This window comes from Macaca mulatta, chromosome 8 (assembly GCF_049350105.2).
Source record: "Macaca mulatta isolate MMU2019108-1 chromosome 8, T2T-MMU8v2.0, whole genome shotgun sequence".
Lineage (NCBI taxonomy): Eukaryota > Metazoa > Chordata > Mammalia > Primates > Cercopithecidae > Macaca > Macaca mulatta.
Genome location: NC_133413.1, coordinates 111,255,090 through 111,327,178, shown reverse-complemented (window position 1 = coordinate 111,327,178; position 72,089 = coordinate 111,255,090). Strand labels below are relative to the sequence as shown.

General features: G+C 42.1%; 1 protein-coding gene and 1 long non-coding RNA gene across 21 annotated transcripts; one reads left to right on the top strand and one right to left on the bottom strand.

Annotated features, from left to right (window-relative positions):
• The first annotated feature begins 15,270 nt into the window (after nt 1-15,270).
• YWHAZ (tyrosine 3-monooxygenase/tryptophan 5-monooxygenase activation protein zeta) lies at nt 15,271-57,349 on the top strand. Of its 20 annotated transcripts, none has more exons than XM_077942629.1 (7): nt 15,271-15,381; nt 15,604-15,814; nt 19,753-20,057; nt 43,816-43,939; nt 44,679-44,842; nt 44,927-45,022; nt 57,059-57,349. In XM_077942629.1, exons 3-7 carry the CDS (start codon nt 19,764-19,766, stop codon nt 57,332-57,334), a joined length of 954 nt encoding a protein of 317 aa, XP_077798755.1. In that variant the 5' UTR covers nt 15,271-15,381; nt 15,604-15,814; nt 19,753-19,763; the 3' UTR covers nt 57,335-57,349.
• LOC144330831 (uncharacterized) lies at nt 38,861-40,167 on the bottom strand. The gene is made up of 2 exons (XR_013397385.1): nt 40,039-40,167; nt 38,861-39,064 (listed from the first exon to the last, which is right to left on the bottom strand). It is a non-coding gene; the product is annotated as an uncharacterized LOC144330831 (long non-coding RNA).
• Nucleotides 57,350-72,089: the final 14,740 nt, after the last annotated feature.

Here is a 72,089-nt window from a genome sequence, read left to right as displayed (position 1 = left end):
GTTACTGCTGGTGAGAATGCAAAATGGTTTTTGCATTCTGTAGGGTTCAGCCCTATGGGGCTTTGCAGGTGTTCTCCCCATGTGCAGAGATGAGAGATCATAAGAAATAAAGACACAAGACAAAGAGATAAAGATAAAACAGCTGGGCCTGGGGGACCACTACCACCAAGACACGGAGACCGGTAGTGGCCCGAAATGGCTGGGCGCACTGATATTTATTGTATACAAGACAAGGGGGCAGAGTAAGGAGGGTGAGTCATTCAAGTGATTGATAAGGCCAAGCAAGTCATGTGATCGTAGGACTGAAGCAGAGAGGGAAGGCAGCATATGTCAGTGTTTTCTTCTATGCACTTATCAGAAAAATCACAGACTTTAAGACTTTCACTATTTCTTCTACCATTATCTTCTAAGAATTTCAAAGAGGAACCAGGAGTACGGGAGGAACATGAAAGTGGACAAGGAGCGTGACCACTGAAGCACAACATCACAGGGAGGGGTTTAGGTCTCCGGATGACTGTGGGCAGGCCTGGATAATATCCAGCCTCCCACAAGAAGCTGGTGGAGCAGAGTGTTCTCTGACACCTTCAAGGAAAGGAGACTCCCTTTCGCGGTCTGCTAAGTAACGAGTGCCTTCCCAGGCACTGGTGTTACCACTTGACCAAGGAGCCCTCAAGCAGCTCTTACGCGGGTGTGACAGAGGGCTCACCTCTTGCCTTCTAGGTCACTTTTCACAATGTCCCTTCAGCACCTACCCTATACCCGCCGGTTATTCCTTGGTTTTATTAGTAATACAACATATATTAAAAACTAATGATTAATAATGTTTATACTAATGATTGATCATTGTTCATGATCATCTCTATATCTAACTTGTATTATAACTGTTCTTATTCTAACTATTTTCTTTATTATACTGAAACAGTTTGTGCCTTCGGCCTCTTGCCTCGGCACCTAGGTAATCCTTCGGCCACAGCGTTGTCACCAGCAAACCAGTTTGGCAATTTTTTATCAAGTTTCTTGGAAAGTTAAACATACAGTTACCATATAATCCCTCAATCTCACTCCTAGGTTTTACCCAAAAGAAACAAAAACATGTGTTGGCCAGGTGTGGTGGCTTATGCCTGTAATCCCAGCACTTTGGGAGGCTGAGATGGACAGATCACGAGGTCAGGAGATCGAGACCATCCTGGCTAACATGGTGAAACCCCGTCTCTACTAAAAATACAAAAAATTAGCCAAGCATGAGGGTGGGCACCTGTAGTCCCAGCTGCTCAGGAGGCTGAGGCAGGAGAATGGTGTGAGCCCAGGAGGTGGAGCTTGCAGTGAGCTGAGATTGTGCCACTGCACTCCAGCCTGGGTGACAGAGCAAGACTCCGTCTCAAAAAAGAAAAGAAAAGAAAAGAAAAGAAAAGAAAGAAAGAAAGAAAGAAAGAAAGAAAGAAAGAAAGAAAGGAAAGGAAAGAAAGGAAAGAAGGAAAGACATGTGTCCACACAATAGCTGGCATGAATGTTCACAGTAGTTTTATTCACAATAACCCAAAGCTAGAAACAACCAGATGTCCAAGAATGGATGAAGGTATAAACACATTGTGGTATAGTCATATGATGAAATACTACTCAGTAATAAAAAGGAATGAATTAAATAGACTCATACAAATATGCCCCACTGATTTTTTTTTAATTCAACCAGAGCGTTTTCAGAATTTTTTTGTCTTAATTTTTTAGTTTGTTTTATTTTTAGCGATGGGATCTTGCTATATTGCCCAGGCTAGAGTGCAGGGGCTATTCACGGGCAGAATAATAGCACACTACAACCTCAAACTCCTGGGCTTAAGCTATCCTTCCACCTCAGCCTCTTGAGTAGCTGTGACTTAGGTGAGTCCCACCTTGCTCACCATGCCCCACTTATTTCTGACACAGGTGCAAAGGCAATTCAATAAAGGAAGGATTGCTTTTTTAGCAAATGGTGCTGGAGCAACTGGACACCTATAAGCAAAAAAAAAAAAAAAAAAAAAAGAAAGAAAACTGAACCTCGACCTAATTCTTATGCCTTACATTAACATTTACTCAAAATGAATTACGAACTTAAATGTAAAACTACAAAACTTAAAAGAAATATCAGGGAAAATCTTTAGGATGTAGGGGCAGACAAAGAGTTCTTAGACTTGATATCAAAAGGACAATTCACAAAAGGAAGGGCTGACAAGCTGGATATAATCAAAATTTAAAACTTTTGCTCCATTGAAGACCCTGTGAAGATGATAAAAAGACAAGCTAGAGACTGGAGGAAAATATTTGCAAAACATATCTGACAAAGGTTTAGTATCTATAATATATAAAGGATTCCCAAAACTCAACAGTAAAAAAATAAATAAATTTTAAAAATTCCAGTTAGAAAAATGGGCAAAAAGATGTAAACAGACATTTCACCAGACAGGATTAACAGATGGTGAATAAGCACTAAAAAGATATTTAACATCATTAACCAGCAGGAGATGCAAATTAAAACCACAATGAGCTATCACTTCACAGCTATCAGATTGGCTAAAATAAAAATAATAACAAAATCTAATGCTGGTGAGGATGCAGAGAAACTGGATCACTCATACATTGCTGAGGATGTAAAATGATACAGCCACTCTGGAAAACCGTTTGGCAAATTCTTACAAAACTAAATATTGTAGGCCAGGCACAGTGGCTCACGCCTGTAATCCCAGCACTCTGGGTGGCCGAGGCGGGCAGATCACTTGAGGCCAGGAGTTCCAGATCAGTCTGGCCAACATAGTGAAACCTTGTCACTACTAAAAATACAAAAATTAGCCGGGCGTGGAGGCGCATGTCTGTAGTCCCAGCTCCTAGGGAGGCTGAGATGGTAGGATTGCTTGAGAGCCTGGGAGCTTGCAGTGAGCCGAGATTATGATCACTGCACTCCAGCCTGGGCAACAGAGCAAGACTCTGTCTCAAAAAAAAAAAAAAACCTAAAAACTAAAACCTAAACATCCAATTACCATATGACCCATCAATTTCACTCTTGGACATTTATTCCAAAAAAATAAAACCTATATTCACACAAAAACCTATGTTCACACACCAAAAAAATGTTTATAGCAGCTTTATTTATTTATTTATTTATTTATTTATTTATTTATTTAGAGATGGAGTCTCACTCTGTTGCCAGGCTGGAGTCCAGTGCTGCAATCTCAGCTCACTGCAACTTTCAGCTCCCAAGTTCAAGTGACTCTCCTGCCTCAGCCTCCCGAGTAGCTGAAATTACAGGAGCACGCCACCACACCTGGCTAATTTTTGTATTTTTAATAAAGATGGGGTTTCACCATGTTGGCCAGGCTGGTCTCAAACTCCTATAGCACCTTTGTTTGTAATAGCCCTAAACTGGAAACAACCCCAGTGTCCTTCAACCAATGAATGGTTAAATAAACTGAGATATATTCATATCGTGAAATATTATTCAGAATACAAAGGAACCAACTACTGATACTTGCATAAACCTGGATGAATCTCCGGAGAATTATGCAGAGTGAAAAAGCCAACCCCCAAAAGGTTACATACTGTGATTCCATTCACATAACATTCTTAAAATGACAAAATCATAGGAATGGAGAACAGATTAGTGGTTACCATGGATTATAGAGAGGATGGGGTGGAAAGGAAGGGCTGTAGCTTTAAAAGGGCAATATGAGAAATTCCCATGGAAATATTCTGTATCTTAAGTGTTGTCAATGTCAATATACTAGCTGCAATTTTATACTATAGTTCTGTAAGACATTACCGTCAGGGGAAACTGGGAAGAGTGTACATGGGATCTCTCTGTATTATTGTGCTAAGTGAAAAAAGTCAGACGGTGAATACTACGTACTCTATGATTTAATGTGGTGGTTTTTTTTTTTTTTTTTGAGATGGAGACTCAACTCTGTCACTTAGGCTGGAGTGCAGTGGTGCAATCTCAGCTCACTGCAACCTCCACCTCCCGGGTTCAACCGATTCTCCTGCCTCAGCCTCCCAAGTAGCTGGAGGAAAATATCAGGAATAAATTTTTTAAAAACTAAAGTACAAAGCAACTCTCAGAAACCTAATTCTTATTTTAACGAATTCAGAAAACAAGACATGGGAATTACTCTACATAGTAGGTATACTCAATAAATATGATAAAATTTGATGACGTATCACTTCAGCAGTTATCCTAGCCAGGCAAAAAGGTAGCATGCTGATATGGTATGGCTCTGTGTTCCCACCCAAATCTCATCTTGAATTGTAATCCCCACATGTAGAGGGAAGGAGGTGATTGGATCATCGGGGCAGTTTCCTTCATGCTGTTCTCGTGATAGTGAGGGAGTTCTCACGAGATCTGATGGTTTTATAAGTGTTTAGAAGTTCCTCCTTAGCACCACTTCTTTCTCTCCTGCTGCCTTGTGAAGAAGGTGCGTGCTTCCCCTTCCCCCATAATTGTAAGTTTCCTGAGGCCTCCCCAGCCATGTGGAACTGTGAGTCAATTAAAACTCTTTCCTTTATAAATTACCCAGTCTTGGGTATTTCTTTATAGCAGTGTGAAAATGGACTAACACAGTGGCCTACTGAAAAAAGATACATTATACCAGATCACTTAGGAGATGCCCTAGAGTCATAGAATCCACAAAAAGTATACAAATTAAGTAACAATTTTAGAGCTACTTAGGTCACTACTAAGATTAGGTTTGACTGCCAAGGACAGAAATCCCAAATAAGCTAGAGCTTAATTACATAAGGTTCTATTCATTAAAAATAACTATGCAGAGGTCAACCGTGTAGGGCTAATCTGGCATTTCCAAGTGGTGAGAGCCCCAGACTCCTTCAACTTTGCTGCTCCCCTCTCCTTCCTGTGCTGCTTTGGCCCCGGTTGGCTGTCGGGGCTCTTTACCATGTTCACATTCTGGCCAGCAGGAAGGGAAAGGGACAAAGCAGGGTGCTTTGCTTCCCTTTGAGGACACTTCTTTGAAGTTTCACATGAAACGTCTCCTTACATCTCTTTGGCCATCACTTAATTGCATGGCACACCTAGCTGTGCAGGAGGCTGAGAAATGTGGTCTTCATTTTAGGTAGCTACGTGCCCAGCTGAGTATTAGACATTCTATTAATAATAATAAGTATATTGGAAAAAAAAAAAAACTTGTAGACTCTTCCACAGGCCATATTTATATTTTCTTCTTCAAATTTTCTCAAACCTCTATCTTCTTGTAACCTCTGAATGAGAAATATGACTTTTCTATAAAAGTCTAAAATACTCAATGCTCACTAATTGATTCATCATTCATGTAATAAACATAAACACTTTATTTTTGCAAGAAACTGTACTAGGTGTCAAATTATTAAGACAAGGATGCTGTGGAGGGGGGAAAAACCCCTTCATTATTAGTAGAAATAAAAAAATACTCCATGCTACAGATACTTCATAGTGGAAAAAAAGAAGAAAAATAAAAATAAAAACCCTTATTATTTATCTGTAATTTTAAACTTCTGTAAAAATGATCTGTGCAGCAAGAGATGAAATTTTGAGGTTAATACTAGGTTTTATTGTTTATACAAACTTTTGGTTATTTGGACATTTTTCAGAAAACCCTTGAGGCTGGGTGCGGTGGCTCATGCCTGTAATGCCAGCACTTTGGGAGGCTGAGGCTGGCGGATCACCTGAGGTCAGGAGTTTGAGACCAGCCTGACTAACATGGAGAAACCCCATCTCTACTAAAAATACAAAATTAGCCAGGCGTGGTGGTGCTTGCCTGTAATCCCAGCTACTCGGAAGGCTGAGGTAGGAGAATCGCTTGAACCTGGGAGGCAGAGGTTGCAGTGAGCCCAGATCATGCCACTGCACTCCAGCCTGGGCAACAAGAGTGAAACTCTGTCTCAAAAAAAAAAAAAAAAAAAGAAATACACTTGAAAGTGATATTTGCATTTTATTTTATTTTTTTTGAGACAGGGTCTCACTCTGTCACCCAGGCTAGAGTACAGTAGTGAGATCATAGCTGACTGCAGCCTTGATCTCCTGAGCTCAAGCAATCCTCCCAATTCAGCCTACCAAGTAGCTAGGACTACAGGCCTGCGCCACCATGCCTGGCTCATTTTTTTTTTTTTTAATTTTTAGTAGAGATGAGGTCTCCCTATGTTGTCCAGGCTGGTCTTGAACTCCTGAGCTCAAGCAGTCTTCCTAACACACCCTCCAAATTGTTGGGTTTACAGGTGTGAACCACCGGGCCTGGTCAATATTTGAATTTTAATAGCCTTTAAAATGTATGTATTGAGTCTGTGCCCTGAATCATGTAAATACTTCAAAAGAAAATCATGTCTCGTTTATTTTCAGTATAAAATAATTGGATTATGCAAGTCTCCTTTTACACCCTATCTTATTTCATTCCTAAGCAAATCTATCCAGGGTCTTTGGTAGAGAAATGAACATAAAGAAAATTTACTGGCACACGCATGCAGTCCCAGCTACCTGGTAGGTTGAGGTGGGAGGATCATCTGAGCTTAGGAGGTCTAGGTTACAGTGAACAGTGATTGCGCCACTGCACTCCAGCCTGGGCAACAAAGTGAGACACCGCCTCAAAAAAAGAAAAAAAAAAGGAAAAGAAAATGTACTGTTTTTCTTAATAAGAAACATTTTCTTGGCTGGTCTGAAGTTAGTGAGTTATCTCAATTGTTCACAGTCAGTTACAGGTCAAACTTCCTTGTTCTACTCTTTCTTCCTTCTCACTACTGCACCTGGTCTTAAAAAAATTTTTTTAAGAGAAATAAATACTTCTTGGGCTTAAATACTTGGAAATTTCTGGTTTTAAATATTTAGAATGTGTTTATCAGTGAATTTCATTTATTCATGTTATTATCATATGTAGCATTATTAATAATCTCCAAAATGCTGTTTTCTTCTTAAAAAAATACATTTACTTATTCATTATTCTTCCATTTACCCAATCTTCACCAATTACCTATAAAGAGGTGGCTAATACAATTAGCCCTTCATATCCACCAGTTCTGCATCCATGGATTCAACCAACCAAGAATCAAAAATATTCAAAAACAAAATTGCATCTGTACTGAATATGGACAGACTTCTTTCTTGTCATTATTCCCTAAACAATACAGTATAACTACTATTTACATAGTATTTACATTGTATTCATTACTATCAGTAATATCGAGATGATTTCAAGTATATATGGGAACATATGCATAGATTATATACAAATACTACACCATTTTACATAGGGGACTTGAGCATCCATGGATTTTGGTATCACAGAGGAGTCCTGAAATCAATCCCCATGGATACTGAGGGATGACTGTATACTTGTCCTCTCACTGCAAATGTCACTCTAAGGTAGCCCCGAAGTGTCTTTTTTTTTGCTTTCATCTTTTCAAACTCAATACCTGTAACTTCTGGCATTTAAACAGCTATTCAATGAACATCTATTCAATGACCATGTGAATGAAAGCATGCATGTGGTTTTTCCAGAACCCAAATCCAATGATGGTGTTGTTTTTTAAAAGACATAATATTCCAAGGTGTCATCAAACATTTTACTGACATTCTTGCATCCCCTGGTCCTGACATTATTTATTGGTTCTTCTAGAAAGGCCCATGAGATGTTCCAGCAAAGAACAGTAGAATGTCATAACCAAGACCTCATCAGGAAATGTGATCTCTATTCTGTCTCTTTCCAGTAGGTATTATTAGGTGCTTTCCCTGGATTTGGTATTCCCTTTATTCTCAGGTCAAGTCCAACAGCCACTTCTCCCTGACCTCTGACTCTCAAATAACTGCAATAAAACAATCAAACCTTCTTTGTCAGCAGCTTGGGGTTAACTGTTCTTTCTGAAGCTTGATCTTCATACTGTCTCCAATCCCTGCTCTCTCGTATCTACAGATGCTGCCTACCTGATATATGTTAACTTATTTATGCTGTTTGCATGCATAAGCTATTGCTAGGTGCTACTGCTGTGACAGAAAAGTCACAAAAGAAAGGTGACCTCATCTTGTAGATTGCTTAGAACTTTTGACAAATAGTGCTTTGTTTAGAGAAAATTCAGCACGTGTCCTGTTCTTTTCCTGTTAGTTATCAATTAGGATGGTCCTACCGTTTTTACTCAATCAGTTTTTTAATTGTCCTAGCCTGAAGCCTACCAAATGTATTAGCCTGACTGAAAAATCCATGTTTAACAAATAAGTGAGGCATTAACTGTGTGAAAAGTAATCATGTCAAAAACATGGATTTGATTTACCCAGAATAACCATCTCATTTCTTACAGAGTGAGTTTGGATTACGTTTCATATCAATCACTGGAATATTGAAATATTTCAGGGATTCCTGACAATTTCATGGCTAAGAAAGTGTGGTGAGTCCTCCTAAAAAACAGTTTTAGGCCAGGCAATGTGGCTCATGCCTGTAATCCCAGCACTATGGGAGGCCGAGAGGGGAGGATAAGTTAAGCCCAGTAGTTCCAGACCAGTCTGGGTAACATAGCAAGACCCCTTATGATTAAAAAAACAAACAAAAAAAACCAAAAACTAAAAATAGTTTTAAGTTAAAAGCAATTGTCCCAAATAAAGACCAAGGAAGCTAGAATACAGAAATTCTGCTCTTAGGTCCAGGAAAAGTTGTGTATCAGGCCCCAAGAAAACTGCCAGAAATTCACATTGCCTTTATTCCTTTTCCAGATGCCTGTTTTGCTGGGGGTTGGAGGGTGGGGAACAATTTTTTTCTGCCGATATATATGCATCTTTACTGCATTTTAAACCTTTAATGAATTCCAGGGTTCACTGTGCTTATTCTTCAGTATTTGGGACTCAAATACAGGCTAGAAAGGGACAAATTCTTCTGACCTTTTCATGAAGTGATGGCTGTTTGAATTGTAAACTGATCACTTTTGAATTGTAAATAAGCACACTTTTGAAACTGTGAGCTCCCCCTGCCTCTACCCACCTCAAGGAGGTGTCATGTGGTGGCAAGCCTCACTGGTTGAACAGACACGTAATACCCGTACCTTTTCTTATTTTTCTTAAAATGTATGAGTACCTCTACAGAAGTGATTTCTGAATTGAAACAGAATTTCTGGTAAGTATATACACGAGCACTGCCGGCACGGTGGCTCACGCCTGTAATCCCAGCACTTTGGGAGGCTGACGTGGGCGGATCACCTGAGGTCAGGAGTTCGAGACCAGCCTGGCCAACATGGTGAAACCCCATCTCTACTAAAAATACAAAAATTAGCTGTGTGTCATGGCACACACCTGTCATCCCAGCTACTTGGGAGGTGGAGGTAGGATAATTCGTTGAATCCAGGAGGCGGAGGTTGCAGTGAGCCCAGACTGCACCACTGCACTCCAGCCTGGGCGACAGAGCAAGACTGTGTCTCAAAAAAAACAAAAAAACCCAGAACCTTTATTTCTGTACCACTAATCTCAACAGTAACTTCCAAAAGCTATTCCTAATGCTTAACATCAAATTATTGACCTGTGCTTACAACATGTAAAAATATAACACAGTACAAAATACAATTGACTGAAGACTTAAGGGTTAAGATGTTAAAACGGTGTCAAGCTAAGGTTCTTGCTATAACCTTTCCCATCTTTCCATTAAAATATCATGAGTTTTTGAAAAATAAGAGTCAACCATTTGCAAGAGTCTGGGTGGAATTTCCATTGACTACAGCATAGAGGAGGCCAAACTCAGAAACTCTACTATGGATACTTTATCCTCTGAAAAAGAAAACAAAGTTGATAGGAAAGAATTTAAGCCTTCAAATTATTATTCAATCAGAATTTACAAATCCCAGAGAACGCACAACAGAAATACAAAGGCCTGGCAGGTGGCTGGTTAAAAACTGTGGTGGGCTGGGCACAGTGGCTCACACCTGTAATCCCAGCACTTTGAGAGGCTGAGGCGGGAGGATCACTTGAGCCCGGGAGTTTGAGACCAGCCTGGGCAACACAGCAAGACCTGCATCTCTACAAAACAATTTAAAAATTAGCCAGGCATTGTAGTGTGCGCCTGTAGTCCCAGCTACTCAGGAGACTAAGACAGGAGTATCACTTGAGCCCAGGAGATCAAGACCACAGTGAGCTATAATAGTGCCGCTGTACTCCAGCTTGGACGATAGAGTGAGACTCTGAAACACACTGACAGCTGACAGTGTTCAAATGTGTAGTTTTTCCATTTATAATCACAGCTGATTAAAGAACCATAGATAGCCTCTGATTCTTGACAACATAAATTCCCCTCACTGCAGACAACTGGACAATTGGGTCAGGGGAAGATCTTGTCATGGCGTCCGCTAAACACGCGATGAATGTAAATGTCAGCTGGATTCCAGAATTTGGGCAAGAAAGTACGTACTTGTACCCTCCTACAACTTTAGAACAGTTTTCAAGAGAACAGTAAAGAGAAGCAATGGAAATTTTATCTGTTGGTTGGCCAACTTGGAGACTGGAAATTTCCCTCATTGACATATAACAGAAAAATAATCACCACCACAACGTAACAGCTACCAAAAATTCTGGAGTACAAGGAAACAGGACACCATCTGAAGAGTCTAAGGAAAAGCGGGTATCTGAAAATGATTATAGGAAAATAGGAAAACTTTAGAAAATGTCTGTTTGTGATCTTAATAGGTGTGAGAACATATGGTATCTATCAAAGAGTGACCTATATGGTAAGGATGTAAGGAAACTAAAAATTTAACTGCAAAATTTAACATGCAATGAAGAAAGCAAAATTGCCTCTGGTGATAACCACATCAGTAATCTGTAAGATGAGTGAGTTTTTGTAGGGAACCTTAAACTCTCCATGGATAGTTGGTGCTCATAGCTCAATTTTTTTTTTTTTTTTTGAGGCGGAGTCTTGCTCTGTTGCCCAGGCTGGAGTGCAGTGGCCGGATCTCGGCTCACTGCAAGCTCCGCCTCCTGGGCTCATGCCATTCTCCTGCCTCAGCCTCCTGAGTAGCTGGGACTACAGGCGCCCACCACCATGCCCGCCTAATTTTTTTGTATTTTTGGTAGAAATGGGGTTTCACGGTGTTAGCCTGAATGGTCTGGATCTCCTGACCTCGTGATCCGCCCGCCTTGGCCTCCCAAAGTGCTGGGATTACAGGCGTGAGCCACTGTGCCCTGCCAGCTCAGATTTCTTAAAGCATAATTTGCTTACCTCCATTAGCCCTTACCTCACCGTGCTGCACTGTAACTGTATTTAGTGTGTCCCTGCCCCTAGACTGTGAGCTCCTTTAGGGAAGATCCATGACTTATCCAACTTTATCACCAGCGACTAGCATGATCTCCGACCAGTGAGTCCACATTAAGTGCTTCATGACATGTATGAAGTGAGACCTCACAGTCAGCATGGCTTTCTTTTCTTTTTTTTCTAAAGAGACAAGGTCTCGGCCAGGTGTGGTGGCTCACGCCTGTAATTCCAGCACTTTGGGAGGCCGAGGCGGGCGGATCACGAGGTCAGGAGATTGAGATCATCCTGGCTAACACGGTAAAACCCAGTCTCTACTAAAAATACAAAAAATTAGCCAGGTGTGGTGGGACACACCTGTAATCTTAGCTACTCCGGAGGCTGAGGCAGGAGAATCGCCTGAACTCGGGAGGTGCAGGTAGCAGTGAGCTGAGAACGCGCCACTGCACTCCAGCCTGGGTGACAGAGCGAGACTCCATTCTGGAAAAAAAAAAAAAAGAGAGAGAGACAGGGTCTCACTGTGTTGCCCAGGCTGGAGTGCAGTGTGGCTATACATAGGCACGATCCCACTAAGAATTAGCACAGGAGTTTGGATCTGTCCCATTTCTGACCTGCAGAAGTTTACTCCTCCTTAGGCAACCTGGGGTTCTTCCACTCCCAGGGGGTCATTATGTTGATGCTAAATGTTGGCATAGCACACTACAGCCCAGAACTCCTGGGCCCAAGTGATCCTCCAACAGCATGGCCTTCTTGTTTTTTAAAAGCAGGATGCAAAAAAAACCCAGTCTGTCACCAAAGTACCATAGAACACAAGGCTAGAGTCTGCAGTGTAGGATCGAGTTAATAGGTATGGGTTTAAAATACTTTTTTTTTTTTTTTTTTTTAACAAAAACAAGGCTAATATAGTAGAAGATGGTATCAAATAAAGTAAAAAGTAAGTAGTGAGACTATTAAATTGATTTAGAATTAAGTGAGGAAATATTACTTCTCTAGGGTCATCCTAGAGGTCAACAGAATAGTTGAGAATACTTACATTTTTCTTTTTTCTTTTTTTCTTTTTGAGACAGGGTGTCAGTCTGTCACCCAGGCTCAAGTGATCGATCCTCCCGCCTCAGCCCCCCAAGTAGCTGGATTTACAGGCACACACACCCGGCTAATTTTGCATATTTTTTGTATTGACAGGGTTTCACCACGTTGCCCAGGCTGGTCTCCTACTCCTGGGCTCAAGCGATCCATCCGCCTCAGCCTCCCAAAGACCTGGGATTACAAGCGTGAGCCACTGCACTTGCCCTGTATTTCTTTCAACTGCCTTTTATCGAAAGATCAGTTTCCCTTTTCTTACTCTCATTTTTCCTCCCCTTTTCTTTCATTAAAAAAAAAAAAACCTTCCCATATTCTAGATTTGCCAATTACTTTCACAGACATTACAGTGCTATTTTAACAGATAAACTCTCAATTGCGGTGGCCTAAAAATAGAAGTTATCCCTCAGTAAACTCCAAAATGATTGGGGAAGGCTTTCATAGGCTTCCAGGGACCCAGGCTGTCTTCATTTTATGACCTCACCCGCCTCTAAGGCCTGGGAATCCTCTCCATTCAGCCAGAAAAACAGGGATGGAATGAACATTCAAACAGGGAGACTTTTATGGGCCAAGCCTGCAATGGAGCACATGCCTGCGGTCATACCCCATTAGCTAGCACTCAGTAACATGGCCACATGTAATTGCAAAGGGGAATGGGCAATGGAGTCTAACTGTGGCTGCAGGAGGAGAAAAATGGGTTTGGTGAATAGCTAGCTTGTCTCTGCCACTAACTGCAGATTATTTCAACAATAGATATGCATGATCTGGTGTACTACATGTAGGTAGCCCTTTCCTTACTTTCTCATGAAATCACTGCAGCAACCTAATGGGATTGGAAATTAGTATGTCCAATTCAGAAACCTAAGGTCACACAGTTCCGAATGACAAACCAAGATTTAGTCCCTGTTCTGCTGCAAAACCTTCTGCATTATGCTGCATTTCTCCAAATGAAACACGGTGAAGTGAAATTATAGTCTGATAGCATTGTGATTACACTTAAAATATCATATAACTGCTACATCATCAATAGTGTCCATCCGTGGAGATGTTTTCCCAATTGGAGTGATGGACTTGTGCTAATTTACTTGAACTCTTGTCCCATTTTAGTATTTTATTTTTGAGATAGGGTCTCACTTTGTTGCCCAGGCTGTAGTGCAGTGGCACAATCACAGCTAACTGCAACCTCTACCTTCCAGGCTCAAATGATCCTCCCACCTCAGCCTCCCCAGTAGCTGGGACCGCAGGCCCATGCCACCATGCCCAGCTACTTTTTGTAGAGAAGGGGTTTTGCCATGTTGCCCAGACTGGTCTTGAATCCCTGGACTCAAGCCATCTGCCTCCCTCAGCCTCCCAAAGTGCTGAGATAACAAGAGTGAACCACTGTGCCTGGCCTTTTTCTCATTTTAATGTATAGCATTATATATTGATGTATAGCTCTGACGAGATCATTGCAGTCCCCTATAGAGGAATGAATCAATATTTACTCTCATCACTCATGTCTCATTAGCACTGAGAAACACAAATAGGCATTTCTACTTCTAAAAGATACTTTAAAAATGTGGTTTCTTTCTGTTACTGAAGTTCCCTAAAAATCAAAAAGAAGAAAACAGTTTCATTTTATCTTTACAATCCTTTGAACACTAGAGATATCAATCAGATATATCCATTTACAAATGAATAATAGCTAGGTTACTCTGTGTAAGAAATATACGTATGTGTATATTCGTTTAATCCTCAGCATCACCTAATGAGTTAAGTGTTTTTGTTGCCAGTATTTTATTGCCGTGGCTATCAAAGCACATAGAGGTTAACCAACTTGAGTGAGGTAAGAGTTGCGCATTGAAGAAAATAAAACAGGTCAGGGTATTAGTGAAAGTCTCCAGCAACGTTCCCAGGGTTCATAGGTTCTATTTATTCTGCTCTGTATGCCATAGGTTATTCCTTATTTCTTGAAAGATCTTTTCCTCAGGACTTTCATAACATCCCCTGTTCCTTTCTTGCAGCTTCATTGTATCTTTATTGTGCAGACACGTTGACTTGAGTACGTAAAACCTAACAGTGCCTATTGTTGCGCTAAAAAATGCCTTTCTATTAAAGCATGAGGCAAAAACCTAACTTAGCTCTTTCTTTCCTAAACTCACAATTTATAGAGAAACCCCTTAACCTCCTCTGAAACAAAAGGCATACACGCTACATAGACATATATTTGAGACATTAAAGAAACATGAATTTCCATTTTAAAAAACGTTTAACTTAGTATCCTCTGTCAAATTTCTGGTGCCTACTACAAAACTGGAAAAAACTGTTAAAAAAATAGCTTTTGAAATATTAGTCATTTTAAGTGAGTCACGCCCTAAAAAGAATTTACTTGGGAGTCAAAGCTAGTTGACCCTAACATCTCAGAAATAAAACTCCAATTTGTTCATCTATTTAACCTACCATGAATTTGTGATTTGGCAGCTTGTGAAAAACAACAACAAAAAACCCACTGAAATGGAACTGGTCACTGGAAACTCTCTTTCTGGTCTGTACTATCTAAATGCCAGCTGTCATGTCAAGCAAAAAGTAATTTGTAGAGCAGCTTTGTGGTCCACTGTATTATGCAAGAAAGACAATGTACTGGAAGAGCGAGGACTCAGTCATTTCGTGTCTACTACTGAGAAACTAAATTCTGTAGAGAACATGGGGCTAAATGAAGCTCAATAAAGATACGTTGGAAGAATCAATGAGGAGTTTACACAAGCGTAAAATAAAGAGTTCCAAGCGCTCTCATTGCTAACCGTACAGTCTCTATGACTGTTGCAAGTGGTTTTGCAGGTCATCCAGGCACTAACCTTTTCTTAGCCCGAACACATTTAAAGAGTGAAGGGGCAGCGCACTGTGAATGTTTCTCTCTGAACTTCCTTAAGTCAACTGGGCGGAGGCCCTACCCGTTCAGGCACCTGCAATTTCCGCCCTTCTCCTTCCCCTTCTTCCGGGCTACTGTCCTCGCTCATCACCCGGCCCGTGGTCCACTCCCACCGCCAGCTGGAACCCTGGGGACTACGACGTCCCTCAAACCTTGCTTCTAGGAGACAAAAAGGTAATGATCGTCATGTGTTAAGTCACTGCAGTATGAGGTCTTCACGTGAAAGCTTTATTTGGGTAGGAAAACCTAGCCTACGAGAAACGGGTCCGTGCGGTCACGCCTGACTGCCTGTCTCCGGGTCAAGGCTGCCAGGACCAGCTCCAGCCCTCCGCCAGAGAAGGTTGTCCTTTCCCCTCGGAACTCTGGCTTCCCTAAAGCGGACGCGCCTCCTTCCAGGCCTCACCTCCCGCCGGCTCCGCCCGGCCCGGCCCGGCCCATCTCGTCCCCACCTCGGCGCCCACCCATTGTCCCCTCGGGCAGTCACCGAGCGCAGATCCCGAGCTCTCGATTGGAACGCCTCCCCATCACTCAGCCACACTCGGGCTGGACGCCTCACTCCCGTTTCCGAGCCATAAAAGGTCTAGGGCCGCTTCCCCCAAGCCAGCAGGTAAAGCCGCGGCGGCGGGAGGGAGGCCGGGAGGGGCCGCGCGCCCCTCCGGGCAAGGGGAGCGGCGGGGGGGGGCGGGGGGAGCGCACCACACACAACCCTCCCTTGCCGTGCGACCGCGCCCGGCCCCCGCCCCGCAAGTCCTGATCACAATGCCGGAGCCGCCGAGCCACCCTCGTCATCCTGCCCGGGGACGGCCCTGGGGCAGTTACTACCGCGAAGCACGGAGGGCGGGGCGGGGCGGGCCGGGCCTCGGGGAGAGGTGGGGGGATGTGAAAGGTCCCGGATGTTGCTGAACGGGAGCCCCTTCCAGAGGGAGTGACTGGGGCAAGCGCAGACGGCCTGAGCGAAAGCTAAGGTGGGGGTAGGGAGAGAGCGCCTTCCCACAGGCTGAGAGGAAGAGTGGACCCGCGGAGGCCACAGGGGAGAGGGAGAGAGAGGGCGTCGGGGACCCAAGGGGAAGGCGAGGAGTGGGGGGGTTTGCGGGAAAAGAAAAAAAAAGCTTCCTGCCTAGGTGCACTCGGGACAAGAGTAGAGGAGCTGGGAGCCGAGCGGGGTGGGAGAAGTGGCGGCTGCGGGCGAGGACGCACGCGCCTCCGCTCGCTCTCCAGCGCGGGCGGGCAAGACGCGCGCCGGGGAGCGGCGGTTGCGCGGGGCCCAGATCGCTGTGGGCACCAATCAACGGTTGCCATAGCAGCGTTTGACGTCATCGTGCGTGTGGTGCCCCTGCTGCCGGGGCTGGTGATTGGAGGAAACCCCGTGTCTGCGGAGCGGCTGTAGCCTGTGAGCAGCGAGATCCAGGGACAGAGTCTCAGCCTCGCCGCTGCTGCTGCCGCCGCCGCCCAGAGACTGCTGAGCCCCTGTCCGTCCGCCGCCACCACCCACTCCGGACACAGGTGAGGAACCTGGCAGCCGCCGCGCCCCGCTCCTTCCTGTCCCAGGCCAGCCTTCCGAACGCGTGGGAGCCGTCCTCGCTCCGTCCTCTCATCCCCACTAGCCCCGCGGTGGCGGCGCCGGGCTGAGGCGGAGTCTCCTCAGCGGACACGGGCGGCGGCTCCTCTTCCGCTGAGTTCGGGCGGGCGGCTAGCGGCCGCCTCCGACTCCTTGCTTCCGCATCGACGCCCCGGCGCCGATCGGTGCTCGCTCCCCCGTCCTGCTCCCGGGGGTGGGGAGGGCGCCCACACGCGAGATCCCCGGGGATCCCCCTGTCGCCGGCTCCCAAAGGTGGACGAGGCATGGCCGGGGCGCCGCCGGCCGCGATCCGTCCCCACCCTTGTCTCTGCGGGCTCCCACCCCCTCCCTCGTCGCCCTTCTCGCTTCCGCCCGAGATAATGACTCGGCGGCGGCGGCGGGCATCGCAGTGGCGCAGGTGAGGCCGCCCCCTCTTCTCTCCCTCGGCCGCCCCCTCCTTCCCCTCCCCCGCCCCCCTCCCCCTCGCGCAGCCTCTGCGCTGGGCGCTGCGGCGGCGGGACCCGGCCCTCCCCCACCCCGGGAGGCGGCGGCGCGGCGGGGAGGGGCCGGGGGCCTCGGGGATCCAGGAGCGAGGGAAAGGCCTGGCCGAGAGCGGGCCGGAGCCCAGGCCTGGCACGGCGGCGCCCGCCAGGTAGACCGGGGCGAGGCCGCGCGCCGGCGCGAGGGGGAGCACACTGCGGGGTGAGGTTTTGGGGTGGGGCTCTCCTGGGACCTAGAGCTGAATTTCGTGGGCTCCGCGGTGGGAGGAAGGACTTGAAATTTCCTGGTGGGGGTGGGGGATGGGTCTGACTTTTTTTGCTCCTTTCGAACGGGCGGAGGAGGTGCGGACGGGGGCTGCGAGTCCAGGTGGGGGTAGAGAGCGGGGTGGGGAGCCCGCGTCGGCTTCCGTGCGTGATGGACTAGAACTGGAGGTTCCCTGCGCTCGGTTTGGGGACGCATATCCTGCTTTGGGGGCGGGTGACCCTGAGCATAGCCGCTGGTGGCCCGCTCTGCTGGGTGTGGCTCTCGTCCCCTCCCCCACCTGCAGCTGTCGGTCCCTTAGAGACGCTGTACACGGGCATCGGCGCTGATCGGTGGCGGGGAAGGCGCTGGGTGGGAGAGCGGGGTGTGTCCGTGGCGGGGCTGGTAGTGGTTCCGCTTCTGCGGGCGGCTGTGGCGTCTCTGCCCCGGGGTCGGGCGGCTTCGCTCCCCCCCACCCGCCGCGCCACGGCTTGGGCGGGGGCGCGGGCTGCTCCTCCCTCTGGCTTCGGTCGGAGGAGGGGGGAATTAACACTCTGCAGTAGGTTGGGCTCCCTGACACAGATCCGCCATGACAAAGGAGAGTCGGGGACTTGAGCGGAGGCTCCGACTTGGGCGGAGCCTGGAGGGGGGTGGTTGCGGATAAGTGGACCGGAGGATTTTCACTTTAAAGTCCGGGTCTGCCGGTTTTCGTTTCGCCGTAGTCGACGTCTCAAGTCAGGTAAGGGTTAAATGGGTGCGGTGAGTCCTGCCCGCAGTGTAGAGGCGAGGCCTTGGAGCACTCATTACTGTGTGAGAAACCTTATCCACTTCCTCTTGTACCGAAGTGATTGGGTAGAGAATCCTTTGTACTGGTTTAAATCATTTTTCATTAGAAGCAGAATTAACCAGAGACTGTTTCTGAGATCCTAAGGGAAAAATTAGTAATTTAGACACCTGAGGAAAATAATGCCGACATAAAGGTTAAATAGTTTACGTATTGAGCCAGTACCTTGTATCCAAAGTGGCTAAGTAATTTGTTTAAAATGTGGGGACCTGTTCTCATTTAGTTAAAAAAATACTGTGAGATTTCCCTGGGAAGGCAAAAGATGATTAATATTCGAGAGTCAGCTTCCAAGGTGAACTCTTCCGTTCACATAATTTAAAAGTGCACTTCATTCAGGGTGTGTATTTTTCTCTCAAGTCGTTTTTTTTTTGGTGTGGTATCGCTGTGTGGATTAGTATCTTTGTGCTGTTTGCCAACTTGCCAAAGGATATCTTTCCAGAAAAATGTAGCTGAGGTAAATAGAAAAGGTCTAGGAAACTAAAACGCGAGGGAAAGAGAATTAGGTGGATAGTCATGGTGAAGAACAGCTTGAGTGATAACATCCAATTACAGTATGACAGCTAGACGCAAAATGCAGCACTTCTGCATTTCAACTGGAGCAATGACATTGGAAACACTTGTAAATCAAGTACTTCCAACGTGATATATTCTAGTACTCACAGTAAGAGTTGAAGTGCCATGACTTGTGGATATTTTTAAAGCATGTGGACATATAACAAGATAAGGAGTTGAGGCATTAGGGTCAGATATTGATCCTTTGTGGTGGATTTATACTCAAAATATCTGAAAACAAACAGTTTGGTCATTCCTCCCCCCAAATTGTTATGCTATTATTGGCTGGCAAATGTTGCAGAGATCTAGTAGGTTTGGGGTGGGGGTAACACTAAAACTAAAATTTAATCACTCCTGACGAAAGTATTATGAAAGTAAAAAGACATGAGTTAAACTGACAAGAATTATGATTCTGGAAATATGATAGAAATCCAGATGTTCTCTGTAAACAATGCTTTTACTATGGAAGAAAAGCTGCTTAATTTCAGATCACTTAGTGGTATTGGAAATGAGTTGAGATTTTGGTCAAGTAAGATTAGGGGTAAGTTTTTGAGGCAGCTTTTGAAAGTAATTTTGACCTTATGTGAAATCTGTATCTTCTGAACAAATTTTAGTTTTGCTACACTGATGTGTTAATGGCTGAAAGTTTACCTCTGATGCTGAGTATGCTGAATTTTTTTTCCTTTTCTGACTATCCTTTTGTGAAGCTGCATTTTAATTCTTCATGTGAACAGTCTTCCACAGGCAGTTAGATTTCAGGTTTAAAAAACTCATTTACCACAGGTATAATTTTGAGTCTGTTTATTTTGATGGGAAAAATTTTAAATACTCCTTTTTTTCCCCCCTGCAGAACATCCAGTCATGGATAAAAATGAGCTGGTTCAGAAGGCCAAACTGGCCGAGCAGGCTGAGCGATATGATGACATGGCAGCCTGCATGAAGTCTGTAACTGAGCAAGGAGCTGAATTATCCAATGAGGAGAGGAATCTTCTCTCAGTTGCTTATAAAAATGTTGTAGGAGCCCGTAGGTCATCTTGGAGGGTCGTCTCAAGTATTGAACAAAAGACGGAAGGTGCTGAGAAAAAACAGCAGATGGCTCGAGAATACAGAGAGAAAATTGAGACGGAGCTAAGAGATATCTGCAATGATGTACTGGTGAGAATCAATTGAATCTGGCTTCATTATACTGTAAGGTTCCTATGAGTATCAGTTACATTACTCTCAACGTTTTCTTCGGTTTATCTTTTCCTTCTAAACATTGTGTGTTCAGATTTAAAAGTCTTCATGGTGTCATAACTAAAAAGATGTTAAGACAATTATAGATATGTGTATGTAAAGTAATTGTAATAATGATGATGAAACAGTTCAGTTTTAAAAATAACAGACTTTAGTATTATTGAAAAGATAAACTAATAGTATTACTGCTTTACTTATGGTTAGAACATTTGTGGTAGCTCTATAGCTGGTTATCTTAAATGTACATCTATGGATAAAGGAATTTTACATATTTTATGTAAGAGAGATGTAATAGGATACTGATTGTAGAAATAGTACTCTTCTCAGGATTAGCCGCTATAATGTTAATGTAATGAGTCAGCCATGCAGAAAACTCTGGCGTCACGACTATGAAACCTCTTTCCTGCATTGAATTCTTGAAAATAAATTTTGAACACTCGCAACCATGATGAAAGGTTATGAATAACTCAAGCTTGATTTTTCCAGTTTGAATCGAGTATTTTAAGTATTCAGTACCTACTGTGTTGAAGCACTACGCTTAAAATGATTAAACTACATTTTGGTTAATTTTAATCTGTCATACAAAGTAGGGCTTTTTGATCAAGAATAGTTTAAATTTGAGGATAAACTAGTAGAAAATCCAAGCTGGCAGTTTTTGGAATAATATTTAAAGTGATTTTGCTAAATGGTTACACTTAACCAGTATGGCAGGACTCTGATATACAAAGAGGGGCAGCAGCATCGCGATTTTTCTGGACAGGTTACTGAATGTGGGACTCAGTATGGAAATCCAGGTGTGTTACTTACTATATGAACCTTATTTATATGGAAGAAGTACTGTAATGAGCAATAGGATAATGTCTGATGTGGTTGTGGGTTTGGGGTTTTTGTTACAGTTGTGATGATGCTATCATTTCTTTACACTTGTATTTACTAATGGAATAGCATCAATTCCTAAACTGTATTTTTCTCAAATGATACTTGACACTGTCTTTTAAAATAATAGTGATTTTTTAAAACATGCTTATTTGGGTTCACAATCACAAACTCAATGAGACATCTGTCTTGGGGCTTTTTTTTTGTTGTTCTTATTGAAACCTTTACAATGATAGCTGTTATTTGTATCTAAGTTGAAAAAAGGAATATCTTGCTTTTATTGAGGCCAAGTGACAAATACCTATCTTGTGATTTTGCTAAGGTAGTAAGAATATTTAAATTTTGAAAATGTGATTTTTTTTCTATAATAAAAAATGTATTGGGTTTTTTTTTTTTTTTTTCCTTGCTCTCCTTACTAATATCTGTGTAAGTGTAACTCAGTTTTGTTCAGTCTGGTGTTACACTTGATCAAAAAGTTTTTATTTGGGCTTCAAAGGATATGTTACAAGTTAACATTTCCCTTAAGACAAAAGTCAATTTTAGGAATAAAAAGGAATGTGACATTTACCTTTTAATAACACGCTTATTTGCAATACCAGGTAGGTATGTGCATGTTTTCCATATACAAAGTATAAAAGTTCCTGTCATTGTGAGTCTTCTCCTGGGAAAAGACTTGTAGCAGGTTTGTTTTTTTGTGTTTCTTTTGAGACTGAGTTTTGCTCTTGTTGCCCAGGCTTGAGTGCAATGGCATGATCTTAGCTCACTGCAACCTCAGCCTCCCGTGTTCAAGCAATTCTTCTGCCTTGACCTCCCTAGTAGTTGGAATTACAGGGCGTGCGCCACCACGCCCAGCTAATTTTTGTATTTTTAGTAGAGATAGGGTTTCACCTTGTCGGCCAGGCTGGTAACCAGGTCAGGTCTAACTCCCAACCTCAGGTGATCCACTCACCTCAGCCTCCCAAAGTGCTGGGATTACAGGGGTGAGCCACCATGTCTGGCCCAACTTGTAGCAGTTTTGACTATGCTTCCCTTTGGTTTCCTTATCAAGAAAAATTTTTTGCATAGAACCAGTAGATGAGGATGACAAGATAATCTCTTAATAGCTTCTTGTTGTTATGATTATTAAGGAGTTTGATTCTGGTCCCTACTCACATCGTTACCCTCTAGAATAGCACTGGCTTCTTAAAAAGTCTAAATGGTATTTATACTTTGAAAGTTTGGATGAATGAGAGTTTTCTTTACTATACAAGTGGGTTCGAAGAGAATTCTAAACAAGCTTTGGCTTCCAGCCTTAGTCTTTTTAAGAGTAAGACTTAGTGATCTTTGCATACTCAGAACGTGTAGTAGATGCTCAAATATTTGTTAAACAAGCAGAAAGGCTTTTTTTGAGAAAGGATAGAATTAGGTCAGCAGCACTGCAAAATTTCCCTGGCTTTTTCTTTTTCTGCTTGGGAAAATTTGATATTTACAGATAATAGGCTTCTTTTTCCTACCATCTATTTCAAATAGGTCACATCGACTCTGGAAACATTGCATAAAATTCCTTTTCCCCTTTTTAGTGAAATGGAAGAATAAAGTGTAGCAGAACTGGTATTTCTACTAGAGAAAGTTTTTGAATCATTGTTACTTAATGATTATTAAAAATATTTTAAATTATATATTTGAGATCTTACATGGTAAAAAAATCAATTATAATTTTTTATTACTCCAGCCTTTTCTGGGCTTTGAGAGATATATATGTATATACACATATACATATATATATATATACACACACACACTTTAATTTGAGAAAAATAAGCAGGTAATCCCTTTGCAGAATTAATGGTATTGGCTGGTGGCATTAGTGATAACCAGATTTTTTATATTGAGCACCTATTTTATAATAGCTATGAAAATATACTCTTCCTACAAAAAGCAGCTAATCTCCAACGTTCTGAGTTTTTCTGAAGAACTTTTTAGTAACCCATTTTGGTTACATGTATTTATCAATTGTTTAACCATTTAATAAGCAAAGAGCTTGGACCATGTTGCTTATTACAAGAGTTAATAGAGCATTACCGTGGAAAGTGGTCACTGGCATGTTCTTCACAAGGTGGACTTTTCATTATGTAAAAGAACTTCGAGTTCTTCTCTTCCATGTGTTAATTTGAAACTGCAATATGTGAACTAATGCAATCTGCCTTTCCTGCCAGATGCTTAGACAGAAACTCTCTTGGTAGTTGGGGAGGGACTCAACACTAGCACCTCTTTAAACCTGAAAGATGGCAGCCAAAAATTGGGTAGTTTTTATCTTGCACTTGATGAAATGAATACCAAGGAAACACAGTCTAGGAAGACTATTTCAAACTCAAAGAAGTATGTCGAGGTGAATAATGGAGCTCAAGATACTGAATCAAACTAGTTTTACCATTTAATAGATGCATGGCCTGAGGAAATCACTCAGTCCCTCTGAGAAAACTAAGCTCAATTAAATAGGAATAATTCTCATCCCCCAGGGTTGTGGGGAATGAGAGGTAAAGCACCTTGACTACCTTTTGTGTCCTGTTTATCTTAGCTTTTCAGTTCTATTTAAAAGTGTGAGCCTGCCTGTAATAGTGCAGGGGTCTCTTAACTTATAGTCCATGAATGGAATTTAGAAGATGGACGAAGCCTTTAAGATTGTGCATTTTTCTGGGGCAGAAGGTCCATGCCAACCATCAGATTTTCAAAGATTTCATTTTAAAATTTAAAATCCACTGCTATAGGCAAAGAATGACTTTATAGGAAGTCTACGACAGGAAGCAGTATAAAATTGTGTGTCTAACATTCATAACAGTTGGCAACTGCAGTTCAGTAATCTTAATAGTGATTCAGTTAATTCGACTGAGTTCTATTTTATTGCTGCTCTACATTTTTATTTGCTCAGAGCAATTTTAAGTTGTGGTTATGGGGCACCGATTTTTATCTCCAGCCCACAGAACTACCATTAAACAAATAAGATAAGAAAGCAAGTAGTTTTTGAGTCCCTTGTAGTCTGAATATATTATTACATGCCTTGGGCTTTAAAAACTGCTATGTAGTTTTTAAGATGCAAATCACTAGGCAGCTCATTGGAAAATAAGGCCTTCTCCAAAGAACTCTGTAGTGTTATATCTATTGTTACTATTTTATTTTATTAAGATATACTGTATATTTACATGTCTTCGTGGTTTTGGTATGTTTGGAAGTATAAAGAATTCAAGTTCTGGTCCCAGGAAGGAAGAAATAGGACGGTGTTTTTTTTTTTTTGAGACGGAGTCTCGCTTTGTCGCCCAGTCTGGAGTGTAGTGGCGTGATCTCGGCTCACGGCAAGCTCCGCCTCCTGGGCTCACACCATTCTCCTGCCTCAGCCTCCCGAGTAGCTGGGACTACAGGTGCCTGCCACCACACCTGCTAAGTGTATTGTATTTTTAGTAGAGGCGGGGTTTCACCGTGTTAGCCAGGATGGTCTCGATCTCCTGACCCTGTGATCCGCCCACCTCGGGCTCCCAAAGTGCTGGGATTACAGTTGTAGGCGACTGCACCTGGCCTGTACAGTGTCTTTGGTAATAAAGTTCATTTTTTTAAAAATGCGAAGTGCCACACCCAGTGACATATTTGTACAAATACAAAAAGTCTGAGGTATATGAAGTGGAAATGATGAAAATAAAGGGAATGGAAAGGTAGAGAGGCCTTTGTTGTTTGATGGGAAGGGAAACTAGCTCTGCCTTTATAATACTGAATTAAATGTCATTGGACTTATGGATTAATTTCACAAATTTTTGATTCCAAAATAAGTTACTCTTGGCATATTTATATTGAAGTGTGTGTGAGAGAGAATTTTTAAGTCAAAATGACGGGTGTTCTGGTATCAAGTAAGTTTTAAAACTTAGCATACAGTTTATTGAAATTCTAATAAGTTTCTTAGAATTTTTTGTAGAATTCTGGTTCCCTATTGTGATTTCATCCTAGTTCCCATAGCTTTTGCTTTACTCTGACAGTTTTACACAGAGAATAAACACTGCTCAAGGTTTTAGGGGCCTTAGAACTGCTGTCAGTTTCTATATACTCAAAGCCAGTGTTCCTCTTCCTTTTGAAACTGCCTGTCCTTTATAACTACCCAATTTTAGCATGTTTTCTAGACTTAATCACATGACATGCTGGACTCAACTTTGACTTAATTTTCAGATTACAAGCTGTTGATGTTTCCCATATCATTGGTTCCCTATCTTTTACATTCATGCTGAATTGTATAGTTCCCAGGGTTATACTTGGAAAAGTGTACATTGCCAAATAGGAAAATGATACTGTAAGGATAAACTTGATGTGCTCTTAATGGACAAAAGCTAAATTATAAACAACTTTTTACTGCTGCTTGTGGTCATTCACTTGGACTTGTTACTCTTACTTTTCCTTTTCAGTTCTCTATTACATATATTTCTTATTTTCATCTTTCTGAAACGCTGATTTCATTCCATCTATTTGCTTGATCCTTGCCAGAATTCCCTGCAAGAGGCTTTTAGCTTTAGTTTGGTCTTCTCACTGTCCCTGTTACAAACCATTGCTAATTACCATCTTTATGGCCTGAGGGTTTCTGCCATAAAAGAATATCTTTCAGCATCAGAAGATTGGCTCTATTCTCCTTGAAAACATTTGTGTATTTGTAAAGTACATATCGAAGTATATATGCTTTGATATATTTAGATGGCACAAATTTAAATTTTGGTGTGGGAAGAATGGTGTGCTTGGCCACCATATTAGCAGTTCTCTCTTTTTTATTATGTGTATTTCTATGTAACCGATCATTCACTTGTTCTCTAGTCAGTAATTCACTGTAATTATGAAAAGCTTATATCTGTGAAATTTACTGTGCAATAGCAGTTGTTATTGATCTAGTTTTGTTTTCTGGTAAGGTATAATGTGATAGAAGTAGTAGTGTAGTGCAGGATAGAGTTTTACATATTGGCAGATTTCACTAGTTGTTTTTCTATTGCCAGTCTTTTCTAATAACGTGGATCTTCAGGCACCAAAGCCATGTGGATGAATATAGCTGACTTAGTATCAGTAAGATCATTTTGTGTGACACCTGCCCTTTTGTTTACATTGGATAGGTTATTAAAACGTTTCAGCATGTAAACTCTTACGGATTTCTTTTGACAGGATTTGTTGTGAAAGTTCCTTTCTTCCCCAAATAAAAATGCTTACAGTGGTAACAACAGGTAAAAGAATGTAAAGATAGTTTCAGCCAAGTATTAATCTATAAAGTTAAGCAGACCAACATAAGATTTGCTTAATGGGTTGGCCTGTATGCATGTGTTGAATTTTAAAATCTAAGAAAGATTACTGCATTAAATTTGCAGGGACTGCCCAATTTTTGTTGTATTAGTATTTTATTTGAATTGTTTAATGAGTTGGGAAGTTTTTTTTTGTTTTTTGTTTTTTGTCATTGTTGTTTTCTGAGACAAGAGTCTCACCCTGTCGCCCAGGCTGGAGTGCAGTGGCATGATCTCGCCTCACTGCAGCCTCCACCTTCCGGGTTCAAGCGATTCTCCCTCAGCCTCCCAGGTACTTGGGACTACAGGCATCCACCATGATGCCCGGCTAATTTTTGTATTTTTAGTAGAGATGGGGTTTCACCATGTTGGCCAGGCTGCTCTTGAACTCCTGACCTCAGGTGATCCACCCACCTCAACTTCCCGAAGTGCTGGGATTACAGGCGTGAGCCACCGTACCCGGCCTAGAAATGTTTTTTAGTGGCAGTTAATTTCTAACTTGCAAACAATTTTAGGGATCTAGAGTTTTTTAGAAATTAGCGTTATATCAAGGAACCCAGTGGTATGCAGAATGTTTCTCATCTAAGTGATTAATTACAAATGCTTTTCTGAGAAAGACCTATTTGTTGATCCAAGGCTTAACGAACACTCAGCTTATAATTTTTTTGCTCCTTAAAACGTAATAAACATTGTCCAGAGTTTAGAATGACATATTTGGACCACATTCAACCAAGAGAAACTTAATGAAAATATTATGCAAAATACCTACTTAAAATGTGATTCTGTGGAATTGGCAGTTGAGGGTAGTGTTACATAGGCAAGCTGTAGTTCTTGCCTAGAACAGGCAAGTTCTCAATTCATCAATTTGATGAGTCCTTTAGCATTGTGTTTGGAAGATGTTTGGAAATAAGACAACTCAAGCAGCCCGCTTTTTGTAAGAGTAACGACTTTTCCTTCACAGTTGCCCTTTGATTGTTGCTATCTAATGGAGGACTATCATCAGGCTCTTTTTTTTTAATTGGAGCAGAGATAAAACTTTAAACATATCTCTGTGTAACATTTCGAAAAATAAAGGATACTAAAGCGTATACTGCCTTACTTAAAGAGAGGTGATAAAAGTTAGCATGGGCCATGCAGACTTTTGAATTTTTGATTCGTATGATTTGGGGTAAGTTTTACTGCATTTCTCTTACTGTTTCTACGTCTTCAAAATGGGAATAATACTATCTATCTCTAGGATGTTTTGGGGAAATTGTTGAATTAACACACCCCTGTGGTGGTGTTAAATAGCAAATACACTGCTTTACCTTTTGTACCTCTGATATCACTTTATTGTGGTTTGATTTATAAATTTTGGATTAAATTTAAGAGAACTTTAGAAAGCTGAAATTTTTTATTTAGGGATGACAACTTGCTATTTTATAAGCGCTGTGCTATTACAAAAATCAATGTAAAAGCCCTGCTATTCAGTCTGGAGAGGGAAATAGACGTGCACAAATAATACAAGTCAAAGAGGGAAAAGTACTGCAAATTCATTGAACATGGAAAAGCTGGTCTTTAGCCGTTTTTAAAAAGGGGCTGATAAAATATAGTCCCCCTATGTAGTTTATCCATAATACATAGTGTGCACATACAAGCTAAAAAGCCCGATGAAAAATGAGGCGTTTTAACTACCACAACCACCACCAACAAAAAGCATTGTGAGGGAAATAATGGTAAATTGGGCCTTGGTTTGTGAGAAACTTCAGCCCAGGCCTAGATCCTGGGGGAGGGGAGAAGAGGAAAGCCTTCAGTGAGAGTGTCAATAATTTTTAAGTTTATACCTAAGTTCTTTTTGATACTTGTTAGTGTTTCACTTTTTTTTTTTTTTTTGAGACGGAGTCTCACTCTGTTGCTGAGGCTGGAGTGCAGTGGCGTGATCTTGGCTCACTGCAAGCTCCACCTCATCTTGGCTCACTGCAAGCTCCGCCTCCCAGGTTCATGCCATTCTCCTGCCTCAGCTTCCCAAGTAGCTGGAACTACAGGCGCCACCACACCTGGCTGATTTTTTTGTATTTTTACTAGAGACAGGATTTCACTGTGTTAGCCAGGATGATCTTGATCTCCTCACCTCGTGATGCGCCTACCTTGGCCTCCCAAAGTGCTGGGATTGCAGTCATGAGCCACTGCACCCAGCCTAGTATTTCACTTTGAATCTTTAGGAGCAACATTTCAAAATTTGTTTTCAGATGTTCAGATGTTCTTTTTTTTTTTCTTTTTGAGATGGAGTTTTCACTCTTGTTGCCCAGGCTAGAGTACAATGGCGTGATCTTGGCTCACCACAGCCTCCGCCTCCTGGGTCAAGCGATTCTCCTGCCTCAGCCTCCCAAGTAGCTGGGATTATAGGCATGCACCACCACACCCAGCTAATTTTTGCATTTTTAGTAGAGACAGGGTTTCTGCATGTTGGTAAGGCAGGTCTTGAACTCCTGACCTCAGATGATCCACCCACCTCAGCCTTCCAAAGCGGGATTACAGGTGTGAGCCACCACACCCAACCTCAGATGTTCTTAAAACGCTGATTCCTTCTAGGATTATTTTGCTAGCATTCATGATTTGGAGGGAGACCGTTCTCTGAACCTGATTTAATTTAGCAGGGTTTTTTTGTTTGTTTGTTTTTTTGAGACGGAGTCTCGCTCAGTCGCCCAGACTGGAGTGCAGTGGCGCAATCTCGGCTCACTGCAAGCTCCACCTCCCGGGTTCATGCTATTCTCCTGCCTCAGCCTCCCAAGAAGCTGGGACTACAGGTGCCCACCACCATGCCCGGCTAATTTTTTGTATTTTTAGTAGAGACGGGGTTTCACCGTGTTAGCCAGGATGGTCTCGATCTCCTGACCTCGTGATCCGCCCGCCTCGGCCTCCCAAAGTGCTGGGATTACAGGCGTGAGCCACCGCGCCTGGCTAGTTAAGCAGTTTTTATTCCTGCTTCTTGCTAGCCCTTTCACCCAGTTGATTAAAAAAAAAAAAAAAAAAGTTTTAGAACAGTCCGGGCTTTCTATCAGCATTGTTTAGTGCAGGTATCTTTTGTTTTGGGGTAAATATCAGGGAGCAGCTACTCTCTTACAGGAATTACATTGAATAATGAAGTTTTAGGCTGGCTTTAACAGTTCTTAAACATCAGGGATAATATACTTTTGGTTTGCCAGATTTCTTGTTGATTAAAAATGCAGATTTGCCATCTATTAATGGAAAATGCGTTAAGTGCTTGGGCACAAGCCTGCTTATAAATGACCTTATTCATAGAACATAAGTTCACAGTCTAAAATCTTACTCTGTTAGGCCACATTGCATAGAAAGGTAAGAATTTCAAGTCAAAATGTCTACAAAGACTTATTTTATTAACATCTCCTAATCATTAGCATTTTTGGTGGAGCACTTTTCTAATTGGTTGGTTGAAAGCAAGTGAGGAAATTGCAAATCAAAGAATGGAAGCCACTCCAGCCACAAGGGGGAGTAAGAGATTAATTTCCAAATCTCTGGGCCTGTAATGTGTGACAGATTACTGGCTTCTTGCATGATTTCTTTTCAAAATTTTAAGAGATCTAGCAATTATACAAGGCCCAGTGGCTCTACAGAATAAAAATTATAGGAAAATTATCTCTGCACAAGAGAATTGTACAAGATTAGAAATTTGAACTACACTATGCTGAAGAGTTGGAATTAAATTTCCTATTAATGAGGATGTTATTAAAATGACATTTGTGGGGTATTTTTGTGAGTTTTTAAATTGAGTAATACAAACTGGGAGTTTTATATTTATAGATTTGTAGAATGTGTTTAAATATGCAAAAAATTCATAGACTTATTGAATTTAGGGTTTGAAGGGACATCTGATCTAGCCTTTTCATTTTAACAGATCAAGACACTGCAGCTCAGGGGTTCATGAGGTCATACAGTAAGCATTAATATTTGTAGTCCCTTAATATAGTATCACCTTATTGTAGATTGAAACATAACATTTAATCTGCCATCAAGATACTTGGTTTGTAGGGGAGGATGAGGAGTTGTCAGAATAACAAAATTAATGACTTTAATTTCATTGAAAACAGTGGAGTGTTCTTGTTGTTTGAGATGGAGTTTGACTCTTGTTGCGCAGGCTGGAGTGCAATGGCACAATCTTGGCTCACTGCAACCTCTGCCTCCCGGGTTTAAACGATTCTCCTGCCTCAGCTTCCTGGGATTATAGGCATGCGCCACCACACCCAGCTAATTTTGTATTTTTAGTAGAGATGGGGTTTCTCCATGTTGGTCGGGCTGGTCTCGAACTCTGGACATCAGATCATCTGCCCTCAGATCATCCGCCCGCCTTGGCCTCCCAAAGTGCTGGAATTACCGGTGTGAGTCACTGCACCCGGCCGATTTTTGTTTTAGACTATATTTAGGGTGCTGTACTTACTGAGAATCACTTTTGAGGGCTCTTGTGCCTCAGTTACTTGCTACCTCAACCTTTTAACTTTTGATGTGTGTATGCTTTGTATGAAAGCAGGCATGTCTATGTCCTAATGTTTCTCTCTTCGTTTGTTGTTTTGGAAGACAGCCATGACAGTACAATCTGAAACAGAGGAATGGGTTATGGAGGCTTGATGGATCTTTCTCCCACTCACATATTTGGTGAGATCATGTCAAAGTTAGCCCAGCTGTGTTCGCAAATTTCAGTTCATAAATGTCTCATTAGAGGTTGATTGTTTTGCTTTGATATTCTGGGGGTATTTGCTATTTGCTAATGACACTTAATGTCTAATTACCTTTGTGCAAATTAAATTTAATATTAGGACCAGTAGGTCAAATACTCTTGTAAGACTAGATGAGAACTTTCTCCTCCACCCCACATATTTTTCTTTACAAATGTATCATTGTTTTTGTACTACTACTCTCCTAAATACAAAAGTAGTATCAGCCACATAAGGAAATTTGAAAAAAAAACGAGCGTAAAAAGGGTATGAAAAAGGGTATCTTTCAGAAATAAAGACAATTAAAAGGGACTTCTTTAAAATGTATTAACTTTTCATTTTGAAATAATTTCAGATTTAGAAAGAGGTTGGAAAAATATGAAGAGTTTTTCATATATTTTTCCAGATTGTCCAGATGTTATTAATTACACTATAATTATTAAAATCAGGAAATTGATAAAAATAAATGATAAACTATTATGTAACCTGTAGATTTTAATTAAATTTAGCAAATTGTTTTATTGTAATTTGCTATTTTTGCTCCAGAATTCCATCCAGAATCACACTTTGCATTTTGATTACATGTCTCCTTACTCTCCTTTAATGTGGATCAGTCTTTTTTTAGTCTTTGCCGCTAATGATTTTGGCACTTGATTTTCAAGAGTACTGACTGGTTATTTTGTAGAATGTCTCTCAGTTTCAGTTTGGTGATTCTTTTTTTTGTTTTTTTTTTGTTTGTTTGTTTGTTTGAGATGGAGTCTCACTCTGTCCCCCAGGCTGGACTGTAGTGGCGCGCTATCCCAGCTCACTTTGCAACCTCTGCCTCCCAGATTCAAGCGATTCACCTGCCTCAGCCTCCCCAGTAGGTGGAATTACAGGCACCCGCCACCATGCCCAGCTAATTTTTGTATTTTTAGTAGAGACAGGGTTTCACCATGTTGGCCAGGCCAGACTGATCTCAAACTCCTGACCTCAAGTGATCTGGCCGCCTTAACCTCCCAAGGAGTGAGCCACTGTGCCCAGTCTGTCTTGTGATTTTTCATGATTAAATTTAGGTTGCGAGTTTTTGGTGAGAATCCCTTGAAGTGATAGGGTGTCCTCCTCAGTGCATTATATTAGGAGGCGCATGGTGGTGTCCTATTAATTAACCAATTGTATTTAGATAGTGCATTATGCTGTTAGGACTTCTGAAAACACACCCCATGGTGCAAAATACCCATTGAATTTTTTTTAAAGATATATGCCTTACGATTATTATTACTTTGATTATTATTACTTTGTCAAAGGTTACAAACTATTTTGCCCAAGTACTTTTTAAATAAGCTGTGTCTATTTATACTGAATAGGTTGCTTCTTCAAAGGGGAAAATATGATCCCAGCTCCATAACTTGTAATTTTCTTTGGAATTTATTTTCATTAGTTGGCTTCTTGTGTTCTAGTTGGCAAGCCCAAATCACAGCACATAGCACTGTGGTTTGAGTGTATAGTGGCAGGGTGGCTATTCTTCAGGGCTGAGGTAAATGTACAAATACTTCATGATTGAGTTCTTGTTCATAATTTTGGTGGTTGGTCTAAGGACCCTTAGTGTATAAATTCTCTGATTCTCTTTTAAGAAAAAAAAGTGATCTTGAATTTAAAGAAATGTAAGGGATAGTGGTGGGGTGGGAAATTCATTATATTAGAGGAGATTTCCTGGCTTTGGAGGGGAGATTTTGAGATTAATGCTGTAGTGAAATAAGAAGATTAAGGTGAGGAGGAGGCTGGTCACAGTTTTGTATTTGAAATGCCTGTCATGCCTTTTAGTTAGCAGAATTAGTACCATAATCTAGGACCCTTGACCTTTTAACAAGTTTACTCTGCCTTGCAGCCTCACACTCTCTTCCAGCTCTCTCTGCAGGATTTTTCTTAGGTTTTTCTTTGTTCATTACATAGACACCTGGAGCTTATCCATTAGGAGGTGCTTAGCCTGACCCTATGCTGCTGTTTCTGAAAATATGTGTATAGTTCAGCACTCACTTGTTATTTTTAAATGAGCCATTTCTTAGGTTTTCAGAAAAGTAGAACATTATTTTATGTCTTACAGCAGAATATTCATTATCGAATGTAGTGTCAACCTCAATAATTTCTATCAGGTTTCGTCTTAACTGTTTAGGAATTTGGTAAGGTAATACACTCTTGATGATGATGAAGACTTTCTGAAAAATAGTTTTTAGGATGCTCCAAGATAGTTTTTAAAATTTGTTTTATTTAAATGATGAAGCTATTAAAGTTATGCATATATTATTCAGTCAAGGAATTTAATATTTTTGAGTGCTTAAAATGTGTAGAACATGCCTTTAATAGAGCCTCTAAGTAGGTTAAGAGTATGTGTGTGTGTGAAAAGTTAAAGGTGCAAAACCATAATTGTTTGTTTTATTTGAGATGGAGTCTCACTCATTGGAGTGCAGTGGTGTGATCTCGGCTCACTGCAGCCTCCACCTCCTCGGTTTGTTCAAGCAATTCTCTTGCCTCAGTCTCTGGAGTAGCTGGGATTACAGTCGTGTGCCACTACACCCAACTTACTTTTGTATGTTTTTTTTTTTTTTCAGTAGAGACGGGGTGTCACCCAGGCTGGTAATCTTTATTTTAAATTGTACTTGCTCCACATAAGAATTTAGGTGTTAAGAGCATAGCATGTAGAGGGAAAAAATAAAACTGCTGTAATCATCCTGCCTTCTTGGAGTTAATCTCTGTTAGTCCTTTGTGTATCCTGGGAATTTATGCACAAAGCAAACAATTCTGTCCTTGAAGAATAAGGATCATAGATCATATACTTAGTTTTGTAAATTGTACCCCCTACACACTTTGATGTATATCTTATGATTCATATTGACAGGTACCTCCTTACTCTTTATTTATTTATTTTTTTGGAGACAGAGTCTTGCCCTATTGCCCATGCTGGAGTGCAAATGGCACAACCTCCTCCTCCTGGGTTCAAGAGATTCTCCTATCTCAGCCTCCCGAGTAGCTGGGATTACAGGTGCCTGCCACCACACCCAGCTTAATTTTTTGTATTTTTAGTAGAGATGGGGTTTCGCCATGTTAGACAGGCTGGTCTCAAACTCCTGACCTCAGGTGATCCACCCACCTCGGCCTCCCAAAGTATTGGGATTACAGGCGTGAGCCACCGTAGCCAGCCCGTACCTCCTCACTCTTAATGTCTGTGTAGTATTCTGTTATTTGGGTATGTAGCAACTTACTTAGCCAGACCCCCTTTTTTTTTAAAGGAAAAAAAAAAAAAGAGTCTCCCTCTGTCACTCAGGCTGGAGTACAGTGGTTCACTCACTGCAGTCGTGACATCCTGTGCTCAAGTGATCCTCCCACCTCAGCCTTTGGAGTAGCTGGGAGTGCAAGTGCACACTACACTAGGCTAAGTTTTTTTTTTTTGAGACAGAGTCTTGCTTTGTTGGCCAGACTGGAGTGCTTTGGCATAATCTCGGCTCATTGCAACCTCCGCCTCCCGGGTTCAAGTAATTCTCCTGCCTCAAGCCTCCCAAGTAAGTAGCTGGGATTACAGGCATGCACCACCATGCCCAGCTAACTTTTTGTGATTTTAGTAGAGACGGTGTTTCACCATGATGGCCAAGCTGGTTTTGAACTCCTGACCTGAAGTGCTCATCCACCTCGGCCTCTCAAAGTGCTGGGATTACAGGCGTTACCTGTAGGCGTCTGGCCACACTAGGCTAAGTTTTAAAATTACTTTTAGTAGAGACGGGGTCTTGCTATATTGCTAGGCTGGTCACTAACTCCTGGCCTCCAGCAATCCTCCCAGCTCAGCCTTCCAAAGTGATTGTGGTTAAAGATACAAGCCACCACACCTGGCCGTTAGTCCTTTCTTGACAGAAATTAGGATATTTCCCTTTTTGCTCTTCAGTTAAAAAGCTCTACACTACACACTATCTGTATAGACAACGTAGATGAAGCTGAATAGCTTTGAAGAATCAGCTTTAGGGAGAACATAGCATTAGAGCTAGGTATGGAATGGTATTTAGCACAGATTCTTCTCTTTATTTTTCCAGCTTTATTGAGGTACGATTGGCAAAAAACAAATGTTTCAGTAAAGTGTACCAACATAGCAGAGTTTACTTTAAGTCAACAGTTGTTAAAGTGATATGCCAACCACTGCGAGTCCTCTGGGGAGGTGTCAAGTCACAACTATTTTCTTCTTTTTTTTTTTTTTTGAGACAGAGTCTCGCTCTGTTACCCAGGCTGGAGTGCAGTGGCACAGTCTCGGCTCACTGCAACATCCGCCTCCCAGGTTCAAGCGATTCTTCTGCCTCAGCCTCCTGAGTACCTGGGATTATAGGCGCACACCACTATGCCCAGCTAATTTTTGTGTTTTTAGTAGAGACGGGCTTTCACCATCTTGGCCAGGCTGGTCTTGAGCTCCTGACCTCGTGATCCACCCTCCTTGGCCTCCCAAAGTGCTGGGGTTACAGGCGTGAGCCACCGCGCCCAGCTAGGTCACAACTATTTTCATAGCAAGTACTGTTATTACTGATTCTTATCACTTTGTTTGTACCATTTAGCACTGGTGCAAACACAAGGGTAGCTCAAACTTACTGGTTCCTTATCACTAATCAAGGCAGTGGTACTATACTGTACTAGTGATTATTGTATTTCTTTACCATTATGCACTCACTGTTTCTTTTAAAAACAAAAAGAACTGGTTTTTCTTAATGTCCTTGAATCTGAAACATTATTTTATTAATAGCTCTTAAATAGACATCTTTCAGTGAGGCAGAATGGGAAGTCCAATGGTTGTCTCTAAGAAAAACACTTATAGTTATTTGAATTGTGAGATAAACTAGCTGCTTTTCTTTTTTTTTCATGGAACACTTTTTTCTTGAAAGAACTGCAGGCAGATAAGCTGTGGGTATTCAGACTTAGGTATTCGACAAACAAATGAATTGAGCCTCTCACTTTAAGGGAAAATGATATTTTTGACAAAGATAAAATTGAAGCTTTGGAGCAAAAACGAAAACTTTGGAAAATAATTACCACCACCATGATCTTAGTTTTCTACTTTCCTATGACTATAAAGGGGTCTTGAGACAAACTTTTAAGCCATAAATTTGAAGTATTGTTACTGTTTAGGGTTTTTTCCTAGAAAATGTACCTATTTATAGAGATTTGTACCATATATATACCATGGTTGGGAGAAATAAGTTAATTTTAAATATTAGGAAATTATTTCACATAAGAGGGAGTCCCAGCTAAGGTGGCTTCTGGGTGGGTGAGTGGGTAGGTTAAGATGAGTTACTGCAGTATAAACAGTACTTGAAGTCTAATTTGGTTCATACTAGACTCTTAACTTCCAAAAAGATGGCAGCATTTCTTTGTTGCTTACTATTTGCCAGACTCTGCTAAATGCTTATTACATGCTAATTCATTTAATCCTTACAACAACCTTGTGCATTATGTCTACTACTAATATTCACCTTTACAAATGAGAGTCTGAGACCCAGGAAGATTTCAGAGTTTTGTCAAGGTGATGAAGTTTGAATTTAGGCATTAAGCAGACTGTCTCCATAGGTTGTGTTCCTAACAAGTCTGTTGTTTAAAAGGAGAAACCAAGTACTAAAGGAAATGTTTTCTTTTTCTCTTTTGTTCTTTGATATGTCTTAATCCTGTGTTTTTAAATGAAAACTTTTTGCATCTTCACCATTTTTCCTAGTTATACAAATTTTAGATTACCAAAGCTAAAATGATGTACTTAAGAGTACAAGAGCACTAAAGCAGATTTTTGAATGTCAGAATCTCCATACTTTATTTTCACGTAACTGAGCAACCAGTGAGTAGAGTGCCTACTCTTGGTTGGGAGGTGTGAATGGTGCCTTCCTGTCTGTACGTTCATTTAGACCACATAATAGCCTTCTGATGTGGATTTTCATATCGGTGAGAAAATAAAGATTAGCTGTTGTGTAAATTCTCAAAATTAATGGGTTAGGGTGGAATTTCAAGTCTGCCTGGTTTTAGAGTTTATACGATTTGCATTACATCAAGCTGTTCTTCTAACAATTGTTGAATGCCAAAAAGGTTAAAGTCTTGCCACCAGCTCAGGCAGCAGTTTTGGTGGTTTAGGGGTAATCATACTGAAAGACCAGTGAGAAAGGCATATCACTAGAGATGGATTCTCAGTTCATTAACTTTTCACTAGGAATATTTGACCACAGGCAGGAGTGAGTGTTTTTAAAATTCGTATTAGTAGGGGCAGGTTGAGTCTATCCTAAGAAGGGATCAGAACTAGACCACCTGTCAATTTATGTGGTCTAGTTCAATTTATGTGGTCAATTTATGTGGTTCCTTTATTTTAATAGACTTAAAGACAAAACATCAGTGTGAATGTAGACTTTGGTTGGATTAAGGCATCTGTTGGAAACTGGCTTGGGAGGAAAAATGTTATTTGAACCCCATTTCTTGGAAGTGTTTTCACAATCTAAGAGGTTAATTGTACTATGGTACAATAGAGAGAAAAATCTCTTTCATTTCTAAAATCTCAAATTTACCTGTTGGTTAGGTTAAGGATTAGTGTCCTCTCTTCAGAGCCCATGTCACATATTTAACTCTGGATTAGGAGCCATTTACCAGAGTATTATATACCAGCTTCTTGTGGCATTTTGCTGCTGAGTAAATGATTTCTTATCCCACTTAATATTATTAGGGTGACTGCTGTATAAATGCATTAACTCTAATTCAGCAAATTAATGTTAGGTATTTTTTTAAAATGTTGGCCGTGATATCTTTAAAAGACAGTGGCTGTCATGAAAAAACATTTAAAAGTTAATGGGAGCCGGGCAAGCTATGTTGGGGCCACTGCATTCCAGCCTGTGTGACAGAGCAAACCTCATCTCTAAATAAAAATTTTTAAAAAGTTAATGGGAGGGAAAAAAGTAAAACTATATACATTTTGAAGTAAACTGAGGAAATACTGTGGATTTCTAAATGAGGTTATATTTCAGGAAGATTCAACAGATTAACATTTAGCCTTGATTTAGTGCTTGAGTGTAGAATGTTTGACCTGAAGACTCTTTAGATTTGGTTTAAAAACTTAATGTACTGTGATAATTGAAAAATTTTATAAGTTGAATACCTTCAGTCAACTTAGCCCTTGTTTTACAAAAGTTGACCGGGCACGGTGGCTCACACCTGTAATCCCAGCACTTTGGGAGGCTGAGGCAGGTGGATCATGAGGTCAGGAGTTCAAGACTAGCCTGGCTAACGTGGGTGAAACCCTGTCTCTACTAAAAATACAAAAACTAGCTAGGTGTGGTGGCGTGTGCCTGTAGTCCCAGCTACTCGGGAGACTGAGACAGAAGAATCACTTGAACCTGGAAAATGGAGGTTGCAGTGAGCCAAGATCACACCACTGAACTCCAGCCAGGGTGACAGAGCGAGACTTCGTTCTAAATACAGTTGAAATTGTGACACTTAGTATACTTCCTTATATTATGGTGTGCCCACTCCCTCCCCTTTTTACTTCAGACCTTATTTCAGTCATGATTGCTTTCATTGTACTATTGTAGGTGAACGAAATTTAGGAGGTTTATTTCTGTGTTGAGCAGGATATTCTCTGAAGTTACTACATATTTTGAAAGTAGCTATTAGCCCTTTCCTCCCATCCATTCTCTAGCCATGTTTTTTTCTGCTTTGTTGTAACTGCTGCTTTCTGATATGTGCTGCTTCCTTTTTCTTTCATTCTTTTATCCTACATTTGGTTTTATCTTCCGGCTTCCAAATCTGGAAAACTTGGGTTTGTTATTCTTTGGTCAGTTTGACAAAGCAACATACTTAATTGCCTCTTTTATATTACCATTAACCTAATTCTGTGAACTCTGTCTTCCCTTAGAATTGAAAAAGACTACGTGTACAAAAATCCAGTTAGTAGAAATAAGTTCTAGTATTTGATAGTACAACAGGGAAATTATAGTTAACATTTATTTCTTCTACCAAAGTAGTTAGAAAAATTGCAGTGCTCCTAACACAAATAAAAGATCAATGTTTGAGGCCGGGTGCAGTGGCTTTACACCTGTATTCCCAGCACTTTGGGAGGCTGAGGCGGGTGGATCACCTGACGTCAGAAGTTCGAGACCAGCCTGGCCAACATGGCAAAACCCCATCGGTACTAAAAATACAAAAGTTAGCCGGGTGTGGTGGCACACGCCTGTAATCCCAGCTACTCAGGAGGCCGAGGCAGGAGAAACGCTTGAACTTGGGAGGCGGAGGTTGCAGGGAGTTGACATGCCACTGCACCTCAGCCTAGGCACCAGAGCGAGACTCTGTCTCAAAAAAAAAAAAAAAAAAAAAAAAAAATCAGTGTTTGAGGTGATGGATATCCCAGTTACTCTGATTTTATCATTATATATTGTATGCATGTATCAATATCACATGTACCCCCAAAATATGTACAACTATTATGTCAATTAAAATTTTTTTAAAAGAAACAGATGACATTTATGAATCCCCTCTACAAAATACCCAAGTTATCCTCTTTAGTTTCTTATTATACCTTTATGTGAAAAGAGGGCATTCACTGAGCAGGTGACCTGTTCCAGTACTGGATCACTCATAAGTTTTCTCATACTGAACAGAAATCTTCCCTCTTGCTAAATTTAATTGGTCTTGTCTCTTGGAGCCATTCATGTCCTGTTCTTTCCATTATCCTGACAGTTTCTAGTATACTCGCCATAACTTTGATTCCTGGTTGTGGAATCACATCCTTTCTGGTAGGCATATCATCCCATTGAGGCTGAGAATATGTTCCTTTTTTTTTTCCTTTGGAGTTTCACTCTTGTTGCCCAGACTGGAGTGCAGTGGTGTGATCTTGGCTCACTACAGCCTCCACCTCCTGGGTTCAAGTGATTGTCCTGCCTCAGCCTCCTGAGTACTTGGGATTACAGGCATGTACCACCACGCCTGGCTAATTTTTTGTATTTTTGGTAGAGATGGGGTTTTACTGTGTTGGCCAGGCTAGTCTTGAACTCCTGACCTCAGGTGATCCACCCGTCTCGGCCTGCCGAAGTGCTGGGATTATAGGCGTGAGCCACCGCGCCTGGCAGAAAATGTTCTTTTATAGTTAGCTTTTTTTGAGCTACAGTATTAGCCCCTTTAAATTTAATCTTTAATCCAGTCTTGGTTTTTAAATCTTAATTAGCTTATATCATTGGACGATTTATTAGAAGTACGCCATTTATGCGTTTCTCAACTCCTTTTTTTTGAGATGGAGTCTCACTCTGTCGCCCAGACTGGAGTGCAGTGGCACGATCTCGGCTCACTGCAAGCTCCTCTTCCCGGGTTCACGCTATTCTCCTGCCTCAGCCTGCCAAGAAGCTGGGACTACAGGTGCCCGCCACCATGCCTGGCTAATTTTTTATATTTTTAGTAGAGACGGGGTTTCACCGTGTTAGCCAGGATGGCCTGGATCTCCTGACCTCGTGATCCACCCACCTTGGTCTCCCAAAGTGTTGGGATTATAGGTGTGAGCCACCATGCCCAGCCACCTTTCTCAGCTCTTATGGTCAGCATCTCACCAGAAACACTTGCCACTTGTTTGGTTCTTTTGGTCTATCATTGGGCCAATAAGCAGCCTGACTGCTGTTTACCCAACTCTCCTGTTACCTGTGGGTTCTAACAAATAGCTTTAAAGTTGTTTTATGGTTAATTCGGTGTTCAACTTTGGGGAAAGGAGTGCTTAACTGCCATTTTAATTTCCAGGGAACTACTTAAAGTAGTTCAGCATATTACCCCAGTGTAAAATAAAACATGTAGGGATTCCAAAGTTACTACCTACAAAAGACAGATTACTCATTTTAGTAGCGTTTATCAACACCTTTCCTTAAAAACTTAAGTTTTTAGTATAGCTTTAAAATTTAACATCTTCAGTGATTGGTTCACTCTTAAGTAACTGCACGTGTTTATGGCCTTCATCTCTACATACATAGAAGGGGTTAAAGTTACTGAAAAGTGAAGGACGTGATTAGGCAGTATTGCTTTTTTTGAGACAATCTCACTGTCACCCTGTCCTAGAGTACAGTGGTACAATTCAGTTATAAATCACTGCAGCCTCAAACTCCTGGACTCAGACAATCCTCCCGTCTCAGCTCCCCAGTAGCTGGGACTATAGGAGTGTGCCACCACACCTGGTTAACTTTTAAATTTTTGTGTAGAGGCAGGATCTTATGTTCACTGGGGTGGTCTCAAACTCCTGGTCTCAAGAAGTGATCCTCCCACCTCAGCCTCCCAAAGTGTTAGGATTACAGGAGTGAGCCACCGTGCCCTGCAATAATTGTTTTAAAGTGTATTGTACTGGAAGGAATGATAGCCTTGCTTCTACAGCTAGATTATGAAGTACCAGAATATTGTGCTTCCAGCTTCTAGCATAGTGTCTGGTGTTACTGTGATAATAGATAATGAGTGCTTACTCCTGAGTGCTTACCTGTATTTTTTCTCAACAATCTTAGAGGTCTCTGCCTTACAGTTGAGATAACTGAATCATTGAGATTAAGTAGTTCACAGTGTTGAGTGCTGTAATTCAAATCCAGACTCACCCCAGAGCCACTATGTTTATACCATCTCCCATAGTTGAATGAATAATACAATTTGTATAACAATGAAACTTTTGAAAACCCTGGTCATTTGTTTCTTAAAATATTGTTTTTAAGTGGAAAGACTCACCTGACTATTTTAAATGCAAGTCTTTTCCAGTGTTTGAGGCAGATCTCCAGAGAGCAACCATAGGTGGTAAAAAGCATTGTATACAAAGGACAAAACACTTTTGCAGCTAAGAGAACTTTGAATATGAAAGTATGAATGTGGTGTAATACAGAGGTTGCTGTCCTAACCAAAATGTTCTTCTGATTTCAGGCCAATAGTTTTATTTTTATTTTTTATTTATTTTGAGATGGAATCTTGCTCTGTCATCCAGGCTGCAGTGCAGTGGTGCAACCTCAGCTCACTGCAACCTCTACCTCTCAGGCTCAAGCAGTTCTCCTGGCTCAGCCTCCCAAGTAGCTGGGATTACAGGTGCCCTGGCTAATTTTTGTATTTTTAGTAGAGACAGGGTTTCACCATACTGATGAGGCTCACCTCAAGTGATCCTGCCACCCTAGCCTCCCAAAGTGCTGAGATTACTGGCATAAGCCACTGCGCCCGGCTTCAGGCCAGTATTTTTAAGTATCAGTTAATAATTGTAGGAAACATCATTTCAGGTTGACTTTTCTCACCTTTAACCTTTCTTACAGCACAGTGCAATCTGGCCCTACTGCCACTTCATCTGGGTTATCTAGCTTGAGTTGTAAAAAAAAAAAAAAAAAAAAAAATGGGGGAAGAAGTTGGGTTAAAACTGTTCACCTACCCACCATTGGAACATAATGGGTAAACACAAAGTTAGAGTTACTATTTAAAAGCATTTTTCAAATTTATATTTTGCATATAAATAGGTGCTATGTATACTCATACTTTGTTTTGTAAGTATGGATTTATTTGGAATTTAGCTCAACTAAAATTGACTTCACCTGGATTCCCAGAGTGTACTTGAACTTTAAAGGAAGCAGGGTAGTGAGAATGGGTGGTGGGGTTTTTTTGTTTGTTTTAATGTTTACCTAATTCTACTACTAGAATTATTTTTCTCCCCCTTAACTGAAAATTTAAAAATTACACATTTATTGAGTCTTCCCATCCCCAACACAATGATCTAATTCAATTACAGAGTGTAATGTTTAAAATCCTGATCAAATGACTCAGACTGTAGTAATAGTTTTAGACAGAATTTTATAGGATGATGATTTAATTTTATCTGTTGTCTGGGATGATCTGTAATCATGTATCTTACTAGCCGAAAATGACGTCAATGAGATTATTAAAGGTCTGCTCTTTTAAGATCTGTAAGTCTCCTACCACTGTCTTTTTAAATTTTTAAAAATTTTTATTTATTTATTTTTTGAGATGGAGTCTCACTCTGTCGCCTAGGCTGGAGTGCAGTGGTGTGATCTCGGCTCATTGCAAGCTCCGCCTCCCAGGTTCATGCCATTCTCCTGCCTCAGTCTCCCGAGTAGCTGGGACTACAGGCTCCTGCCACCGCGCCTGGCCAATTTTTTGTATTTTTTAGTAGAGACGGGGTTTCACCGCATTAGCCAGGATGGTCTCGATCTCCTGACCATGTGATCTGCCTGCCTTGGGCTCCCAAAGTGCTGGGATTACAGGCATGAGCCACCGTGCCTGGCCCATACCACTGTCTTAATTTAGGAAAAATGAAACTTTCGTTTTGAACAGTTTTTTTAATCTGTTGTGAGGTTTGCTTGAATTGTGTTCTTATAAATGAAGTTTATTTTGTTCCTCTCTCTCTGGCATGGACTCCTTAAGTGTCTTACAGAGTCCCAAAAGGTTCATCCCGTATGTTCTATTTTCATGTCATGAACACATGAAACTTCAGATGGAAAGCTTGCCAGCTCATTAGAAAATGTTCCTAAATATGAACGGTCATGCTTCACGAAATTCATTGAAATCAGTATGTAAATAGATGACATTGTCAGGGACTGATACTCAATTGTATTGTCCTCAAATAATAAACTGAACACTAACTTCAAACTTCAAGTATTGCTGCCCAAAGCATTCTGCTTTAAACCACAAATTCATGTGCCAGCTGCATTCACAATTGTATTGACAGTGACTGGGTGTTAAAGTTGTATAACTTACGGCTATAGTTTGTCCTTTAAAAAATGCAAGTTCTTTCAGTTTTGTAAATGTTTTATTCTCACTATGTCTGTTTCTTTTCTTTTTAAGTCTCTTTTGGAAAAGTTCTTGATCCCCAATGCTTCACAAGCAGAGAGCAAAGTCTTCTATTTGAAAATGAAAGGAGATTACTATCGTTACTTGGCTGAGGTTGCCGCTGGTGATGACAAGAAAGGTATGCTGTTTTTAAACCTGTTGGTTGAACTTGTATAAGATAACATAGTGAGGAAGAGTCTCTGAAGTGTAAATAATTCCTTGCTTTTAATTGCTTAGAGTGCTGAATAAGGAGTAGCAGTGCTTTTTTTGTGTTCTGAGAATATATATCTACTGCCTAATACTGGTATTCTAATATATATGCTTTCTGAAAACCCAATTTTGTGCACAGGGATGTTTTTTCAAGATTTTAAGAAAAGTGACCAGCCTGAGCAACATCTCTCTCTACAAAAAATGTTTTGAAAATTAGCTGGGCATGGTGGTGCAAGTGCAAGCCTTTGGTCCCAGCTAATCTAGAGGCCGAAGTGGGAGGATCACTTGGGTCTGGGAGATCAAGGCTGCAGTGAGCCCTGATTGTGCCACTGCACTCCACCCTGGGTGACAGACCCAGACCCTGTCTCAAGAAAAAAGAAATAGTGGTTACAGTGTAACTGAGGAGCAGTGCAAACTAGTTAATTTTTAAAAAATATAACAGTAATGGAGATTATAAAGTTGTTTTATCTTGACATTGACCAATGACTAGTGTGTACCAGGAGAAAACTCCTTTTAAAAAAAAATTAAAGGGCCTTGTTCAATTAACCAGTATTAAGCTGTTACAGATTAGTATTTCAAAGGATACCTGAGATATTAAAGGTTTGGTTTGAGGGGTGAAGATACAATGCACACTTTATCTCAGTACGTTTTGGTGTGTCTTTATCCAGGGATTGTGGATCAGTCACAACAAGCATACCAAGAAGCTTTTGAAATCAGCAAAAAGGAAATGCAACCAACACATCCTATCAGACTGGGTCTGGCCCTTAACTTCTCTGTGTTCTATTATGAGATTCTGAACTCCCCAGAGAAAGCCTGCTCTCTTGCAAAGACAGTATGTATTTTACCTGTTACATAGAAATTTAGCAGTCTTTATTACTTGAGCACTGAAATCTAATGTACTATTTTTAAATCATAGGCTTTTGATGAAGCCATTGCTGAACTTGATACATTAAGTGAAGAGTCATACAAAGACAGCACGCTAATAATGCAATTACTGAGAGACAACTTGACAGTAAGTATATAACAGCATCATTAGTGATGAATGTGGTTGAAGAGGTTATGTTTTACTCTGAGGAATTTTTATTAAATCTTTTAAAAATTTTTTCTCAACACAATTCATAGGCTCTCATAAGTAGCTACTGTTAAAATCATATGAAGGAAAACTACAGAAACTGAAATATTAGACTAAGAACTAAAAAATATACACATTGATGTTACCTTTGTTACTAAAATTTGAATGTTAGTATCAAAAGTGTACTGAGGCTCTACATGTTTTAGTTCCTTTAAGAATGATTTTCTTGCCCATCCAGTTGCCTCTGTATTTGTAAAGATAATGGTAGGGAATTAATAACTTGAGTTATAAAATCTCAGGTGTCTGCAGAATCTAAGTGGAAGTCTATTTTGCCTAGCTGCTGCTTTTAAATGACTTAATATGAAAGGTCGTGATTGTCCTTGGGATACTGCAGATGTATAAAAAGAAACAGTGTCACTATCACACTGGAAACATCAACAGTAATTCCCTAATAATGTTTGAATATCTAAATAATACTTGAATTCCAATTGTCTCTCTTTTTTTAAGTTATTTGAATTGGGATTCAAATTCAGTCCACAGTGCAGTTGATTTGTATGTCTTGTTTCTTAGGTCTTCTCATTCAGATCAATATTAGATTTGAAATTTTGAGGCTTAGGTGAAAAAATTATCAAGCATTTGCTGTGTTGTGTCAGGTAAAGAGGTAGGAATTGCAGATGATAATCTAGTATTACTGTTTTTTTGTTAGACTTTTAGGGCCATTTCTCTTGGGGATTATATAACCTCATTTTATACATTTCTCTTCCAACTTTATTCTAGTCCACTGCCATTTTCTATGAACTAGTTATATATTCTAGTGCTGAAAATCTTGAGTTTTTTGAATAGCATTGTATACTTGTTTATTAAACCTAAAATTACTTTATTAGCGCAATTTGGAGCTACCTATAAACTTTTCTGATACTTGAGTCAAGATAATAAGCTATAGTAAAGAATGAAAGAATCTTTATATCAAATGTTAAGAAGCACTTTGTTAACTAACTTTGGTATTAAGGATTTTTCTTTTCTAGTTTGAAGTGATGACATTTTTCAAGTGATGACCTGAGACCTAGATACTGTGTTTTGTTCTCATCACTTTTTGAAAGGCCCTGATCTACTGTCTGCTTCCAACTGAATTTTGCTATCAGTATAGCATGAAGAGCATATATTGCAATAAGAAAACCAGGGTTGGCCGGGTGTGGTGGCTCACGCCTGTAATCCCAGCACTTTGGGAGGCCGAGACAGGTGGATCACGAGGTCCGGGGTTCAAGAACAGCCTGGCCAAGATGATGAAACCCCATCTCTACTAAAAATACAAAAATTAGCTAGGCATGGTGGCGGGTGCCTATAATCCTAGCTACTCGGGAGGCTGAGGAAGAGGATTGCTTGAACCCGGGAGGCGGAGGTGCAGTGAGCTGAGATCATGCCACTACACTCCAGCCTGGGCAAAAGAGCGAGACTCCCTCAAAAAGAAAACCAGGGTTTTGATTCTAATTCTGTCATTACTTATATGTCTTCTCTGAGCCTTATTAGTGTTAGCTGTCACCATTATAGGTTGATAAGACCATTTATCTGTCAAGAAAAGAAAGTATCCCAAAACTTAGCATTTCAGTCTGAATTTGGTTGACCAAGACTGTCAACACATTACTCTAGAAAAAGAGAAATATTTTGTATCAAATTTTCATGTTTATACAGAAAATTCAAAAATCCTTGAAAGTTGGAACAGGAAGAGACACATTAGAAACAATTTCATCTTGCATTTACAAAACCCCTTGATTTCCAAGAGGTCATTTGGCTATCTGTGTGACCTTGGAAGTAGTAGTCTCTTTTCCAGGCCAGAGATATATTTGCTTAGTAGATAAATGAAGCTAATGGATGATTTGGGGAATATAAAAATAATAATTAGGTGGATTTTTCCCCTTCCCCTCAGTATTCATGTGTAAGTCATATAAAATTTAAGATTGTCTTGAATCCTTTTGTAATTACCTCTGAAAATCCCTAGAGAGTGGTTAAGACTTAAACGTTTTTAACATTGGAGCAGTTGGCATAAATAGAGTTCATAACCCTACCACCTATGGGACAACTTTCATTTTTACCTCTTAAAAGATTTGGTTCTGGTTTTTGTCCAGCATGTTTTGAATCATACGATAGGTTAGTGCAAAAGTAATTGAGGGTTTTGCCATTTAACGTAATGGCAATTACTTTTGCACCAACCTAATAAATATACAAAGGTTTGTTTTTCTAAGCTTGAAGTGTTAGAAAAGCTAGATTTGTAGTTTAGCTCAGAGTTGAGGCTGGTCGTTGAATTTCATGGACTATAGGATTCTGTTTGGAGTGTGAGTCATTCTAAGATCTACCAGGGGAGAGTAGTCAACCCTAGCTCCTTCAGCATGGGCCAAATTAGATGCTTCTGGTATAGTTGGACTTAACCTTGGATGTCCATCTTTCATATTGGGGCTCTTTAGGTTCTGACACCTATTGATGCTTAGTTTTTAAAAAATAATTTAGGGGCCGGGCGCGGTGGCTCACGCCTGTAATCCCACCACTTTGGGAGGCTGAGGTGGGTGGATCACGAGGTCAGATCAAGGCCATCCTGGCCAACATGGTGAAACCCTCTCTCCCCTAAAAATACAAAAATTAGCTGGGCATGGTGGCACACGCCTGTAGTCCCAGCTACTCAGGAGGCTGAGGCAGGAGAATCACTTGAACCTGGGAGGTGGAGGGTTCATTTCCAGCCTGGTGACAGAGCAAGACTCCATCTCAAAAAAAAAAAAAAAAAAAAAAATTTCTTCTACTTTCTCTTCACCTTCTATGGATACCCAAAACTCTTCCTGTATCTGAAGATTATTTGAAGGCAACTCGGTGGTATACTTACCCTGGTTATACAGTGGTTACAGAGAAAGTAAATTTGTGTATTGAGATGTTTTTGTATCTTGAAGCTAAGTGATGCTGCTATTTTTTTTTTTTTTTTTTTTTTTTTTTTTTTTTTTTTTTTTTTGAGACGGAGTCTCCCGCTGTTGCCCAGGCTGGAGTGCAGTGGCGCGATCTCGGCTCACTGCAAGCTCCGCCTCCCGGGTTCCCGCCATTCTCCTGCCTCAGCCTCCTGAGTAGCTGGGACTACAGGCGCCCGCCACCGCGCCCGGCTAATTTTTTGTATTTTTAGTAGAGACGGGGTTTCACTGTGGTCTCGATCTCCTGACCTTGTGATCCGCCCGCCTCGGCCTCCCAAAGTGCTGGGATTACAGGCTTGAGCCACCGCGCCCGGCCGATGCTGCTATTTTTTTAAGAATGCTTTCCAACTAAAACGTTTGGGTATCTTGGCAACATATATACATATATGAAAACTTTGGTCCCCCCCCCCAATCCCACTGAAACTTGCTGAAAAATCTTTCCTTCTTTTACCAGTTGTGGACATCGGATACCCAAGGAGACGAAGCTGAAGCAGGAGAAGGAGGGGAAAATTAACCGGCCTTCCAACTTTTGTCTGCCTCATTCTAAAATTTACACAGTAGACCATTTGTCATCCATGCTGTCCCACAAATAGTTTTTTGTTTACGATTTATGACAGGTTTATGTTACTTCTATTTGAATTTCTATATTTCCCATGTGGTTTTTATGTTTAATATTAGGGGAGTAGAGCCAGTTAACATTTAGGGAGTTATCTGTTTTCATCTTGAGGTGGCCAATATGGGGATGTGGAATTTTTATACAAGTTATAAATGTTTGGCATAGTACTTTTGGTACATTGTGGCTTCACAAGGGCCAGTGTAAAACCGCTTCCATGTCTAAGTGAAGAAAACTGCCTACATATTGGTTTGTCCTGGTGGGGAATAAAAGGGATCATTGGTTCCAGTCACAGGTGTAGTAATTGTGGGTACTTTAAGGTCTGGAGCACTTAGAAGGCTGTAGTAGAAACATACCCCATGGACACCACAGGTTAAACCATGTGTATCTGTGGAACACTCAATCTTAATGTGCACACCTTTGACTACAGCTGCAGAAGTGTTCCTTTAGACAAAGTTGTGACCCATTTTACTCTGGATAAGGGCAGAAACGGTTCACATTCCATTATTTGTAAAGTTACCTGCTGTTAGCTTTCATTATTTTTGCTACACTCATTTTATTTGTATTTAAATGTTTTAGGCAACCTAAGAACAAATGTAAAAGTAAAGATGCAGTAAAAATGAATTGCTTGGTATTCATTACTTCATGTGTATCAAGCACAGCAGTAAAACAAAAACCCATGTATTTAACTTTTTTTTAGGTTTTTTGCTTTCGTGATTTTTTTTTTTTTTTGATACTTGCCTAACATGCATGTGCTGTAAAAATAGTTAACAGGGAAATAACTTGAGATGATGGCTAGCTTTGTTTAATGTCTTATGAAATTTTCATGAACAATCCAAGCATAATTGTTAAGAACACGTGTATTAAATTCATGTAAGTGGAATAAAAGTTTTATGAATGGACTTTTCAACTACTTTCTCTACAGCTTTTCATGTAAATTAGTCTTTTGGTTCTGAAACTTCTCTAAAGGAAATTGTACATTTTTTGAAATTTATTCCTTATTCCCTCTTGGCAGCTAATGGGCTTTTACCAAGTTTAAACACGAAATTTATCATAACAAAAATACTAATATAACTGCTGTTTCCATGTCCCATGATCCCCTCTCTTCCTCTCCACCCTGAAAAAAATGAGTTCCTATTTTTTCTGAGAGAAGGGGAGATTGATTGGAATTCCATTTAAAATTTTGGTATATGGCATTTTCTAACTTAGGAAGCCACAATGTTCTTGGCCCATCATGACACTGGGTAGCATTAACTATAAGTTTTGTGCTTCCAAATCACTTTTTGGTTTTTAAGAATTTCTTGATACTCTTACAGCCTGCCTTCGATTTTGATCCTTTATTCTATTTGTCAGGTGCACAAGATTACCTTCCTTTTTTAGCCTTCTGTCTTGTCACCAACCATTCCTACTTGGTGGCCATGTACTTGGGAAAAGGCCGCATGATCTTTCTGGCTCCACTCAGTGTCTAAGGCACCCTGCTTCCTTTGCTTGCACCCCACAGACTATTTCCCTCATCCTATTTACTGCAGCAAATCTCTCCTTAGTTGATGAGATTGTGTTTATCTCCCTTTAAAACCCTACCTATCCTGAATGGTCTGTCATTGTCTGCCTTTAAAATCCTTCCTCTTTTCTTCCTCTCTTCTCTAAATAATGATGGGGCTAAGTTATACCCAAAGCTCACTTTAACAAAATATTTCCTCAGTACTTTGCAGAAAACACCAAACAAAAATGCCATTTTAAAAGAGGTGTATTTTTTCTTTTAGAATGTAAGCTCCTCAAGAGCAGGGACAATGTTTTCTGTATGTTCTATTGTGCCTAGTACACTGTAAATGCTCAATAAATATTGATGATGGGAGGCAGTGAGTCTTGATGATAAGGGTGAGAAACTGAAATCCTAAACACTGTTTTGTTGCTTGTTTTATTATGACCTCAGATTAAATTGGGAAATATTGGCCCTTTTGAATAATTGTCCCAAAAATTACATTCAAATAAAAGTGCAATGGAGACCTTGGGGTCTTTATTTCCGGGAGAAAAGATACCTTCTGCATCTAGGGCAACAATCCTTTTCCCTCACAGCTCTTTATTTTACCTCACTCACTGATTTCTCCTGACCCCCAAGCCAAGGAGGTAAAATAATCATACATATATTTTAAGTCATATTTTATAGCTAAGGGATGTCAAGCTAGACTGAAGAGTTTTTTTTTTTTTTTTTTTTTTTTTTTTTTTTGAGACAGTCTAGCTCTGTCACCCAGGCTTGAGTGAAGTGGTGCAATCTCGGCTCAGTGCAACCTCCGCCTCCTGGGTTCAAGTGATTCTCCTGCCTCAGCCTCCTGAGTAGCTGGGCATACAGGTGCCCACCACCGTACCCGGCTAATTTTTGTGTTTTTAGTAGAGATGGGGTTTCACCATGTTGTCCCAGCTGGTCTTGATTTCCCAACTTCAGGCAATCCGCCTTCCTCAACTTCCCAAAGTGCTGGGATTACAGGAATAAGATACCGTGCCCAGCAGAGATGCGCTATTATTCAAGTAAATAAAACCTGAAACTTGGCACATTTGCCTATTTAATGTGCATCAGTCATCTGAACTAGGTTGATTTTGGAATAATGAAAACACTTCATTAGTATTAACTAATGTTTTCTACATAGTAGCTCCCAATAGATTAAGGAAAATTTCCAACCCAAGATTTTTTGTCTTGGAATTTGAATAATGTGTTTGTAACTATCGCCTTGATTGTCCCAAATCCAGGCTTTATGTCTGCTTTTGTCAATTTAACATCCTAGTGCCAGGAAACTGGAAAATCCAAGGATTTTTTTGTGTAAAGTATTGAAATTTGTTTAAAACAAGAGTCTCAACTCTTGCTTAGACTGGGGTGCAGTGGCGCAATCTTGGCTCACTGCAACCTTCGCCTTCCAGGCTCAAGTGATTCTCCTGCCTCAGCCTCACAGGTAGCTGGGACTACAGGCGTGTACCACCACGCCTGGCTAATTATTTGTATTTCTAGTAGAGAGGGTTTCACCGTGTTGACCATGATGGTCTTGATCTCCCGACCGTATGATCCACCCACCTCGGCCTCCCAAAGTGGTGGGATTACAGGCATGAGCCACAGCGCCCAGCCTGGTATGTTTTTTTTAAATTGGCCACTTGAGAGTTGTCCTTCAGAAAGTGGAGCAGCAATGTGATTATTAAAAACGATGGGCTTTCCTGCAGCTCTGGCTTACGGTCTTTGTTTTTCCAGTTAACAGCTGTTACTTCATGCTGTTAAAGTCATAGAGGATGGGGGGAGTAAGAGAATATGTTCAGTGGCTTAATTTTAGGGCTCAGTTTGTTCTGTTTTTCCTGCAAAATAGTCACCAGTCTTGTCATACTTCAATGCATATTTTAAAATAAGTCAAAGCCAATTTGGAAGCTGCTATCTTAGATTATTTGTAGTCAGACTTCAAATGGAGAGTGAAACTTTGACTTTGAAAACTATCTGGTGCTCTATGCTCAGTGACGGTCTTACACATTCCTCTAGGGGAAAGGTCAAGAGATAAATTGGGCTTTATTGTATTCTGTCATGTACCATACAGGAAATACTATGGTAGAACTGAAATATGTACAGTATTAATGTGGTGGCTGAGACTGGCACTTGGAAAATAGACTTGGATTCTTTGCTAAGTGTGAAACTAATTACTTTTATGTGACTTGTAGCAGTCACAATCTCCTCGATTGATTATAGCTCCTTTTCAAAGTGGAGAGACCTGAATATAGATTTTAACAGGATGTCCAACCTTGCCAGACAAGCAAGCATACATGTCTCTGGGATGCAGAAGCAGTTACAAGTTAATATATTTAAGCATACTATTAGCCAATCCTAGGTGATAACAGAGATGTGAATATTTGATCATATTTGAATTCATTCCTTGAAAGCCCAAGCCTAACTGGTCTTAATTGATTAATTCTTAGTATTCTGAATTTTAGAATTTAAAACCCTGTGAATCTTCAGTTGGTGCTTACATTTTCTAACATTGGATGTTTGCTTTGGCCAGTTCCTGTTCTGTGTGTTTTCTTACAAAGGCTTAGAGATTCATGTTTGAGTCAAGACTTGCAGAATGGGACCCACATGGATATATAGCATGATCAAGATGCGGGGAATTAAGAACTTAACATGTTCCTTGTAGGTTTGGGGGCTATGTGGGAGTATAAAAAGAAATAGGCTATGTCTAAACTCCCGAGGGGAACTTGTTTTATTGCCTATTCTCAGCACTTAGTTTCAAAAATTCTGAATCTTTAGGTTGGTTGGAGCCCAGGAATATGCATTTTCTTAGCCGACTCCCATGGTTATTAATGATGTACAGTTGTCCATACAGCTGATGTCTGTAGGGGGAGGAGGAATACAGATGGGAAAAATGCAAGACTACATTTTAAGCCAAAAAAAGGCTTTTTGTTTGTTTTGTTTTCTAAGAGGGATCTCACTACGTTACCCAGTCTAGTCTCAAACCCTTGGCCTCACGCAGTCCTGCCTCAGTCTCCCAAGTAGCTGGGATTACAGGTGTGCGCCACACCTGGCCAAAATAAAAAGGCTACTTGTAAAACAAAAAGTTTGAATCTGCTTAGCAGATCATGTTTCCCAAAATAAGAGATTAAAAATAGAGGTTATTTATCAGAACAAATTTTTTTCACATTAATTACCCTGACTTAGTTTGGGAACAGATGCCATTTATAACTTTTACTGTGTTGAGGGAAAGGTTGCCCACACACCTATAAAATGTGATTTTGTCAATTTTTTTAGTGAATGCTACTTGTATTTTTCTTACCTTAGGCCATATATTGAAGTCAACCTGAGGTGAATGAGCAAACTTTAGAGTGAGTAACTCGCTGACCATTAAATGTAAGGAAAGCTCTCTGAAAATGGACGCAGCACTAACTAGAAAGAAAAACACATATAAACTCTGAGTCTTAAAGCTACAAATCTGACTGTGAAAACTGACACAGGTTGAAAAGACGGCTGAGACAAGACAAACATAACAAGATTGTTACCATGAGTAGAGTGAGCAAAACTTCGTCTGTATTTACAGCCACTCCCCATTGTTTGCATTACTGCCTGAGCACCTCCTGTCAGATCAGTGGCAACGTTAGATTCTCATAGGAGCACAAATGCTATTGTGAACTGTGCATGCAAAGGATTTAGGTTGCACATTCCTTAACAGAATCTAATGCCTGATATGTCCCTGTCTCCCACCACCTCCAGATGGGACTATCTAGTTTGCAGGAAAACAAGCTCAGGGCTCCCATTTAAGTGGGATAATTATTAAGTTGTATAGTTATTTCATTATGTATTACAATGTAATAATAATAGAAATAAAGCACACAACAAATGTGCTTGAATCATCCTGAAACCAACCCCCATCCTGTCCATGGAAAAATATGTCTTCCACCAAACTGGTCTCTGGTGTCAAAAATGTTGGTGACTGCTTTAGAGGAAATGAGTCACATTTAAGTCCATATTGATTCAGTCCATATTGGTGAGGCCCTCCAATTACACCCAATATATGGCCAACTCTTACGCTTTGTAGTATTTTTTCTCATCTTCCTTTGGGATTCTTCAAGGGCTCTGTATTTAACTGAATTGGTTTTTTGTAGGAAAAGTCTACTGACAACAGAATTGGAAGTACAGAATTTACTTACGGTCTATAAACAGTATATATCAAATATAAATATGGTTGTTGGCTTTTTTTTTCTTTCTTTCTCAGGATTTGCAAGAGAGGAGTCCAGAAAGTCCTTTTTGGAGACTTTAGTCCCTTGTTAGAGGGTCTTTATATAAAGGGTCAAAGTTGAAGAGCCCAGATAATTGGAAATGAGAGATTTTCTTTTGAGAAAGCTTTCACGGGCCAGGCATTTCTCCCCATCATGTGCCCCCCTAGTGGAGGAGGGGAGAGAGGGTGCTCTACTGGGAGCACTTCACAAACTTCTGGAATGTAACCCATGTGGCACAGAGGGTGATGCCAGGCTCTGGGGAAGTGTCAAGTCAGGAGATACTAGCTAGCTGGCTGTGCTGATGGCAGAATAGGGAGAAGTGACTGCTGTCAGAAATGGCCTATTCCCTCAAGGTTTGTGGAGGCCAAGAATGTGGATGTGTTCCCAGCAGGTGAGGATCAAGACAGTCTATAGCTATCTTAAAAGGAACTGAGCTTCTAAAGCAGTCTATGTGGGATGGACTGACTGAAACCAGAGTCAACCAGGAGCTGGTGGAGACGGCTCTCAAAAGAGAATCAGCGACAGGTCTCCAAATAATCCATAAGGGACTAATTTGAAAGGTGGCTTAAATGTCTGTCAGGGTCTAAGGAGACCAATGCCCAGTTTTTCTCAGTTCCAGACAAGTGAGACCTTTTCTGCCCCCACCTCACTGCAACCCCAGTGGAGCCAGCGCAGCCAGGGGGTAAAGGAGGAGTGGGCTAGGTAAAGATGTAGAGATGAATCTGACCACAGATCCTTTATACCCTGGACCACAAAAGGGAGAACTTGAATGGGAAATGCAGTTAGGGGTTTGGACTACTGTTTTGTGACTAATACATAGGACTAGATACTTTCATCCCCACATGTAAGACAGTCAGCTCACAGAGAAAAATGACAAGGTGGGTCTGCAAATGGAATGGAAGCATTGGCACACCAAAACTTGATCTACAGAGCCATCTGAAACTATAAACAAATATGCTGATGAATATTAAGATTAAGAAGATGAAAGAATGGAAACCAAAGTTTAAAAAATCAGACAGTATGGCAGTTAATCTAATTTAAAACTAAAACCCAGCTCAGACTAAGAACACATGTTCTCACCCCCTGCTTGATTTGTTTTCTTTCAAGGGCCTTTAAAGCAAAACACTAACCATGAAGAGTTTTACTTTTCCCAGGAAATAAAATACTTTCTAACACAAAACAGCAGCTTTAGTTTTTAACTGAGAATAAAGTCTTATTTACTCTTATTTTTTAAAAATCCAGTATCTCGATTGTATCATTTACACATTCAAATATGTTCAGTGTTGTATAATTTTTGGTGATTTGGGGTTAAAGATCTTTTTGTTGGTTGCTTTTTTTTTTTTTTTGAGACGGAATTTCGCTCTTGTTGCCCAGGCTGGGGTGCAATGGCGTGACCTCGGCTCATTGCAACCTCTGCCTCAGCCTCCCTAGTAGCTGGGATTACAGGCGCCTGCCACCACACCTGGCTAATTTTTGTATTTTTAGTAGGGATGGGGCTTCACCACGTTGGCCAGGCTGGTCTCAAACTGCTGACCTCAGGTCATCCACCTGCCTTGGCCTCCCAAAGTGCTGGGATTACAGGCGTGAGCCACCATGCCTGGCCACATATTCTTAACTATAGGAGTGAACATTAGATATTCTGCTATTTTTTTTTTATTTTTAAAAAGTTTTAAATTTACAGAAAAGTGACAGAAAGAGTACACAAAGTTTTAGGTACCCTTTTATTTTACACAGACTTCCCAAATGTCAACATTTTTCCTTTATTTTTTCTCTAAAAAAATTAATTGAAAATTGCAGATATGGCCGGGCGCGGTGGCTCATGCCTGTAATCCCAGCCAAGGTGGGCGGATCACCTGAGGTCAGGAGTTCAAGACCAGCCTGACCAACATGGAGAAACCCTATCTCTACTTAAAATACAAAATTAGCAGGGCATGGTGGCACATGCCTGTAATCCTAGCTACTTGGGAAGCTGAAACAAGAGAATCGCTTGAACCCGGTAGGCAGAGATTGCGGTGAGCCAAGATCATGCCATTGCACTCCAGCCTGGGCAGCAAGAGTGAAACTCTGTCTGAAAAAAAACAAAAAAGAAGTTGCAGATATGATGCTGCTTTACTTCCATAGACTCGGTTTTCTTTTTTTCTTAAGGACATACAAAATAATTAGTCTCATATAAAATTATATAATCAAAATAAGAAAATTTAGTTTCATATAAAATATAATTATCAAAATCAGAAATTTACATTGCTATGTTACTGTAATCTACAGAACTTATTCAAATCTATCAATTGTACCATTAATGTCCTTTGTAGCAAAAGAAACAATTTTTTGTCTAGGTCTTGGATCCAATCCAGAATCTCCAATCACATTTAGTTGTTAGGTCTCTAGTCTTTAGTCTCCTTTAATCAGGAACAATTTCTTGGTTTTGTCTTCATGGCCTTGACAATTTTGGAGAGTAGAAGCCAGTAAGTTTTTATAGTGTCCCTCTTTTTATTTCCTCTAATGTTTTCTTGTTAGTTTCATTAAAGATCATTTGAGATCAGTTGAGTCCTTAGGCATCCTAACGAAAGCCACATGATAACTCTTTATCCCTTTACTGATGCCATTAAAGAAAAATAACTTTTCAGATTAAGAAGTTAGAGGACCCATTATTTAATCAACATTTTCACTGTTGATAATTGCTAGCAGGAGATCATTTCTACCAGCAGCAATTACCTGACTGACCTCCAGCAGGAACTCTTACTGACGAAAAACTGTCCTCAGCTAGACCCTGCATATACAAGAGGATATCAGCAAGAAGCATACCCCCCTCTACCCAGGGCAAGCATTCTGGGGAGACACTCCAGCCAAGTGCTATACCCAACAGAGACACAATTTAAGCTTCGGAAGGGCAGAAACTGTCCTCTTTATCATTCTGTTCTCAGCACTCAGCATAGAACCTGGCACAAGGCAGATACTTAGCAAACATTTGTGAATAAACCTTGAATCCCCTTCTGGCACCTGTGTTTCCTAACAAAAAGTCTACCTTTCTTCCTTTGTAAAAACCAAAGATAATGGATGACAGAATAGGTACTCAAAAAACTGTTGGGTTGGAGAGAATGGATCTGACTTGGGAAATTTGCTTTTAAGACCTTATTTCCAGAATAAAGTTTTGTTTTGTATTTAACAGCTGATTGTTCTTTAAAGAAGCAATGTCTGACACAGGGTATCAATAATAGTACCAATTGAGCTGGGCACAGTGGCTCATGCTTGTAATACCAGCACTTTGGGAGGCTCAGGCAGGAGGATTGCTTGAGACCAGGAGTTGGAGACCAGTTTGGGCAACATAGAGAGACCCTGTCTCTACAAAAAAAACAAAAATTAGCCAGGCATGGTGGCACTCGCTTATAGTCACAGTTACTCAGAGGGCCGAGGTGGGAGGATAGCTTGAGCCCAGGAGGTTGAGGCTGCAGTGAGCCATGATTGCTCCACTACACACCAGCCTAGGCGACAGAGCGAGACCTTGTCTCAAAAAATAAAAGTAAAAACAAAAGCATCACTTGGAGTTATTGGTTAATTTGAAAGGGACTTTAGGAAGAAATGTACCTGGCTTCTAGAGTCCTAGTGCACAGCCAGCTTTCTTCTGGATGCCTGTCCTGAGGACTGCTGGGCTGGCGCTTGTTCATAGGCATCACATGGATCTGGCCTTTTCTGACCTCCACAGGGGCTTGTTTTACTCTTTCCAGCCCATGATCAGAGTTTTACATCTATCTTCACAGGCATATTCATGGTCCCAGGATTTTGTTGTAACTTAAGTCTTTGAGAATGAAGAGAGCTCATCCTTGGGATATTTTAGTATGATCTGGTTGGCCTGAGACCACAGCTACATTGACCTGGTAACATAGAGTGACACGGACTACGCTTCTAGGGCCTTGGTGGGGTTTGTGTGTCTACACATGTGTGTGTGAGAGAGGGAGGTGGAGCCAGAGTTGGAGAGAGTTTAGACCCAGTGCAAGCCTGCCAGTTCTGATTTGGAAAGAGCAGCTCCTGAAAAAAACACCATCCACCTGTTTCCAGACTGATAATGAGGCTCAAGAAATAAAGATGCTAGAACAGTAATTCCTAAACTAGAATCACCTGGAGAGCTTTAAGAACTCCTGATTCCCCAGCAGCACTCAGACCTCTGATGTGTCAATAGTTGAGGTGGGACCACCAAGGTAGCATTCCTTTAAGCTCCTCTGATGATTCCAATGCAGTCGAGTTTGAGAACCAGAGTACAAAACAGGTCGCAGATAAGGAGCTGTAGGACTACACTGTCCAATACAGCAGCTGCTCGCCGCCACAAGGGGCTATGGAGCTCTTGAAATGTGGCCAGACTGAATTAAGATGTGCCATAAATAAAAGGCGTACAAGGCACACTGAACTATGAAGACCTAGTTTAAAAAAAAAAAAAAGAATGTAAAAATATCACTGATGATTTTTAGCATCAGTTTGAAATAATGCTTTCAATATATTGGGTTAAATACAATATATTAAAATAATTTTATCTCTTTTTGCCATTTTAAAATGTAGCATTAGAAAATGTTAAATTACATATGTGGACTACATTGTATTTCTACAGTGTTGTTTCAGAAAATCAAATTATTATAAGCAAATACATTACTCCTATTTAAAGAGATCCTCTGCTTCCGTTAGGAATACAGTCAGCTACATGTAAGAAAAACCCAGCTGCAGTGGCTTAACCAAATAGGAATGAATTTTTCTCCAAAGAGTCAGGGTTTTCTTTTTTTTTTTTTTTTTTTGAGACGGAGTCTCACTCTGTCGCCCAGGCTGGAGTGCAGTGGCCGGATCTCAGCTCACTGCAAGCTCCGCCTCCCGGGTTCCCGCCATTCTCCTGTCTCAGCCTCCTGAGTAGCTGGGACTACAGGCGCCCGCCACCTCGCCCGGCTAGTTTTTTGTATTTTTAGTAGAGACGGGGTTTCACCGTGTTAGCCAGGATGGTCTCGATCTCCTGACCTAGTGATCCGCCCGTCTCGGCCTCCCAAAGTGCTGGGATTACAGGCTTGAGCCACCGCGCACGGCCAAGAGTCAGGGTTTTCAAATTGCGTAAATGGTGGCTCCTCAGGTCTCCAGGGACCCAGTCTCCTGTCTGTGCATCCTCCAGTTGCTTCATTGCGGGACAGTGTTGGTTCTATCTCTAGGTATCTGGAATTTCTGGACCCATTACCAAGGATTCTCACAGGATAGGTCCAGATGGAACCCAGGAAACTACATTTCAGATGGGTAATCTAGGTGCTTCTGATGTGTGTTGTTTGAGAAAAAGTGCCCTAAGTGTAGATTCTATTAACATAAGGCAGCAAAACACAGTGGTTAAGAGCCTTGACTCCAGAGCAGCCCATCTGACTCTGCCACTGGCTGTGTAATCTTGGACAAGTTTCTTAACCACTCTGGGCTTTGCTTCCTCATTTTTTAAAGTGGGGGTGATAATAGCACTGACTTTATAGAGTTATACCAAGTACTAAATGAATACCTTGTAAAGTGCTTGGTCCATAGGAAATATGATAGAAATATTTGTTAACAAATGAAAAAACATAAAGTGACTTCAGAGTATAAAGCTCACACATAAAACACAAAGCAAAACCCAGACCAAGGTCTGTCTGATTCAACAAGGAAAAATACGAGTCACTTTTAAAGTCAGACAGTTGATCGCTTACAAAGCACAAAGAGGAGTAAGCTGAGAGCCAGCTCCACAGTTTCCTGGTCCCACACACAGAAGGGAGAACGCAAAAGTAACAGGGGCGGATGCCATGAAAGTTGTGGGTGCCCCGTTACTGAGGAGCCACTTACAGACGGCAGCAAGGTGGTTTCTTGTTCTGAGGGGTACTGGGCAGAAAATCCCACGCTTCATCAGAAACTGGAGGCCATGAAAAACTGACGGCCGTGGCCGCCCACCTGAAGCGGCTACTGTGAAAACACCAGCTGCAGCCAGGGAGGCGCGGCTGGGGCTCCAGTCTCCACGGAGCTGGCCGGAGCCGGGAAGAGGCCGGAGCCCCGCCCCGTTCTGAGTCGGCGGGGCGGAAGCCCTACCCTCCTGCGCAGCTGCAGCTGCAGCTGCCCAGTCACCGCTCCCAATCCCGGCATCCCTGTGTTCTTGGGGCCCCGGGAAGTCCCCCTTCCTCCGCAGGCTCAGAAGCGCCTGCTCCAGATGCCTGGCTTCTCCCGTCTCCCAGTGTCTGCTCTGGGACAGCGCAAAGTTTTGGCCAAGTCCGGGGCGCTTTGCAACCAGGCCGGGTGTGCGTAGACTTGGGGCAGCGCTGCCATGCCAGCCCCATGCCAGCCCCCTGCCGCCTCTGCCCCCTCCAAACTTTGGGTGCCAACGAGCACGGGGAGGAAGACTGAAAAGGGCCTGCAGGCCCCCTTTGGCACGGATAGGCAGGGCGCTGCGGTAGATAAACCTGTCGATGGCAGCAGGAGACAGACAGGTTCCTGGGTGGAAAGGGGTGGTCCCGGTGAAGCTCCACTTTCTTTTTTTTTTTTTTTTTTTTTTTTTTTGAGGAGTCTTGCTCTGTTGACCAGGCTGGAGTGCAGTGGCGCATCTCAGCTCACTGCAAGCTCCGCCTCCCGGGTTCCCGCCATTCTCCTGCCTCAGCCTCTCGAGTAGCTGGGACTACAGGCGCCTGCCACCAGCCCGGCTAATTTTTTTTTTTTTTTTTTTTTTTTTTTTTTGTATTTTTAGTAGAGACGGGGTTTCACCATGTTAGCCAGGATGGTCTCGATCTCCTGACCTCGTGATCCGCCCGCCTCGGCCTCCCAAAGTGGGGATTACAGGCATGAGCCACCGCGCCCGTCCAAAGCCACACTTTGAAGACAGGGACGGCCTGAGGCCTGGGGCCCGTCCGTTCCCAGTGGAGTCCACAGCGGGAGTGAGAACCTACTGTGTTTTTTCCAGCCCCGCCCATGGCCACCCATGGGCCAATCAACACGCACTTCCTCCCTTCAACACCCATAAAAGTCCCAGACTCCGCTAGACTCACAGACAGATGTCAGGATGACCTGCCTGTGGATAAGAGCTTCTCACTCCAGGTCTCCTCTTCCCTGAGAGCTGGACACTCCTCAGGACCACCTGCCTGCAGCAAGGAGCTACCCACTTCAGGTCTCCTGAGAGCTATTCTGTCACTCAATGAAGCTCCTCTCTGCCTTGCTCACCCTCCAGTTGTCCATGTACCTCCTTCTTCCTGGACTTAGGACAAGAACTGGGACCCACTGAATGGTGGGACTGAAAGAGCTGTGTAACACAAACAGGGCTGAAACGTGCCCCCCACTCCACTCACCATGTTGCAGGCGACTAGGAGAGAAGAACTGCTACCCTTTGGGGAGCCCAGATCTAGGAGCTCCCCAAGCCAGGGCTGTGACACCCTCTTTGGGGCTCTGCAGTTCCTATTGTCTCCAAGCTTCTGGGTGCCACCACGTTGCCCAGTGCCTGCAGTAGAAGCACTTGTGATATGCCTGATCCAGCTACAGCCTCACATGGAGCAGATACCTGGGCCAGCACCTGGAGCTGTCCTCTCTGGCACAGCCCATACACCTGGCAGCCCCTACACCTGGCTGTGCGCATTGGCCAGACCCTGTGCTTTCTCACACCTCCCTTGCTGCTCAGCACCTGGCTTGCCCTTGGCAGGTGTGGGATCCGGGCTGGTAGCGTAAGCCAAGCACAGTCTGCTGGGCTGAGTGGGCAGAACAATCCCAGGGGGCCCAAACAAAACTCGGGCAAAGACGCCACTGGCCACAGAGGTTTCCAGCTGAAAAAGTGACACCCCAAGAATCCTGTGACGAAACTGTCTCCTGACAGCCTTCCAGAGGACATAGAGAGGTGAGTGGGGGATGGCCTCATAGCAGCTTCATAGAGGTCTCCCTGTCTCTGCATTCTGGGAGGATCCTGAGGTCTTCTGCCAAGACACGGAGAAGCTGTGACACAAGCCTTTGTCCATATGGGTAACATGCAGTGGTGCTAAGGCACCATGGCAGAGCCATTCCCTACACAGAGCCATGTAGCCTTGGCCAGGAAGGGATTTGGTTAAATAAGGAATAAATCATACCCTGAAAACATAATGGCTATTTGGATAGAATCATGATGTACCTCGTAGGGAGGATGTGTTTTTGTTTTTCCTGGAAGTTTATATTGCATTAGTCACTAGAAGAGTGACATCTGGTTCTAAGCAAACTGGAAGGTCGTACTGGATACAAAATGAGAAATGAGTCTTGTCAGGCCTAGCGTGCAGGTCTGAGAGTAGAGACCTTAGCAAGGATCACAGAGCCTGAAAAGCCACTGCGGTGGTGAGGAGAAAGCATTTGGGCATTGCTGTGGGGTGTCGCTTGGTACAGCTAACTCAGAGGACAATTTGGCAATATCCCTTCAATTTCAAAGGCACACACCCCTGTACCCAAGCAATCTACTTCTAGGAAAGTATCCTGCAGAAATACTCATATACCAAAGTTATTCAATGCAGCTTTGTTTAAATAGCACATGACTGGAAACCACCTATATCTCCATCAGTCTACTGAATACCACACAGCCATAAAAAGAAAGAGGAAGCTTTGTTCTCACATGAAAAAACCTACAAAATATATTGTTAAGTAAAAGAAGCCAGGTGAGGGACAGTGAGTATATCAATTGTGAAATAAAGCTCCAAAAAGCAAAACAAATAGATTTGCTTATATATACATAAAATATCTCTGAAAAAATATACAAGAAACTGATATATTTTGTTACCTCTCAGAAGAACTGGGTACTTGGGGGGAAAAGGTGGGAGGAACAGTCTTTTGAAAATGTTGTAGTTTTGGCCGGGTGCGGTGGCTCACGCCTGTAATCCCAGCACTTTGGGAGGCCGAGGCGAGTGGATCACTAGGTCAGGAGATCGAGACCATCCTGGCTAACACAGTGAAACCCTGTCTCTTCTAAAAATACAAAAACAAAATTAGCCAGGCGTGGTAGCAGGCACCTGTAGTCCCAGCTACTTGGGAGGCTGAGGCGAGAGAATGATGTGAACTCAGGAGGTGGAGCTTGCAGTGAGCTGAGATTGTGCCACTGCACTCCTGCCTGGGTGACAGAGCAAGATTCCATCTCAAAAAAAAAAAAAAAAGAAAGAAAAAGAAAATTTTGTATTTTTGACCCATGTTTATAAATTATAAAAACAAGTGGCTAAAACAGTCTTTGAAAATAATGTATTACGTGATCGCATGCACTCGTTATGGGCCGTTGGAGAGGGTCAGGCCTTGGTCTCATCTCCCACTGATCACTTGTTTGTTTGCACAAGTGGTAACTTTCTTGCCTCTGAGTTTGGTTTCCTCATCTGTTGAAAGGATTCCTTTTTTTTTTTTTTTTTTTTTGAGACAGACTCTTTTACTCTGTCTCCTAGGGTAGAATATAATGGCGTGATCACAGCAGCCTTGAACTCCTGGCCTCAAGCAATCCTGTCACCTGTCAGCTTCCCAAGTAGGTGGGACTATAGACATGCAACACTACACCAGGCTAATTTATTATTATTATTATTATTATTATTATTAGCAGCAGCAGCAGCAGTAGTAGTAGTAGTAGTAGTAGTAGTAGCAGTAGTAGTAGTAGAGACTGGGTCTAGCTGTGTTGCCAAGCTTATCTCAAACTCCTGGGCTCAAGCGATCCTCCCACCTTGGCCTCCCAAAGTGTTGGGATTGCAGGTGTGAACCACCATGCCTGGCCTGTTAAAAGGATTCTAATAATGGGCTTTGGAGTCAGACATCCTCCTAGAACAGGAAGGAGATTTGTAAGGAGCTGGGATTCCAAAGACAGAGCTTCAGAAGCCGGGCTGGTAATGGCTTTTGCTATTGCTCTGAGTCCCTGTTGCTCATCAGGTGTCCAAGTTGAAGATGTGAATAAAAAGAGAATGAAAGCTGGGCTCAGTGGTGTGCACCTGTGGTCCCAGCTACTTGGAGGCTAAAGTGAGACGATTGCTTGAGATCAGAAGTTGTGTCAAAAAAAAAAAAAAAAAAAAAAGAGCGAGAAAGAGAAAACCCTTACTTACTTATTCATGTCATCTCTATTTCCTTGGAATCCAGTGTCTGTCACTACGAAGACTCTTAGCCTAGAAGAAAGAAAAAAATCCACTGTGGATTTATCCACCAATGTCCAGAGGACCATTAGACTTTCACTATAAAAATAAATCAGAGAGGGGCCAGGTGCGGTGGCTCACACCTGTAATCCCAGCTCTTTGGGAGGCTGAGGTGGGTGGATCACGAGTTCAGGAGCTGGAGACCAACCTGGCTAATACGGTGAAACCCATCTCTACTAAAAATACAAAAAATTAGCCAGGCGAGGTGGTGGGCACCTGTAGTCCCAGCTACTCGGGAGGCTGAGGCAGGAGAATGGCATCAATCTGGGAGGCAGAGCTTGCAGTGAGCCAAGATTGCACCACTGCACTCCAGCCTGTGGGACAGAGTGAGACTCCGTCTCACAAAAATAAATAAATAAATAAATACATAAATAAATAATACAGAGAAAAAGTATAATATCAAAGAATATCTTCCCGTCTCTCATTTAAAACACATGCAGCATGAGAAAGTGATATCACACCTGTAGCCCATACTTTTACAAAGAGTTTGCAAGCCCATGAGTCAAATTTTCTCTAAAACATAAGGACAGACATTAAAATCCCCAGTTTACGTGAGTGCCTGTGTTTGCTGGTCCTTTAGGATCAGCATTATAATAACCCTGTATTTGTGTAGCATTTTGAAATTTTCAAACATTTTCATTGGCTGGGCATGGCAGCTCCCGCATGTAATCCCAGTACTTTGGGAGGCAGAGGTGAGAGGACTGCTTAAGGCCAGGAGCTTAAAATCATCCAGGGCAACATATTGAGACCACATTTCTAAAAAAAAAATAGATAAAATAAAATAAAAAAATTTTATAATCAGGATTACTCCTTACTTCTTACTACCACCCTGTGAGATCGATAAGGTTGATATAAATCTTTCTGTTTTGATACTGAAGAAACCAGACAAGTTAACCGGCTGGCCCCTAATCAGACATCCAAGGCTGGCCAAGCAGCGCTGGAGCCTGGATTGGAAGGAAGGCAGGCCAGGTAAAGCTGGGGTGGACAGAGCTCAGGGAGTGGAATGAGGAAGGCATGTCTGGATGAAACCAAGGTTTGTGTGGAGGAGCAGAGGGTGATAGGTGTGGAGGAGCAGAGGGTGATAGGTGTGGAGGAGCAGAGGGTGATAGGTGTGGAGGAGCAGAGGGTGATAGGTGTGGAGGAGCAGAGGGTGATAGGTGTGGAGGAGCAGAGGGTGATAGGTGTGGAGGAGCAGGCGGGAGCAGAGCCCAGAACACATGCAAGGCACTGGCTGTTCCTACAGGTGAGTGACTGATAGCCCCAAGCTCTAGGGAGGGAGGAGCCAGGTCCTGCAGTGCCTGGGAAGGAAGGCAGCAGAGTGGGTCTCCAGCACCCCTTGCTGGGTTCCTTCCTAGCTAAGGGCAAAGCCAATAAGCACTAAGAAGGCTTAAGAAGCCTCTTTTCCCAGATTTACATGTACTATGCTAGAGAACTCCTAAAATTCCCATCCTTCAAGACGCAAAGGAATTATCAGTGCACCCCAAAATGGTGGGATTTCAGGCCGCAGAGGAGGCGTTATTTTGTGCTCTCCCTAGCAGCTCATGAATCATACCACTGAGGGGCTCTCTAGAGCCCTTGTATATAAGGCTAGTCTTATGGCTTAATGTGACAAGTAGGAACCGTCCTGAATGGAAAAGCTCCAAGGTGACAGAAGGCATCTCTGCCCCTGCTTCTCCCCCAGCCCCTTTCTCTGAGAAGTCACCACCAGGAGGAGAGGGACCCCTGCTGCATGAACTCCAGGCTGTTCTGCTGGGAGGAAAGGTCAGGAGAAAAGACCTGCCAGACCTCAGCATCAGAGAAGGGAGTCATGGTCTCCTCTCTGTTCACACTTCACTGAACCTCAGGGTTGAAGAAAATGACCTAGTCCAACTCCCCATCTGATGTAAGAATCACATGTTCATTCATTCATGAATTCACTCATTCATTCATTGACGTATCCATCAGTTTTTTTTTTTTTTTTTTTTTTTTTTTTTTTTGAGACAGTCTCGCTCTGTCGCCCAGGCTGGAATGCAGTGGCGCCATCTCAGCTCACTGCAAGCTCTGCCTCCTGGGTTCACACCATTCTCCTGCCTCAGCCTCCTGAGTAGCTGGGACTATAGCATGGCTAATTTTTTTTTTTTTTTTTTTTTTTTTTTTTTAGTAGAGATGGGGTTTCACCGTGTTAGCCAGGATGGTCTTGATCTCCTGACCTCGTGATCTGCCCGCCTTGGCCTCCCAAAGTGCTGGGATTATAGGCGTGAGCCACCGCACCTGGCTTCCATCAGTTTTTTGTTTGATTGATTGGCTCATTCATTCTTTCAACATCTAATGAGTACTTACTCTGGCCTAGGCAGTGTAGAAAAGTTGAATAAAAGGTACAGAACCTTATCACTTGATCAGGACAAACACAACTATTATTTAACAGTAGATTGCAGGGTCAGTGTCAGATTTTAAAAAGAGATAGAGAAACAATATCTTAAGGTAATTTCAACAGCAAGGCACAGATGGAGGGTTCTAAGCCACCACATGTACCATTTTTCCCAGGTGGTCATTTGGACTCTGCCTGGACCTCCAGGACCTGCATCTCCTGTCCGTTGATTTGCAGGGCTTTCTAACCCTCAGAGTTTCCCTCCACTTACAGACAGAAAGTGGTTCCTGTAGCTTCTGTCCCATAGGTGTGCTTCGGGGGCACCATCCAGTCAGGCCTCTTTTTGTTATTTGGTGTGGGTCCCCAGGGGACAGACATTTTCTTGGGTTGGGGAAGGCATATCCACTTTGGTTTCCCCTCGTTCATTTATTTAAAAGAAATATTCACAGTCAAACCCCTTGTTTAATCAAAGGCTCCAGTGACTTTTAGCTACAGAAATTAAGACATCGTTATAGCTTATAGCTCCTTCAGTGAGCAATCAGTGTGTAGCTTCCCTTTTTCCTTTGTTACACTCAGACTCCGACTTTCCTTCACAGTCTCTTGGGGATCCTCAGAAGATAATTCTACTGCTAAACTTTCTTTATCTGTCTGCTAATGATTAACCACAGCAGCTCCAGGAAGCAATAGATGCCCCTTAAAAATACACGTGTAGGCCAAAAAGAAAGTTACGCCTAGAATTCTACACATCCAAAGTCTTATCTCCCCACCTCTCCAAAGGGAGCAGCCACTCTTAGGTTGGGAAGGCAGCTTAATGTTCGTTTCCCAGCCTCCAAGCCCCACTTATTCTAGAGATGGCTGAGAGCAGGTGGCGGCTCTGGGACGTGCCTGAGAGCTCCCAAGAGTGGGTGGCTGCTCCCCAGAGGATGCTGCCTGAGTGGTGGTTCAGAGAATGATGACACATCAAAGACAGAAGGGGCCTCATCTTCAAGTTCAATCCTCTCATTTTGCAAATGAGGAACCTGAGAACCCAAGAGAGGAGGTGATTGGCTCAAGGTCATGTAGCTCATGAACAGAGAGGAGGGAAATATCTGAAGGAAAGACATGGATTTCCAGCGCATTGACATATACTTTAAGGTACAGCTCCACACCTACCATCCCCAGCCCTGTGGCTGCCTTGGATAGAAAAAGATCCCTTTGAGGAGACAACTGCCTTCCACCTCACACTGGAACGCTAGAGGACTTGAACTGCCTTTATTTGTTGGTCATCATCCGTCTGAGAATAGGATCGAAACCTGCACTGCTCAACATGGTAGCTACTCACTGTATGTGACTATTAAGAAGTTTAAATGTGGCTGGTCCAAATTGAGATGTGCTAGATTTTGAAGACTTACTATAAAAAAAGAATGTAAAATATCTCCACCACCACACCTGGCTATTTGTTTTGTTTTTGTTTGTAGAGACAGGGTCTCTCTGTGTTGCCCAGGCTGGTCTCAAACTCCTGGGCTCAAGCAGTCCTCCTGCCTTGGCCTCCCAAAGTGCTAGGATTACAGGCATGAGCCACCTCACCTGACCTGAAATTAATTTAAATGATATGTTTTCTTTAACCCAATATATCAAAAATATTATTTCAACATGAACTCAACATTAAAAATGTTAACAAGGTACATTAAAATTTTTGTCATACTAAGTCTTTGAAACCCAATGTAGATCATACATGTACAGCACATCTCAACTCAGACTGGCATATGTCAGGAGCTCTGTAACCACACTTGGCTAGTGGCTATTGTATTAGACTGTGAGATTCACAAAGGTGGCCTTTTACCAGCTACGATATTGAAAGGATGTGCCGGCCCCCTTCTCGGCCTTATCTCCAGGTGTTGAATGTTTTTTCTGACAGTATCCAGAGCTTCATGTGAAATAGGTGGGCCTTGGGGATGTCAGGAAGGGAAGTGTTCACGTAGTGGATCCCAAGGTGTGCAGTGGGGTCAGAGTGTCTGGGATGGACTCATCACAGGGTATTTGGGATCATTAAATAAGATGATACACATTGTGTCTAGCATAGCGTCTAGTGACAGGGAATGCTCTGTGTTCATTCCTTTCTTCCCCATCCCCCCAACCCACATTCGCTGCAGCTTGACTGGCTCCTTCTGTCGAGGGAGTTACCCAGATGAGTCATCTGCACGGCATGGCAGTGACTCGCCCCAGCAAGGCGTGAAAGCACTGCCGGCTGAGAAACCTTTTTCAGAAACTTCCCACGTTTTTGGTGCTTACTCATCCAGAACTCTCTGCAGCCCGAAATGGGATTCAAACTGCTTCCTCCTTCCCCTTATGCCCAGAAAGGCTGAGAAAAGGAAAAGCGAATCAGATTTCCTAAGCCCCCTCGGGCAGATGAGTTTCCCTAAGACCCAAGCAGCAGCTGGAAGGCACAACTGCACTGCCCACTCCGCAGGGGCCTGGCCCCCCAACCCTGGCCAAATCCTCCAAAGCCAACCCTTCCCCTGGGCTCCTCGAAGTGCTCATTTGGAAAAGGAGGAAGTGAGGTCACAGAGGCTGATAAGAGATGGCCACACACGTCAAGAAAAATGCACACACACGAGGAAACATCATGACACATCAGGTCAGGTCAGATGGTCAGGCCTTCCTGCTATCCCGCTGTCCCTGCTGCTGCCTGTTCTGAGTGGCTGTGCCCACGCCACACAGTTGCCATTTGAATAATGCCTCTGGGTGAAGACGCCCTCACTGAGCCTCTCAGGTGCCTCCAATGTGCTGTTACCGTTCAGGCTTCCGGGCCTCACACCTGCGACTTGCTTGCCAGACAGGCCCCTGTTTTCCTTCCCATTTCTCCTCTTGTCTCTTCTCCACCAGATTAGAAAACAAAAACTAAGCAAAACAACATTCCCCTATAACTTGCCTGGCCTGCACCCTGCGAAGAGGGACCCCATTAGACTTTCTCACTCTGCTGGCCTGACAGGGAACAGTCGCCTGAGCCAAGACGGCATTGCTCACTGGCTGACTAGTGAGTAGGTGGCCTGGATTGAAGAACTGAGCTGGATCAATCCGAGTGCTGTTTCTCTCTAGAATTTGAATTAACTCTACAAATGGCCAGGGAGTGATCAAATAAAGAGACAAAAACACAATGAAGGACATTAGAAGTTTATCTGAATTGTAGGCCTGGGGGCTATGGCCACCGTTTTGGGATCACTTACAAACTGATGAGTGCATGGAAGGGGCTGAAGTACAGAGACTGGAACAGCAGAGACTCACAGAGGGAATCAGGGTGGGGGGCTGCGGGAGGGGAGGGGGAAGGCCCGACTGCGGAGGTAGAAGATTCTAGACTTCTCAGTGTCCCGTGACGGTTCAGTGACCCTGGGCTCCACAACTCATTTCCTGATCTTGGGCGCTATAAGATCCCTCAGTCCTATCAGTAAAAGCTTCTTTTTCACCTTTGCTAGTTTGAAGAGATGTTTATTACTTGAAGCCAAAAAAAGCCATGTCTAGATTATCATCCTCCAAGACTCAGATTGAATGCCCCTGCAGGAGGAGACACCAGGTCTACCCGGGGCTCCTCTGCACCTGCACAAGCCCTTGCCACTGCCCCACTGTCCCCGCAATCATCGCTTCACTTAACTGTCTCTCTCTCTCTGGGTTCTCAGCTCCTTCAAGGCAAGGGTACAGGTATGTCTTGCCTTGTATTCCCAGCACCCAGGACAGCACTCGCTAAAGTATTAGTTGCCCCACAGATGAGTGTTGATTGAGAAAATGAAGTGCACTGGTGTCGTAAATCTCCACTCAAAAGTCCTTACCTTTGTGTGGCCTTTATGGCCCAGGCTTTAAATGTATAGGTTAGCTGATCAACCTTGATATATACATTTTCATTTTGTTAGAATGATACAAATTTGAACCAGCTGCTGGGAAGTGTTTCTGGGGCTGTCCATCACCCGACAGGTAAGTGCAGTGGGGAATAGAAAAGACGAGTGACTTGCCTATCATCAACCAGCTGGTGACATCATCTCTTGCCCTTGAATTTGGTATTTCATTAAGATTATGAAGAAATGCCCATAATCTACATCCATGTTTTTACCTCCACCTTAATGAATGAGCTGCAGTGGTTCCTCCAAAATGGTAAGACAATCCTTGAAGGTTTTTAGTCCCACCTTTGAGAGCCCTCACATTGCACCAGGGACCAAACAGTGAATCCAGGACAAGGTCTTGAAGGACATGGTCTCTCTAGGAACTAGGGCAGCACTGCCAGGTCTTAACTTCACATCAGCAGGTGTCTCCCTGGCTGTTCTTCCGGGCCTGTACCTCTCACAGAACCATAGAGTCAGGCCTATGAGCTCAACTCAGACTCAGCCATCCTATTCTCTTCTTCCCCAAAGCATTTCCCATCATGTCTCATCACCACCGAGAATGCTACATGCAATGAGCAAGGTCTAGAAGCAAACATCATTCCTTCTCTGATTATACTAGCCACATTTTCCTCTAAAGCACTAATGTGTGGGATGTCTTTTCCTCAAAATGTTACCCTTTAATCAGTATGCTTCTAATAAGAGAACAATTCTTTACAGAATTTTAAGTAGAATCCCCAAATTCTAAGCGTTCACATTTGGATTTTTTCTATGTATGAGATATAGGCTGGGCACAGTGGCTCATGCCTGTAATCCCACCACTTTGGGAGGCTGAGGCAGGAGAATCGCTTGAGCCCAGGAGTTCAAGACTAGCCTGGGCAACATAATGAGACCCTGTCTCTAGAAAATTTAAAAATGAGCTGGGCATGGTGATGTGCACCTGTAGTCCCAGCTACTCGAGAGGCTGAGGTGGTGGGAAGATCACTTGAGCCCGGGAGGTTGAGGCTGCAGTGAGCTGTGATCACGCCACTGCACTCTAGCCTGGGCAACAAAGAGAGACCTCTTCTCAAAAAAAGGGGGAGATCTAGAAACATATATTAAACAAATAAACTAGAAACATATATTAAACAAATATGCTGGGTACAATCCAATAATTAATATGTTGAAAATCATCTTAGCATTTTGGAAAACCCAGAAAGCTACCAGGTTTGTCAAAAAGAATGGCTCATCCTGTCATTCTGCACTCAGACCTCCACGACAGCTCCAACAGGCAGCATTTTTGACAAATGCAAACTGTTCCTTGAAGCTCCCATATAAGGGGGAAGAAATCTTCAAATTTTAATCAAGTTACAATAAGTACTTTTTTATGTGCCACAAAAGTCACTATCTTTATTTTT

Bases quoted from the DNA above. Each gene is read 5' to 3' on its own strand.
- YWHAZ (XM_077942630.1), top strand. From the start codon at position 19,764: ATGGATAAAAATGAGCTGGTTCAGAAGGCCAAACTGGCCGAGCAGGCT. The intron at 43,940-44,678 runs GTATGCTGTTTT...GTCTTTATCCAG, and splicing joins CGCTGGTGATGACAAGAAAG to GGATTGTGGATCAGTCACAA. The intron at 45,023-57,058 runs GTAAGTATATAA...GATAATTGCTAG, and splicing joins TACTGAGAGACAACTTGACA to CAGGAGATCATTTCTACCAG.